Below are 61031 nucleotides of genomic sequence, written 5' to 3' on the forward strand. Positions count from 1 at the left end.
TCCCTCCGGTCCCGCCTCTTCCTTCATCGGCTACCACTCCCACCACCGCCTCTGACACCACCACGACCACCACCACTGACAACAACCACAATCATCATCATCTTCACAATAATGGCCGAGCGACGGTTACCACCTAATTGCTATGGTAAAAACATTGGCTCATTTCTCGGGTCTGTAAATTTTTTCTAATTCTTAACTCTTAATGCCTTGATACGACTATTGTAGTCTGATGATATTGAACTTATTGTACTATTACCACGTTGAACACAATCGACAGTGGCATGATATGTGGATTAAAAGGTGGCAATTTAAACTCGTTTACATGTAAATGGGTCGAAGTGAATTTTTATTTCCTACAAGTCTAAGGTTTCTCAAAGTGTATTTAAGTGCTTACAACTTCAAAATCGATTTATTCAGAAGGGTTGTATTGTTACTCTTAGTTTTTGTAACAAGGTTTAATAGTTTGACTATTATATAAATCAAAAGATAGACGAAAAAGTGTTTGCAGGACAACCTAACAAGACATAGTTTGACCCGTTAACCAACCAATGTGACACGTCCATTATGTCACCTCTACACGTCATGTTCAACACACATTGGTTTTAGGTTAACAAAAAATGTAATAATATTTGATTATTTTGTCAAAAAAAAAAAAAAAAAAAAAAAAACAGGCTAGCTAAATTTTTAAAAATGCATGTTTTGACAAAACAAGTAAACTTTACACAAAAACATGCGCTACACGGGAAAAAAAAATCAAGAAGAATCATGGCGAACCTAGATTTTTGATGAAAGAAAGAAGAAAAGATTAACTCTGCAACAATCTTAAGACCCTCAACATTTGTAACATGAATTTTATGAACAGGCCGATTTGGGTTATTTTTTAAACTCGAGTCAAACAGGTTGAAAGTCGTCTTTCTTCAGTAATTTAGATTATTATTATTATAGCAATATAGTGTAAGATTATCCCTAATCAGCTGCATGATTAGACAACTATCCTTGTATGATTCTTCATCAAGCATTCAAGATTCATGTTAGAGGGATAAGTATGTGGAAGCCAATTTTAAGGGGGTGTTTGGTGTTGCGTTTTCAAAATAGATTATGCGTTTTCAAAATAGATTTTGCGTTTTCAAAACTGCGTTTTGGAGGCAGATAATCACTTTTTCATCCAAATACTTTTTTAGATTATTTATGTTTTACAAACGCCATAATCAAATAATCACTTCAAAACGTAATCCCAAACACCCTCCAAGTATTCAACTTTTATCATCAAATATTTTGTTGAAGTTGTATCAATGTCAGAAAAAAAATGCCAATCTATAACTTGTTGACACCTCATCAAGATAATTTTTAGGAAAAATTACAAGTTTTGTCCTTTATCTTTATACCACTTTTCAGGTGGTGTCATTTTTAACGAATGTTGACAGGCGGTATCCTTTACTAGGTATTTTGTTGCAAGTTTAGTCCTTTACACACCCAATTGGGTGTAAAGGACTAAACTTGCAACAAAATACCTAGGTAAAGGACTAAACTTGCAACAAAATACCTAGTAAAGGACACCGTTTGTCAACAATTAACAAGGTTTTTTAACTGGGTTGGGTGTAAAGGACAAAACTTGCAACAAAATACCTAGTAAAGGACACCGCCTGTCAACATTCGTTAAAAAGGACACCGCCTGAAAAGTGGTATAAAGATGAAGGACAAAACTTGTAATTTTTCCTAATTTTTATCTTATCTTTTCAAGAACGTTAAGGGCATTTTCATCATATGACATACTTTTGGCCGAAACAGGTATACATGAAACTGAATACATATTACTAAGGAAGAGGGGGTATAAACTAGTTTGAATAAATGGGGACCATAATGAAATAAAGTTGCATACATATGTGACCTCCACATACATTAACCCTATAAAGGCTATAATATCATAGAAAGCTGGTGTAATTTTCTAGTAACTGAATTGCTTCTTTAGAAAAGTGCAAGGGTTAATAATGGTAAAAACAGCCTGTGTATACATTATTTGGAAAATATATAATAGAAAACTATGTTTCTTTTTGGAAATTGAATTGCTTTTGCAAAGTAACTAGTATTGGAGCCTGCGCTGCGTAGCTGAGTGCTGATGATGATGTATTTGTTACATGATATATCATATTCTCTAGTTTTTGATTATGGGTGCAATACTCTCAATTATGTCATTGCATAGTGTTGTAAGTTCATCTTCCACCCTCTTCATAGTTGATAATATACCAATGTCCATTCAATCTTATGAGGATGACACTTTACACAACTTAATACCACTAACCTAGAAGCACTTTTGTTAACTATTTTTCAAACTATAAAAAGGCATAATACTATAATAGTTTGTGGACAACCCAACTGACCGGCCTGCATAACAGGATCACATGTTTTGACCCGTTACCTAACCCGCCTATCCCGCCCACTTTGCCAACTTTACATATGACATATAAAGGATTCACTTATATCAAAATAGTCCCTTTCTGCCATAAAAATTGGTAAACATTCTCATTACACGATATCCCATTTTAATTGCAACATGCTTCTTGTTTGGCAAACAATCAAATCAAAATTACATAGCCGCCCCCGTAATCACAATTTTTAATATGATTTTGGTCACAAAACTTTGTTTTAAATGTTTGTAACTTAGTAATATAATATAATACAACTTCCTCTCTGTTTTCTCTCAAGCTTTTAACTTACAAAAAAAAAAAAAAAAAAAAAAAAAAAAAACCCATCTAACCATTAGTTAAAATATTTTTGAAGAATCAAATGTTTGAACCTGCTACAATATAGAATACTGTTGGTGTCTATTTTCTAATGAAGTCCATACAAACTACTATAAAAAAAAACTAACAGGTTTATTGAGAACCTTGTGTATTTAAATTTTGAGATGCATATAGTAGTCTTACTTGTCATAATAACACCTCAAATTAAAAAAAAAAAAAAAAAAAGTGTTACAATTATTACAATAAAACCACACATATTAAGAAAGAGCATATATGGATAACAATCATAAACATGGAAAGTCATACCAAAAATATATCATATTAGTGGTATCCCCACCCTCAAGGACATTGCCTAGTGATAACTATTACAACCAACTTTAAAAAAATTGTGTGATTAAATTTGATCTTCAATGAAATTAAGATACTACAACATAACCGAGATCTAAAAGGCTAGTGTCACGATCCACCAAAATTCAGATCATTTTTCTCAAGTTTCGGAAGGTTCTTGAACAATTTGGAGTCATCTAGAGCTGCCCGGAAATCTCCGAAACAACTTACATTATTCGAGACTGATTTAGTAGCTTTAGAACACTCTAAACCAGCCTTGAATACACTAGGGAGATATTTTACCCCGTGTATTACACGGGTTGAATAAATAAATTTTATATACTAAATAATAAAACAATATATCTTTAAAAATCTCATTTATTGCACGATTTTAATAAATGTAATTTTATATATTAAATAATAAAAGTTATATTTATAAGAACCATATGTATTGTACTGGTTGAATAAATGTAGTTTTATATACAAAATAAAAAAAGTTATATCTTTAAACGGATTGAATAAATGTAATATTGTTTACTAAATAATAAAAAAAGTTATATCTTTAACTGTATGGTTATTATTTTGAATAATCTATACTATATACATGAACATTAATCCAACTAAGTTATCACTTCATTCAAAACAATCATCATACACTTAAAGAATTATTAAGTGAATGTTGGATTATAATTAAAAATAATTAGTATTTATATATACACGAACATTAATTCAACTAACTTATCACTTCACTCAAAAAGTCAAAATAATCACCATATACTTAAGAATTATTAAGTGAATATTCAATTTATGATAGTTATTATTCAGGGCCGGTTTTGGGCCTGTGCGGGAGGTGCCACCGCACAGGGCCCAAAACATCTAGAGGCCCAGAATTGTTTATGATATATAAATATATATATATATCAACAGTGTAGAAAAGTATACACAAAATCTCATTGTGGTTCAGTGGATATGATAACTCCTTGGGGAATTGGCCATGTAGGGTTCGAATCCCTTTCTCTTCATTTTTCTACTTAATTCTTTGGCCTCATTTTTCTACTTTGCAATTTTGTAGTTTTTGTTTATCTTATTAGTTCTCAATAAATTTGTAAGCTCTTTCATTTTTTTTTATTCTCGTTTAATCATTTACACAATAAACTTTACATGTTTTCATGTTTAATTTGTAGGTTTTTTATTTCTTATTTAACCATCTACAAGATAAACTTAGAAGAACTCAATATCTAGCTCGGTTTATTTTATTTGTATGAAAAGGTTTGTATTGCCAAATTAGTGTTAGTTATTTTTGCTTGTATGGAGAGTATTGAAACTTATGTTAGGTATATTAATTTACTTGTAACATAAAACTAGGATTTATTGTTTTTAATCAATGCTAGCATTCACTCTATAACACGGATAATTATGATACATTAAAATATAGTGAATAATCGGTGGATTATAAATATTTGATCAAGAGCTTTACTTTCAAAAATGCTAAAAAAAAGCCTCATGGTTCACTTAAGTAAGTAATTTTGTTCATTTTACTACACTACTTTTGTTTTGTTTAGTTTACAACAATTATCGTCGTATTGTGGCCTTTTATATATGATTGATGAGTGTATATGATAGGAATGGGGCCCAAATATTTTGTCTCGCATGGGGCCTAAAAGTTTTTTTATCATTCTCGGAGACGGCCCTGTTATTATTTATTGATCACGTAAATAATATATAGAAGTTCAATGCGTATACAATATGGTGATTAAAATATTGAAAAAAAGAATCATACGTTAATCCTAAATCTAATTAATGGATGGAAGTGAATGGTTTGATAAAAGATAGATTCAAATTTTAAGAATTTGAATGCATGAATAATATTAAACACGGGTATGTATTTAAAATAGTATATTTTAATTAAATATAAGAGTAATTATACATAGTCTAATATGATGATAAATGTCTTCAAAGTGGTTTCTTTTATTATATAGTATGGATTTATTAATATGATGAGAGAAACAAAATAGTAAATGAAAAGTTATTTGTGATTGTACGTATCAAAAACCTTTATGAAATGCATTCTTTAGTGTATATATTATACTTTTTTTTGAATGACCAAGATAAGCATTCTTTGATGCCCTCAATCGAGAAAATGCATTCCCTCTTCTATAACGGTCAAAGTTGGATGCATGCTCGAGCCACCAGTTCCGTGTAAAACTCGCCCAACTGAAGGCCCACTGCGGTAAAACACGGTTCGGCTCGGTTTCAAACTAACGACCTACAGAAAGATCTAATTTTAAACTTCATTGCCATCACCAATATCATATAGTGTACCTTTAAGCTACTAGAGAATACAATAGATTAAAACAGTGAACCACCTTAATGAAATGAATAGCACTAATAAAAAACAAAAAGTTGTCTTAATTTTTAACCAACCCACCACCACCCTTCCTTTTCTTCTTTCTCTCTCCCTGAAAACATATCATCAAACGACACATGCAATCAATCGCCGCCTCAAACCCACCTAACCCTACCATAAGATCTGAAAACAAAAAACCGAGATCAGATCAGCTTCAGTTGACCAGAAAACGGCGGTTTGATGAGGCTGTCGTGGGCCACTCAAAAATAATAACCTAACTTTACCTATAGACAGGGTAAGTCGGGTGTCGAATCCATGAGGAGCATGTGGTTAGTGTTACATGTTTTGTTTGTAAATTTTACTAAACTAACTGATGATCATAAAACTGATATGAACTTAAAAACACATGAAACAAGTTGCAATTAAGAAAAAGATTGAGTTGTAATAAACAATAATGAGAAAAGGTGATCACTCCGGGATTCAGATTCTGTAATTACCAATAACCTAGTTCTGATTTTATTAGATACCATTGATTGAATAGTAAATCTGTCACATCTACCAATTACCTATGCAGTTCAAAATCTTAATATTAATTGATCAGATAAATATTAAAACAAACATACATGGGAATCATTCAATCAACAAAAGCATAATTGGATTCAAAACGTAATTATAACTCTGACTGTCACTCAGGATTTGTCTGTCACACAAATTATATAATCACGCAAATAATCGGTTGTCAACTGACTACAAATCCAAATCTCAATACCAAACAGAAACTAGAATTAAAAGTGTCTCACAAGAATCATTCACCCGAAGTGACCAAGAGAGATTTAGCCGCTCATAATACTTGTCCGATCAAAAGCTTGGTAGAAGGACGATCGCATGATCGAATCAGTGTTGCAGCCGATGTATGATGAATGGTGATGATGTGTGATGACTTGAGAGATAAAAAAACGATGTACGGCCGCCCCCTCCAATCGATGATAATAGAATGATAATGTTTTTCGATGAAATATGGGAGCCCACCCAAAACAATGTTGTCTGCGTTTGGTGTTGGCGGCCCCATCCTTCTCCAAGCCCAGTCCACGTGATATTGTGTTTCCTTGTTTCTTCAAGTCGGCCCAAACAAAGAAGTCCACAAAGAAGTCGCCGCCAAAAGAGTCCACGTGACTCTTATCTTTTCCAACCCAAAATCATGATGAGTGATTTGACTAATGTTGGATGATTGATGAAGAGTATGGTTGCTGCCCAATTCTCGTTCCCCACAAAAGAGATCCACCAACATGTGCCTTCAAATTTTGTGATGATTAGGATTATTAATATTGTTCCTCAATTCATGCCTCCTCAATATGTGATGATTATGTCACTTTGACTTTTCATGCCTCCTTGTGCTTCTATCGAAGTCTGCCAAGAAGTCAAGCCCCCCTCCTTTTAATTAGCGGCTTTCAACACCCACTTGTGCGCTAATCTTTGTAACTCCGACGTATTACGTGTTTTACCTGTGAAATTACAAACATACGTAGTTATCATATTCAAAGCACATTATCACTTTAACTACAATAATTCACACAAAATACGCACATTAACACTCGGGTTTCACACCCTCCATCACATCCCCACACTTAACATTGATTGTCCTCAAGCAACCATCAAAAACATTACTCACCTTATTAACGAATCATCATTGAATCCCTTACTGAATTAGCAGTTTAAGGTCCCAAGTCATACCCGTCCCATAGACTGACACAATCGAGATTGACAATCTGACAAATATATAAACTTTAAGACTTTTCTAACTAAAACTAGCATGCTTATGAAACTACACACATGCTACATGCTCCTCACAATAATAACTCCTCTCGGTTTTATCAAGACTAGCGTGTAATGTGCTAGTATATAATTCACTCAAAACCAAATACGTTACCTTGCAATCATAAGCTTGTATAGCAATCATACCTCCACTGTATCAAATAACGTAGCACATATCAAAAGGACTTATGGGTTTTGGGTTAAGGATAAAGGTAAGGATATTTTTTTTTTTTGGCTTTTTTTTTTAATTTATATGGCGAACACAAACGAATACCAAACCATGACAACTTTATTCACAATAATACTAATACTTTGGGTGATTTTCAACCCATTTATTTAACACGAACATAATACTAATTTTTTTTCTTTTTCTTTTTTTCTATTTTTTTTCAACAAACATCTAGCACGTACTTGTCATTCATAGTTGGTAATCAAACAAGTCAAACAAGGTGTAACAAACGAAAGGTATAAGGCTCAACATGGTTAACTAAGGTGGGTGGATAAACAATCGACATGTAAACAATGAATGAATCCTAATGCCTTTATCATCTATGTGTATACGCTAAAGCACAGTCTCGGCACGTATCAAACCACACAAGTTCTAACACAAAGCAACATATGGCCTACACTCAGCAAATGAACCATTATTGCAATTCAACTATCACTAAGTAGGCTCAAATATCTTACCGAACAAAAGGAATAATGGTTACCGACACGTAGCATGTGTAATTCCTAAAGCATGTTACCCCTAGTTAGGCATCTCTTCTCAACTATTTTCTAAAACTTGTCAGAAATACTCTCATGAAACTTAAAGGGACAACCATGACTAGGGATCTAAGTTCTTTTACTACCGGCAAGGAATCCATTAGTGATTGAAACATTCGGTTTTCGTATCCATTTAGTTCACTTAAGGCGATGAAATTCTTTAAAATTTTCAAAATTTTCAATTTTTTCAATTTTCATCATTTTCAATCAAACTCTATCCCAAGCCTTCCCCTTCTCGGGTTTCCATATCCCCACACTTGGGCGACATTGTCCCCAATGTATAGTGCTTTTAAAACAAACCCGGGAATACCAACCAACAAACCCCATGAGCGACCAATCCCTAACATAAATAATTTAAACACATTCCCTAACACATAAAGTTCACACCACCAAAAACATGAATAAAAAATAATAATAAGAGTGGAACAGACTCCCCTGGTTTAACGTGTAGAATCCTCATGCGTCTTGTTCCACCACGACCGTATAGCATTTCATTCGCGGCCGTGTCCAAAAAGTACTTGGGTCAATCTCTACAATTAGTGCACAGATCATCACCATCCAAATGGAGATTGAGTATGGACAGTTTTGACTGAACTCTAATCCGTGCATTGTCCGCCACTTCAACTAGAACGTATCGGGATTTCACCAAACATCCCCACACTTGGACCATTGCACGTGTAGAGATTAAATACCTGGTAACCTGCAAAAATACTCATGCGAAAACAGAAAAACAAAAAAAAGTACACTACTCTACATCCTCGGGCTACCTCCCGAGAGCGCTAAGTTTATAGTCTTCAGCCTGACCGTATCTGGTTAAGCTCATGGTGGTTCATATAGTATCCCCTGTGTATGAAACACATGGTTATCATCCCACATCCATCCATCATCTCTTATGGCATCCCAATGATCCGGGTTATCTGGATCTGTATCATCAAAAGAATATAATAACTCGCCCGTACGTGTCTCTATGGGATTCTTCTTGGATTTGGTTGCTTCCTTTGGTGGCATCTTTTTTCGCTTGGCTAATTGCTTTTTAATTCTCAATTTGAGCCACCAAGGTGACTTGGCCTCTTTATCCTTTACGATCTTGTCATCTTTAGACCTGTCAATCATAGCAACACTCTCTTTCGGGCCATCGTCACACACTCGAGAATAACTCGTGTTAGTAACAAAATCCCATGAACAAGTATTTATAAATGAATAATCAAAAGAATGTGAAAGGAAGTCAATAGAAAGCTTACGGCTCCCGTATGTCATATCAACTGTACCTTTCCAGCAACAGATCTGAGCATCTGCAGTGGCCAAGAATGGTCTGCCAAGTATCACCCTCAGTTGTTCCTTCTCTGTATATGAATCTAAGACAACAAAATCTTCAGGATAATAAAAGTCACCTACATTTACAGTCAATCCCTTCAAAATCCCTCGGGGCCTTCCTCGTGAGTATTCAGCTAAAACCATAGGATCATTAACCTGTTGCAATGGGCCCAAATCATACCTGTCATAAATATACCCGGGAAGAACACTCATACTAACTCCAAAATTCAATGAAGCGTTATCTGTCTTGAGATCCCCAAGTTGAATTGGGATGAGCGGTTCCCCTAGATCTCTATCTGTCTCTGATCCAGCATCCTCAACCAGGCTAACTGTAGCTTTTCTTTCTGCAAAATTGTCAAACTGATTAGTTAGTTGTGCAATTCGTTGGTTAAGTGATTCATTAATATTTTGCTGTTCCTTGAGAGACTGGGTGAGTTCCTCTACATGCTTGAGGAGGGTTTTGAATAACTCTAAAATCTTATCTTCCTCAATTGCATTTCGATGCTGCTCGTTACCGCCTTTATCGGATTGATTGTAATTTTGATATCCTCTGGAGCCATGATCCGGGTGGTAAGAACGTGGACAATCTTGAGCCCAGTGATTGTGACTCCCACAACATGAGTGTGCTTCAACATCATAATCCCATTCCATAGTTGCTGCACAAGTAACAAACTAAAAGTAGTACTGAAAAAAAATAAATAAAAAAAAAATCAAATAAAAGATATAACACTAAGCGCACTACTCCCCGGCAACGGCGCCATTTTGATGAGGCTGTCGTGGGCCACTCAAAAATAATAACCTAACTTTACCTATAGACAGGGTAAGTCGGGTGTCGAATCCACGAGGAGCATGTGGTTAGTGTTACATGTTTTGTTTGTAAATTTTACTAAACTAACTGATGATCATAAAACTGATATGAAATTAAAAACACATGAAACAAGTTGCAATTAAGAAAAAGATTGAGTTGTAATAAACAATAATGAGAAAAGGTGATCACTCCGGGATTCAGATTCTGTAATTACCAATAACCTAGTTCTGATTTTATTGGATACCATTGATTGAATAGTAAATCTGTCACATCTACCAATTACCTATGTAGTTCAAAATCTTAATATTAATTGATCAGATAAATATTAAAACAAACATACATGGGAATCATTCAATCAACAAAAGCATAATTGGATTCAAAACGTAATTATAACTCTGACTGTCACTCAGGATTTGTCTGTCACACAAATTATATAATCACGCAAATAATCGGTTGTCAACCGACTACAAATCCAAATCTCAATACCAAACAGAAACTAGAATTAAAAGTGTCTCACAAGAATCATTCACCCGAAGTGATCACGAGAGATTTAGCCGCTCATGATACTTGTCCGATCAAAAGCTTGGTAGAAGGACGATCGCATGATCGAATCAGTGTTGCAGCCGATGTATGATGAATGGTGATGATGTGTGATGACTTGAGAGATAAAAAACGATGTACGGCCGCCCCCTCCAATCGATGATAATAGAATGATAATGTTTTTCGATGAAATATGGGAGCCCACCCAAAACAATGTTGTCTGCGTTTGGTGTTGGCGGCCCCATCCTTCTCCAAGCCCAGTCCACGTGATAATGTGTTTCCTTGTTTCTTCAAGTCGGCCCAAACAAAGAAGTCCACAAAGAAGTCGCCGCCAAAAGAGTCCACGTGACTCTTATCTTTTCCAACCCAAAATCATGATGAGTGATTTGACTAATGTTGGATGATTGATGAAGAGTATGGTTGCTGCCCAATTCTCGTTCCCCACAAAAGAGATCCACCAACATGTGCCTTCAAATTTTGTGATGATTAGGATTATTAATATTGTTCCTCAATTCATGCCTCCTCAATATGTGATGATTATGTCACTTTGACTTTTCATGCCTCCTTGTGCTTCTATCGAAGTCTGCCAAGAAGTCAAGCCCCCTCCTTTTAATTAGCGGCTTTCAACACCCACTTGTGCTCTAATCTTTGTAACTCTGACGTATTACGTGTTTTACCTGTGAAATTACAAACATACGTAGTTATCATATTCAAAGCACATTATCACTTTAACTACAATAATTCACACAAAATACGCACATTAACACTCGGGTTTCACACCCTCCATCACGGTTCATGGTGTGGCCGGAGGTGGTTGAAATGACAAGCTTTCATGGGATGTTTGTGTTCGATTTTGATTCATTGCTAAACGTAGATGAAGGCGTTTTGGGGTAAAGTTCAAATCCTCATGGGTATTTCATTTTAATTTATACAAAAAACATGTAAATCTTTATGGGTAATTACATCAAGTGGTTGAAGATCTTGTTTAAACTTGATTTGATTATTTCATTTTTGAAGTTTAGGTAGTGATGTTTATGTTAATTTCGATTGATTGCTAAACGTAGATGAAGGCGTTTTGGGCAAAGTTACAATTATGTGTATTTCATTTTAATATATAAAAAACATGTAAAGTTTGAATCTTTATTGGTATTTCATATAATTACCATGGTTTTTAAACCCGAACTAGACCAGCCGGTTCAACCGGTTTAACCGGGAACGGTAAGGTTACCGGTCCGTTTGACCATTCGAATCATACCTGCAAAGAACCGGACGGTTTTTGTTATAACCAGGTTGAACCGTAACCGGGTCCAACAGCTCGGGCCAGCTTAGAGAAAGCTTAGGAGCCATCTCTATTTTATAGATAAGAACAGAGCTCAAAGTTTGTTTTGCTAGCGATGTGGGATACATACAACTTTTAAAAGAGATGAAATGGTTGAGTATTTATGTTATGATCGATGTGGAACAAAGGCAAGTTGAAGGTTTAAGGTAATTTAAAAATTAAGACATAATCGGTGTTAAGATTGAACCCATGAAACTAATGTTGAATTAATGAATTGTCAGTTACCAGCTATGCTACAATCCCACATACGGTAAATGTTAGTTTACAAATTTATTACCGGTTTACAAATTTAAAACTAGTTTCTAAATTTTCGAACTCAATTTAAAAAAAAACCCGCAAACGATTATACATACACAGGGTCACTGTAGACACTAATTTTCATTATATGGTGTTAAATTCAACTACTAATGTTTTTAAATTTTCTTATAATTAATTAATATCTTTTTTTTTAAACTTTGAATTTTTTTTATTACATTTCATATATTGCCATATTTCTAAAATTATTACGATGTTATCCAGTTCTTAAATCCGGTTTGACCGGTCTGACCGATCTGACTAATGAACCGGTAAGACGACCGGTTTGATGTCCGGTCCAGTTATAAAAACATTGATAATTACATCAAGTGGTTGAAGATCCTGTTTAAACTTGAATTTATTATTTCATTTTTGAAGTTTAGGTAGTGATGTTTATGTAAATTTTGATTGATTGCTAAACCTATATGAAGGCGTTTTGGGTAAAGTTCAAATCTTTATGGGTATTTCAGTTTAACTTATAAAAAAACATGTAAAGTTTGAATCTTTATGAGTATTTCAAATAATTACATCAAGTGGTTGAAGATCCTGTTTAAACTTGAATTGATTATTTCATTTTTGAAGGTTAGGTTTATTTGAAGTAGTGATGTTTATGTTGATTTCTAAACGTAGATGGAAGGCGTTTTGGGCAAAGTTACAATCTTTATGTGTCTTTCATTTTAATATATAAAAAAAATGTAAAGTTTGAATCTTTATTGGTATTTCATATAATTACATCAAGTGGTTGAAGATTCTGTTTAAACTTGAATTTATTATTTCATTTTTAAAGGTTAGGTTTATTTAAAGTAGTGAGCGCGCTTGCGATTATATTGTAAGTTCTTTCTTGTTTATTTTGCGAGTTATGAAGTCGTCAAATAAACCAAACCGAATAACAATTCTGTTTTCAGTTTCGTTTAGTTTTAGTATTTTCGGTTCGGTAAAAACTGAATTTATACCTCTTGATCATGATTGTTTGATAGATTATATGACAGTCTAGATCTTATATTTTAAAAAGGACAACTATGCCCTTTTCATGCTAAAAACTAAATAACTGGTTTTCAAACCAAAGTAGATAATATTCTGACTTTAAAACAGAATGTTTAATGTTATAAAAGGTGTTGTGACACCTTAGACTTGTCATAAGACCTATCTAACCTTCCGAACCCGCTTATAGGCGTATAACTAGTTATATGAACCTAGTTCGTATAATTTAGGCGTAGTGGGCCTAAACATTTCAAAATCTCTCCAAACAAGAATGTTTGGTTAAAACATAATAATTAGTTATCAACAGTCATTGTTAAACATAATCAAAATCCAGATGTGAAAAGGTAAAATGTGTTTTACCATCAAATCATGATGCAAAACAAGTTGTTATACCATCAAATCCCTGAGGCTATGTTCCTGCCTAAACCATTAATGAGTGAGTTATTGTGTCAGTTCATTTGTACGGTTAAGTTAAACGAAAGAGCACGAACAAGCTTTGTCCGTGTTCGTTCGGTTCATGCACACCCCTATTTTCAGGATTGGCCTAACCACGGAGAATCTGGTTAAAGCATTTAGGTAATTAGAAAAGTCATTTTGGTAATTAGTAAAGCATTTTTGGTAATTAGAAAAGTCATTTTGGATTTCTGAAGGTTTAGATGTTCGCTAAACAATATAAGGTGTAATCACAAGTTTTATTCTAAAACGGTTATAGAACGTAAGTAAACTGTGAAACCAGTTATTAACAAATAATATTTCAAGAAAACAAATTACTCTATACAACTGTAATTGAAAAAATAGTTATTGTATAGGGAAAACATTTCAAACCACATGCTCACAATGTTACAGAATCATTCAAGGCTCCAAGGGATGTCTTGATAGTTCGATGCTTGGAATGTGAGATTTAAATGGTTAATAGTAGTAGATCAAGATTAGGAACCGTTTCAAAAAATAAACCAATTTATTACTTCATGTTTTGGACATATTTTGATAACTATTTGTATAGACTTTTTTAATGAATTAGAATCGATATAAGATATTGAAATTTGTGACACATTTACACTACAACAAGTAAATGTAATCTATCACCATTGCCACTACCTACTTGTCACATTTACATTACACATTTACGTTACTAGTCATCATGACCTTTACCCTCCAACTACACTACCATTGGCTGCATCAATCTTCCATTGTCGTCGGCTTCACCACCTCTACACCTTCCCCACACTGCTGCAACAATGCCCCATCTCTTTTGCCACCCATCGTATTGTTGTTAAAACAACCATTAACTTTGCCACCCACCTTGTATATACCACGATTTTCATGAATATTAACTAGAGGGACTGTTATTGCATCATTCTAAAAGATGAAGTTCATGGACTAATTGTGTGGATTATGAAAGTATAATAAAACCTAAATTAAAAAGAAAATAGGAGACCACGGGACTCGAACCCGGGTCCCAGCGGTACACAATCAGCAAAAAAAAAACCACTGCACCACACCAATGTTTGGTGCAAGACTTATCCAGACATATTATATATACGTGTCATAGTCCTTTTTGAATAATTGAAGTTTGCCACCCAAACAACAGCCGCTGGAAATAAGAACATAAGATGTACCGCGCGAATAAATGATAGAAGATGAATGATGGTGTTGTAGTGGTGGTGGAGTGGTGGCAAGTGAGAGAGAAGTGGTTTGCCAATGGATGGTTTGGAATGAAACCAAGCACATCTATTTATAGCTGAAATCAGGGGCTTCACCACGGCCCGTGCCCGCCTGACACGGCCCCGTGCTCATCTCTCTCTCTCTCTCTCTCTCTTCCTCATTAACTGTTGTGTCAGGTCTTGTACTAACACGGCCCCGTGGCCAATGTACTTGCTGTACTATCGCAGATTCTGAAAATCTTTGAGTTGACCACGCCCCGTGTTGGCTGTCTGTTTTGTCCTTTGTTGTTGCCTTTTCTTTCTGCACAGCATCCAGTCTCGGACACGGCCCGTGTCAGTCTTCTGATCATGCTATTCTTGTGGTTTGGATGTGGATTGGGGCTTGGCAAGTTGCGCCAATTCCTCCTTCTTTGTATTTATGTTGGTTTTTGCTGGTATTTTGCTCCTTTTGCACATTTAAGCTCTTTTGACCCTGTAAATTAAAAAGGAACAGAAAAACAAGTTTTTTCCAACATTAGTACTAAAAAGGGTTGATTTTACGTCGTATTTGATATAATTTATATGTTGTATTTTATGCACATCAAATACCCCCACACTTGTATATTTGCTTGTCCTCAAGCAAAACTCTATTACGTGGCTTACACACCCAAACGGAATAGGTAGAAAAGAAGGTTTTAATCTCAACTTTAGAGTCTTGGGATCCAAGATTTATAGAAATCAAAAAAGAAATACATAAAAGATTTATCTTCACCAAGTGATATAAGAGTTTAGCCAATACATAAACTGCTTGACTTTCCATATAGAATTGAACTCTAAACAAGAAATGATGAGTTGGACATGTTTAGACATGTCCTAAATTGTTTTATAAACTGATATGATGTCAAAACTTCAAGTTTTAATATTTAGAAACTTGATTAGCGTAATTTGCAAAGTTTACGTTTTTGACCTTTTATTTAATATAAAGTCGACTCATCATTTCGCCTACTTTACGTGATCTTTAGAAGGTATGATCCCAGGGGATTATAACCTTCATTATTACGATCACGTAGTCATGTTCGAATCGAACATTGGCTTGACCATAATGGTCATAACCGAAAGTCAAACAGAAAGTCAATTGTTTGACTTTTGGCTAATAACTAGCCTATAAATTGAAATAGACTATGTAAGAACACTTACTTTTGTTCTAGGAGAAGATTAACTTTAGTAGGAGGCTTCCTTGAATTAGGAAACAACTCCAAGAAGATAGAGAGAAAGAATGAAGGAAATGAGCAAAGGAAAAATATGAAAAAGGAGGCTATTTATAGTTGAATGATCATCACAAGATGTTGCCATGTGTTAAGGGGTGCTCTAAGATCATCCCAGGTGTGCAATGATGTGTTCAAACCGGATGAAAGAGTGGCAAATTGAAGCTAGGTGTCAAGTTATAAAGTTATGCTTGGAGACTAAGCATAAAACTACCAGTGAGGCCCATTACGGACTGTAAGGATTAATGCTTACGGTCCGTAAGGACCTCAGTGCATCAGTAGATTATTCAGCTTACAGTCCGCGAGCACCGAGGGCTTACGGTCCGTATGAGGTTGCCAGGAAGGTTATTTTGAGATTTTGCATCTTTAACCCTTGGACTTTGATTCTTTTTGCCATTTGGCACTTTTAGTCTCTCTCCTTCCTCATAGTTGAGATTAGTCGGAGATTCAGTACGCGTTTTAGTTAACGCACAATAATAGTTTCCCTCCTTCCCAGAACCGGGACAGTTGGAGAGACGAAACACATTTCAAAGAACGTATAGTGTAGGTCCTTCCTCCTTCCACATAGTCGGGATTAATTGGAGGTTCCTCCCTCCACATAGTCGGGATTAGTTGGAGGATTGGATATGTATCGTTACATAGTTGAACAATAAATTCTCTCTCCTTAGTTGGAGATTCGGGACACGTGTCATCTCATAGTTGGATGAAAATTTTACAGGTGTTACACACTTATTGAATGTCACTAGAGCTTTACTTTTCCAAAGTAGTTTACCTGTGAGATTTTGGCATGAATGTGTTCTTAGTGTTGCTTATCTTATAAATAAGACTCCTTTTGTGCTTGGTGGTAAAACTCCTTATAAGCTTATTTTTGGTTTTAACCCTTCTTGAATCATTTAAGAGTGTTTGGATGTCTGTGTTTCTGTACAGTTTTGAATGAAAGTGATATGCTTAATAGTAGGGCTGAAAAATGTGTTTTTATAGGATATTCTCATGAAAAAAAGGGTATAAACTATTTAGTCTTGATTCTAAAACAATATTATTTTCAAGAGATGTCAAATTTTACGAAGATGTATTTCCATTTAAAGAACAAACTGTTTTTTAAATGTGTGATACTATTCAAGATAAAACTATTACTCCTCTTAATTTTTTCACCTGTATGAAGAATCAGTATCCAAACACAAACCTGTGGATGAACCCAATGATGATAGAAGGGGTTCATGTGAGGTTGATGTGGGAACACATGAATCTCAGCAATCTGAGATACATGGTACACCCACTGTCAGGGCTGATATTCAGCAGACAAGTGAGTCAATTGTATCTGCAGATAAGGCTGATCATGTGACTACTGCAAATGAAACCATTGACACTTCTCACGAAGATGCATGTGGATCTGAGTATGTCTTTGTGCCTAGAAGATCTTCTAGAACTACTGTTTTTCCTAGAAAACTTGATGATTATGTAGTTAATAGTAGAGTTAAGTTTGGAATTGACAAAGTAGTAAATATTTCTAAGTTGTCTCTTGATTCCAAATGTTTTGCTTCTACTTTGACTAAAAGTTTTGAACCTAAACATTACAAAGAGGCTATCGCTGATCCCAAGTAGATTGATGCTATGAATAATGAGATTCAAACATTACATAGAAATAATACTTAGGATGTTGTTGATAGACCTAAGGACAGAAGTATAGTTGGTTGAAAATGGATCTATAAAATCAAGTATAGATCAAATGGAAAAATTGAACGATATAAAGCTAGAGTAGTAGCTAAAGGTTTTAGTAAAAAAGAGGGAATAAACTATGAAGAGACATTTTCTCCTGTTGTTAAACTTGTTACAGTTAGGTGTATTGTGTCCTTAGTTATACAGAATAACTGGAAACTTTTCTAGTTAGATGTGAATAATGCTTTTTTATATGGTAACTTAAACGAAAAAGTTATACGAGTTTACCTGAAGGTTACGGTGTAAATGATAACTCTAAAGTATGTAAGTTGAATAAATCTTTATATGGGCTTAAGCAAGCCCCAAGAATATGGAATGAGAAATTAGTAAGTACTTTACATGAATTTGGATTTGTTAAAAATGTTATGGATGTCTTTGTTGTGTTGTTGGTCAATGTTGATGACATAGTGTTGACTGGAAATTCACTGGTTGAAATTAACAAAGTCAAAGAATGTTTTAAATCCAAATTTATAATAAAATACCATGGTGTTTTGCAATATTTTTTAGGTATTGAAGTTTTAATTAGTGATAAAGGTATTTGTATGTCACAAAGAAAGTATTGCACTGGTCTGTTGGCTGAATATGGAATGCTGGCGTGTAAGCCTGCTAATTGTCCAATAGAATAGAGTCATAGTGTAAATGCTATTCTTAACAGTAATAATGGTCCTTTAGAAATACTACAGGATATCAACAGTTAATAGGAAAATTGATATACTTGTCCCATACTCGACCAGATATTGCATATGTTGTACATTTTTTGAGTCAATACATATTTAAAAATTGTTTTCCATTTGTTAAGGTACCTTAAATCTGCTCATGCTAAAGGAATTTTATTTACCAAGTCATATGTGTTTAACTTAACAGCCTATGCTGATGCTGATTGGGCTAAATCTTTGAGTACAAGGAGGTCTATTACTGGTTTTTGTGTATTTCTTGGTGATTGTATTGTGTCAAGGAAAAGTAAAAAACTGTCCACAATGTTGAGATCATCAGTTGAGGCTAAATTTAGGGCTATGTGTGCTGCAACGTGTGAGGTCATTTGGTTAAAAAATTTGCTGACTGAACTTAATGTGGTTGTCAATGTTCCTATTAAACTGTATTGTGATAACACAATTGCACTTGCTATTGCAGCCAATCCTGTATTTCATGATCGGACCAAACATTTCAAAATAGATTTATTTTTCTTAAGAGACTGTATAGCTAAAGGGTTAATTAGGTGTTTGGGAATAGAATCTGTGAATCATTGCAGATATATTTACCAAAGGTCTTTTACTTAAAACACATATTGAGTTGTGTAAAAGGTTAAAATTGTTTGATCTATTCCAATAATGAAATTGTGGGGGAGGGAGGTGTTAAAATATACATGTCATATAACTACAATTTCATTATTTATAAATTAAGTTTACAGGTTGTTCTATTTTACTTGTTTTTGTCTTTTTAATATATAGGTGGGCTCAGGGAAACATGTTGTATAGAGATGGGCTTATAAAAAAATGTTGTTGGGCTGTTGCACTGGATGTGGGCCTGAGTCTGAAGACTAAAGGCCTGATGTGAAGACCTAATGTCTATATTATATAAAGGGGTGTTGTGAGAAGGTCTCACAAACACAGCTCAGATATTTCTCTCTTGTTACTCTCTCTCTCTCTCTCTCTCTTAGGGTTTGTTGCTCATGTTTAGATTAGTTTGATTTGTTGAAGATCTGTTGTTGAGATCTTGTTTGTTATATGAGATGTAGTCTTGAGTGTTGCAGATCATCAAGTTAATGATCTGCTTGTGAGGAGTTTATGAGATCAGTTGTTGTTGTATTTCTTTTTTTGGTATCTTTCATTGAGAATAAAGTTCAGGAAGATTTTGATCCATGTTTTTTTTGACAAAGAACATGAGGATATACACTAAAAACTAAGAAATTTGCTCACACTTAGTAATAAAATTGTGAACAATATCGAAACTATGGAATTAAATGAAGTAATAAGCAAAGTAATGATGATCAATCAGAGAGATAACTATTACAACCACAAGTTTTATCTCTCCACCTTCATCCATATCATGTTAGGCATGGATGACATGAGTTGCCCCATCCCTACAAGTGGCATTCATATTCCGATCATAAATGCTCATCCACAATCAGCGTATGTCCACGTTCTTTTTTGGTTTTATTTTGTTTTTTGTTTAGATAATGATATTTTATATTTTATTTCATAACAGGTTTCTTGTGAAATTCTTATACTTCTTCAGATGGATGCCTTTGAAGTAGGGATGGGATTGGTACAGTACCCGTACCGGTACCGAATTTGAACAAAACTCAGTGCCAAATATATTGGTACAGTACGTGTATTTTGGTACGGTACCCGCTTTGGTACCATTTTGTTTTTATTTAGTTTTTGAACACTCGTACGGTTACTAAGTAGGTAAAATTGACATGAGTACCATAATACAGGTACTATACTATATAGTATGAGTACCAAATAGGTAAAATTGGTACGAGTACCAATACGATACGGGCATCATATAGGTAAAATTAATACAAATATTATAAATACAATAATACAAAATAAAACATAATATAAAAAAAACTTCTAAAGGTTTATATAAAATTCGGTACCAGTACTCGTTTTTACCCGTACCCGTACCAATACCGAAAGTACCGAATACCAAAATCAATAAAATTGGGTACCGATACATGTACCGAATACCTAAATTGGTACGGGTAGAGTACAGGTATTTGGGAAAAAAGCCCATCCCTACTTTGAAGGGTTTTTGCAACATCAGTCTGAATGTATGTTTTGTTACATAACTTGTGAATGAAATTCATCTTAAGAAGTATAGGAATTTGAAATTCCTGTAATTGTTTTATATATTTTCTCATCAGACATCATTCGAACGTTGGTTGTGCGACATTTGAAGGGTTTACTGCTATCATACCTCGAAATTTGAAGACGATTCTCTTTTTAGGTCAGTTTTACATTGATTCAACCATGAAATTTGTTAAGAGCTTCTTTGATTTTTGTTGCCCCGTTATTTATATGATCAATTTAGGGTTTAACGTTGTGAATTTATCAAACGTTGTGTGCTTAGGGTTCTGCTTGTGTGTTTCGTTGTCGTACATGTTTTATCTTCAACAATTGTGTGTTTAGTTGCTGTTAGGGTTTTATCTTCATCATTTCTTATATGCTTAGGGTTTTGCTTGTGTGTTTTGTTGCTGTGCAGGGTTTATCTTCATCAAATTTTATGTGTTTTAAGGTTTTGCTTGTGTGTTTTGTTGCTGTGCAGGGGTTATCTTTATTAATTGTGTGTTTTGTTGTTATTAGTGCTTTATTTTCATCAATTCTTATGTGTTTAGAGTTCTGCTTGTTTGTTTGTTGCTGTGCAGGCTTTATCTTCATCAATTGTTATGTGCTTAGGGTTCCGCATATGTGTTTTGTTGTTGTTTGGGTTTTGCCTTCATCAATTGTTATGTGTTTTAAGGTTATGATTGTGTGTTTTGTTGTTGTTAGCATTTTATTTTCATCAATTATGTGTTTTGTTGTTAAGGCTTTATCTTCATCAATTCTTATACGTTTAAGGTTCTGCTTGTGTGTTCTGTTGTTGTTAGGGTTTTATCTTCATCAATTGTGTGTTTTGTTGTTGTTATGGTTTTATCTTCATCAATTCCTATGGGCTAAAGGTTCTGCTTATGTGTTTTATTGCAGTTAGGCATGAATGACACGAGTTGCCCCATCTCTACATGTGGCGTTCATATTCTGATAAAAAATGCTCAACCACAATCAGGGTATCTTCATGTTCTTTGTTTTGTTTTGTTTTTTTTTTTTTTTGTTTAAAAATGATATTTTATATTTTATTTTGTAACAGATTTCTTGTGAAATTCCTATACTTCTTCAGATGGATGCCTTTTTTGTTGGGAACAACTCTTTATCTACTTTATCGATTACTTGCCACAAATGATAAGGATTATAAATAGTGCCCGCTAGCCAGGATTTTAATCATAGCGATTCTAAGGAATATGATAAGGATCATCTGATGGTTCTCTCTTTTATGTTGCTTTGCGTTTCACTGCTCAGTGGTGTATACATGTTGTGTATTTACGTGCGTGCCAAGCAGGAGAAGGATCCTGATTGTTATTGTTTTGTTAGATTCACATCTATCGTGTTTTATGACACTAGGATTTTGTCCCTGTTTGTAGTCAGCGAGGCTTTGTTTCTCCACTCTTCGAAGTTGAATACATGCATCAATGTCACCACTGGCATGGGGGTTGCCATACTGGTCATGTTAACGATAGTTGATTGCTTCAAAGTTTGTGCGACATCCAATAACTTTCCAGCAGCCCCCGATCCTCCTTATTCTGCAGCAGCTACTTTGACCGGCCTAGTTGGAACCCGTAGAGAGTGGCATCCTGAGTGGGAAAGCACTTGCAATTATCTTCTAAGTTTTTTCTGTTTTGCAAGTTATGAAGTCAAACATTAAACATGTCGAATAAACCGAACCGAATAACAAATTATGTTTTCAGTTTCGTTTTTAGTTTTAGTATTTTCGGCTTGGTTAAAACTGAATTACTTGCATTCTGATTTACTATAGGAGTGTGCACATAGGCTTGTAAACGAACCGAACGAACTAGGACAAAGCTTGTTCGTGCTCTTTTGTTTAACTTAACCGTACAAATGAACGGATACAATAACCCACTCATTAATGTTTCGGGCAGGAACACAACCTCAGGGATTTGATGTTATAACAACTTGTTTTGCCTCAAGATTTGATGGTAAAACAACTTTTACCTTTGCAATTCTTAATTCTAATTATGTTTACTTTAAACAATCATAACTGATAACTAATATTTATATATTTATGATTTATTTCCAGGCTTGGTCCAACCACGGAGAATCTAGTTAAATGAAATACACACAAAGCAAAAGTAAAGTTTGTAGACTTTACTAAAAGTCATTTTGGTAATTAGAATAAGCTCAAAATTCACTTTATGGGCTATTAAAGAAGTTGCTAGAATATGACATGAGAGAGATGATTACATATATCCAAATTAATTGGATTGGATTTGGATAGGATAGTGTCGTGGATATGCTCATCATACGGAAAAACTAATTTTGCCGAAAATACCTACATGTTACGTACATCATACAGAGAAAACCACAATTAATGTCATGGCTAATCAATATAATTTTTTTACTTAAAATATTTTATTTAATTATCTGTAAAATACATCCGACTCTGGTTCTTCTTCACCGTAATTGAATATTTGTTCTTGAAATTTAATTTTGTCATTACTACATATATAAACATGTTCCACACCTCATCTATTCACGAAAGAAATGGTTTAATAATAATGGATCACAGTTTAGTGGAAACGTAAATTCCATAAAGCAACTTATGGTGGGTTTTTTCTGTAAATGAAATAAATGGTTACATGATTATGTTCTGGTACGTTTTACGTACCAGAATATAATCAATGATCACCCATTACATGATTACGCGATTTTATTATATTATTTTAGAGTTAAATGCTTGGTTGGTCTCTGTGGTTTTCAAAAATTTCATACTTGGTCTTAGTGGTTTACTAATTACACGTGTGGTCCCAAAAGTTGTCAAAAATGAACTCGGTTGGTCCCCTGACCTAACCTCTGTTAAATTTCTCAGTTAACTATGTGTGAAATGACCATATTACCCTTAAACATTTAAAAGAAATAGAAAATATATAAAGAAGATGGCCAACTACTCATCTTCTTCAACCTCTCCCTCTAAAAATAACTCACCATCACCTCCTCCACCTTCACATAAAGAATGTCGTCTTTTCATGCCCTATTTGGTGAATCCCTTGATTCTATACCTCAATTGCTGACCCGATTGTGTCAAACCAAGTCCCAAACGAAAATCCACCCTGATCTTCAAGAAGATCTAATCACAACCCTTTTGAACTTGTCGATTAATGATAGTAATAAAAAGCTTGTTGCAGAGACGCCAATGGTTATCCCTTTGTTACTAGATGCATTAAGATTTGGGACAATTGAAACTAGAACAAATGCCGTTGCAACCCTTTTCACTTTATCAGCTCTTGATTCTAATAAATCCGTAATTGGGAAATCCGGTGGTTTGAAACCGTTGATTGATCTTTTGGAAGAGGGACATCCACTGGCAATGATAGATGTTGTTTCCGCTATCTTTAACCTGTGCATTCAACACGAAAATAAAGCTAGAGCTGTGAGGGATGGTGCTGTAAGAGTGCTTTTGAATAAAATTAAGAATAGAGTTCATGTCAGCGAGTTACTGCCGATTCTTGCCATGCTTTCCAGCAACCAGAAAGCTGTTGAGGAAATGGGAGATCTTGGGGCTGTTTCTTGTTTGCTGACTTTAATAAAAGAAACAAATTGTGCCCGAAATAAGAAGACTGGACTGAAAAAGAGGATGGAGAAGAATATCGTGGTGGTGGAGGTAGTTGCAGGTTGTGAAGGTGGAGGAGGTGATGCTGTTAGAGTTGGGGTTGAAGAAGATGAGTATTCTTTATATATATATATATATATATTTTATTTCTTTAAATTGTTGAAGGGTAATATAGTCATTTTATACATAGTTAACTGAGAAATTTAACATAGGTTAGGTCAGGGGAGCAACCGAGTTCATTTTTGACAACTTTTAGGACCACGCGTGTAATTAGTAAACCACTAGGACTAAGTATGAAAATTTTGCAAACCACAGGGACCAACCAAGCATTTAACTCTATTATTTTATGTGAAACCCCACTAAATGATTACGTAATTACGTAACAATAGTTGACTATGTATTCTTACGTGATTTTTGAATACCCATTACGTGATTGTGATTCTATGATATCATTATAGTATTTGTGTGAAACCCCACTAAGTGATTACATAATTACGTACCAACCATAAATATAATAAAAAACAAAACATGTAATAAACAATATTTTATGAAATACCTGAATATTTCAGGTCTAATCGTGTATTAAGTATAAATGTAATACAAAATATAGTCAATCAACCTATAATAACCACATAATGTCGTATATTAGAGATTTAATCACGTATTAAAGCATAAACAATTAAGTTCTTATTATTGAACATGTAATCACGTAATAAGCATAATTGTAATAACCTCAAGAGTAAAGTACAATTTCAGTCCTTGGGGGTTACACCCAATCACTCATACATCCCTCCTTCAAAAAAAATGAGCAATCAAGTCCCTATGATTGTCAATTGCATTCAATCAAGTCCTTTTTGTAAACGTCTGTTAGTTCAACATTACTGGATCTGTTAAATAACTATAATACCGTTCAGGGACGAAAAGTGCAAGAGAGAAACTTTCTCTTCCTTGTAATCTTTGTGAATATGCTTCATCTTCTTCATTCATGTTTCCCCAAATTGGCATCTTCCACAACTATTTATGCAATATATAAGATCATTTCAGCACCTCCCATCCATGAGAAACAGCAACAACTGTTTGTAACCAAACACTAATTAGACCAAATTCAAATTCTAACCATTAACTTTCCTTAAACCCTTGAAAATCACATTAAAAATCCAAACTTGTGGATCAAGATTTACCAAAAACCCACTGAACAATTAAACCAAATTTAAATTCTGATCACTAATTTCTCCTAAACCCTTCCAAATTAAACTGAATTTGGGATTCCAAATTTGGGATCAAGATTTGCCAAGAACCCTTAATTCCAAAAACCTATAAAATAATCAATAATTTCCCATAAACCCTTCAAAATCATATTACAAATAAAAACTTAGGGATCAAGATTTGCTTATTATATCATAAGTTATTATGAAAAAATAAATGTAGAATAACTTTAGTTTATATAAGTTATTTTTAATAAAACATTTGTTTATTATATCATAATTTAGTTTATTTGACAAAAAATAACTTATTATGAAAAAATAAATGTAGAATAAAGTGATGATGTGAAAATGTAATACCATTTATGAAAACTAATAGATCTATGATTAATAAAGTGGTTTGAAATATCAATTAATAATTAACAATAAGTGTTTTTAACATCTTATTATTGAATATTATTTTTTATTGATATATAAATAATTGCAATGTGCGATTTGACTCGCATGTCATATATGTACCATTTGAACATTTTGTGGTGACTAAATTACCGGGTTTTTTTTTATAATATATATATATATATATTTTTTCATGCAGTGATGGCCCCAAGTTAGACTAGAAGGTATGGGGGCCGGCTTGGCCCGGCGCCGGACCCCCACACCGCCCCCCTGGCCCGGCAATCATCACAACCGGCAAGCACAAGACGGGTGTGCCGCCCCAAATTTCAAAATCCAACCGTTATACATTATTAAAAAAAAAAATTCAATTTCCTTTTAAATTAAACAATAAAAAATATGTGTGGGGCCCCATCCTCCATCCCCCTCCATCTTCATTTTGGCTCATCCCATGCTAGCCGTCTACGTGACGCCTACGTGGAGGCTCATCCCCGTGGGGATGAGCCAAACCATACCTTCCAGCCTTATAATTTTCAGGAGTTATTGATTTTCTTTAGTCATATCACTGTTTTTGCAAATTTAACATGTGACAGTCGCACTTTTCAAAGTTAAAACTGTACACCTTCTTCGATTCATTTATTTATGTTTATTATACTTTTTAACTTTTTACTTTGCGTGTTTAACCAAGAAAAAACTCACCTCTTTCTCTCTCTCTCTCTCTCTCTATATATATATATATATATATATATATATGGTAGCGTTTCAGCGTGAACAACCTTCCAAGAGTGAACTGCGTGAACAGATATGGACCATTGATTTTCTTTTTAGTTGTTAAGGGTAGGATTGTAATTATATAAAAAAATTAGATTTGAATCATTATTTTAATAATTGAATTAAGTTACACCTTTCCTAATTTAAATTCATTATCCACATTATGTTTATTTGTTAATAAGATAATTATCAAAACAAACAACAAATCACCGGATTTTAATTTTAATTTTTATTTTAGATTTCATCATCAGAATTCAAATTTTGATTTTTAAGATCCACGTAACTTTCGTATTTCAACGGTATACACATGTGTACTTGGATATAAATAGAACAGTACACATGTGTACTCAGCATCGTACATATGTGTACAGTAATTCACAGGTGTACATCAACATTCAATACAAAAAAAATTCTGAGATGTCACAAAAACAGACGATATACACATGTGTACATCGCATTAAAAATAGAGAAAAATCAGAATACACATGTGTACATCGTATTTAAACAAATAATTATTTTAATAATTGAATTAAGTTACATCTTTCCTAATCCTTGATTTGATTTGTGAGAGATTTATGCAATCAATTTAAGAGGATAATTGATCGCTTGATTTGTGAGAGATTTATGCAATCAATTTAAGATTGAAATTTCACATATACCCTTTTTGTATTTAATTAAATGAAAAAAATTAACTAAATAATTACCATCATGCCACTCACTTTAATCTTAAGATCATAAAAATCAAGGGCTCAGATCAGTTCACGCAGTTCACTCTTGGGATTTTGTTCACGTTTGAACCTAATCCTATATATATATATATATATATATATAGAGAGAGAGAGAGAGAGAGAAAGTATAATGTACAAAACGCCTTAACGTACGTTAACGTACGCGACAAAACGACGCACGTACATATGAAAATCACGCACGTTATGAACTTTAAATACATAATCACACATGTAGGATTTTTGTACATAATCACGCATTGGGTATGTAATCACGCATAGGCATATGTAATCACGCACGTTTAAATAATCACGCAGGGGACTGATTAATCACGCATGAACCTGATCTGATGGTTACTATACTCGCGTACGTGAAGTATGATAAGGCTTTTTGTATGTTAGCATTTCTCTCTCTCTCTCTCTATATATATATATATATATATATAGGGGAAGGTTCATTTGAGAAGAAATTTAATGTGAGAAGAAAAGAAGAAAGGGCATGTTAGTAAAATGCTATTTCATTTATAACTCATATCATTAATTTTTCTCTCTTTAACTAATTAGTCAACTAATCATTAATTATTCTACAAAAGCTACACATATAAAAAATTTCCTACATATACCCTACACCTTATAGAAATTTATATTACACAGTCGAAATTTATCCTACACATCTCGAAATATATCCTACACAACTCGTAATTTATCCTACACAACTAGTAATTTATTCTACACTTTAAATTAAATTGTTTTTTTTTAATTTGAAAAAAGTATATATTTTGAAAAAAGAGTTACAAATTTAATTTAGATAGTTATTAAAAGGGAAGAATACAAATTAGTGATTGATGTAAGTTTACCAATATACCCTTATATTAAAATTAATTACAAATATTAAATGAAGCATTTTTATTGGTTGAAACTTCTTCTTTTTTCTTCTTACAAAAAAAATTCTTCTCATTTGAACCCTCCACTTGCGTGCATATACATATATACACTTTAAACCAACATAACGACACTTATATAGAGACGCATTATTCGGAACCGAAAGTCATGAAACACGACCCACACCACACAAATCCCAAACCGTTATTCGGTGGCCCAAATCGCTACCCCCATCTCTCTTTTACAGCCCACGCCCCACTCGTATAAACTCAAGCCCAATCCCTTTTGTATTGTTACGGCCCAAACACCCCAACTGTTTCCCTATTACTTGCGGCCCAAGTAGAGTTTGGCCTAAGTAACCAAACCTCCCAAACCCATATTAGGATATATTACGTAGATTTCTTTTTGTAACTTCTCCAAACCCACAAACCCTAACCTGCGACCTCTCTCGCTATTGTTGACGTGAAACAGGATCAAGAAGTCTCACAAGTCGCTCGGTTTCAAGTCCCTAACAAGTAGCAACTCACATCACGTTTCTATCTCGGTAATCTTTATTTTATGGTTTTGATTCTTGTATAATCTTGTGTATCATGGCTGCGTTTTCTGGGATTGATGATGATTCTTGATGTTTTGATGATTACTCGTAATATAGGTTGCTAGAAATCTTGTTGTTGATGTTGTGATCGTTTTTACGGGTTGCATAGTTACTAGGGTTCGAGTCTTGTATAAGGTTGGGTTGAATCTTGCTGATTTTGATGATGTAGATGATGTATGGTGATGCTAATCTGCTGTAGTTAATGTTTAAAGGTCGTTTGGATTGTTGAGTAATGGCTTTTAAGAATTGGGTAATGAAACAAAATTTGTCCAGAATGTTACAGCCGATTTATGTCGACTGTAACCGGGTCAAATTTTATCAAAAATTGATGTTTCTTGAGTCTATAACGTAGCTCCAGGAAATACCTTTCAAACCCTACTGGAATCGCATTTTTTTCGACGTTGTTTTGTATTTTAAATGATTTATTTCGTGTCAAAGATCCAGGATGGATTTCATGTCAGAATTTGCAGCTCATTACGAATGTCATAACTCAATGTAGGAATTAAGTTATGATCTGAAATTTTTTCTGTGAGTATTTCCAGGAGGTATCGAAAATCTCCAACTAGAATTTCGTAAAAAGAGTAAACGAGGATTTTGAAATAATTTTTGGTGCAAACTGTCATCATAAAGTTGTAAACCAGACCTAGGTGTAAAGAATAGTTATTGATGATCTTTCTATAAAGATTCAGACCATGAGAAAAATATACTAGTATAGGGGGATTGAATCACATGTTGTGTTAAAATATCGTATTTTTCTGAGTTCGTTTATTATTTTAAATAAATTCCGGAAAACTGCCTAAAAACTTACATGAAACTACAATGAGCTGAAAGTATTTGTGAACGTTTTAAACATGCTTATATGTTGCAACAAAGTGTTATATGCTATTAGAAACTTTAACGGGTATCTTTGAATGCGTTATATGGAATTAGATGATTATATGCCCAAACTTATCAAAACGAATAACTGAATAACAATGTGATTCGGTGACTATGTGTTAGATTACGTGTAAGAATTCATAAATTAAACTAATTGAAACGGTAAACATATCAGGAAGAGATTGACATTTCTGATTACCTTTCAAGCTTATTGCTGAGCAAACTAAGGTGAGTTCACAATCATTTTCCAAAAGCATGCGTTCCTAGTTGGAACAACTCTTTTTACGGTAGCCCTGTTTGGGGGCTACACGCGTGTTCCTTGTGTGAACCACGAAACATGCTATCCACTGGAGGTGGATAGTACACTGGGACTAAACGAAAACTCTATTTTGAAAGTCCATACATTTTATCGATTAGATTGCCGGGTGGGCATACGCGGGGTATTAGTTGATAGAGTTATTAGGTTTGACATTAACGAGGTACAAATGAAACGTCAGCATTTGGTATACAACTTAGTCATGAAACGTCAGCATTTGGTATACAACTTAGTCATGTGATGAGGGTTAGTTACCCAAGTCATACATAAATAAAAAACATTGTGAACTTTACTTTTGCTAAACTCAAATTTGTGAATTCGCCAACTTTATTGTTGACATGTAGTTGCATGCTTTGCAGGTCAGTAGGTACAGCTGGGGATGAACGTTGCAAACTGTTGGAGTGGTCGTTAAAACTTTATAGTTTGAAACATTTAGTAAACTTGTGGTTTTAAATACTTATTGGTTTTTTTAACTTTATTTTCCGCTGCAACATAAACTGTATTTTTGAATAACTAAAACTTAATTGCTAATCATTTTGTTAGTGTTGTTTTTATATTTTTAAATGGTTGGTTCAACATGATTAGTAGTTAGATCTTGATTAGTCATACGTCTCCTGATAAAACTCTGCATGTGAAAATTAAGGGTGTGACATAATATGCTATTAACTGCAAATAACTAACAAGATACCGTGTTATTCCTAATATTTACCTTACATGACACTTTTATTAAATATTTTAAGATTCCAATTCATTTGGTAACTTAAATAGGTCAAAGAATAAACTAACACTCTTTCCCTTCTATTAGTTTTGAAATATTTGTTTTTAGAAGTGGGTATTACAGTTTAACTAAATCACGTATACGTTTACGCATCCGTAACAACATGCGGGTCATCATGAAATATCCTATTGATTATATATTACTTTGTTCAGTTGTTTAACGGTACTGTCTTTCAGATATTTGAAATTTAGTTTTTGAATTACAGAATTAGTCTACATTTAGTTAGTTAACTCGTCATAACGTATGTGCATAGTTCAACAATTTTATGTTAGGTTTCAACGTCAAACCGCAACATGTAGGTCCTAAATACTCGTTTATATTAAAAAAAAAATAGACAGATTAGATTTAAATAACCTCAATTTTCAGTAATTGGCCGAAGCACTCCCAACTTTCGATTTGTATCACAACACTCCGAACTTTCAATTTATTTTCCTCGAGCACTCCCAAACCAACTGAACCCTAACCCAGTTAGCTGACATCAGATGCCATGTCACTAATCAAATGCCACATCAGTAAAAAAGCCACATCAACAAAAAATGTGGTCAGATGCCACATCAACAATATGCTAAGTGGGTTAGAGTTCAGTTAACTTGGAAGTATTGGAGGAAAATAAGTTAAAAGTTGAGAGTCTTGTGATACAAATCAAAAGTTGGCAGTGCTATCTGCCAACTAGGAAAAATTAAAATTATTTAAATCTAATATCCCAATAAAATACAACCAATATCCATATGTGTATGGCTGTAAACGAGCCGAGCTGAACCAGGGTAGGCTTAGGCTCAGCTCGTTTAAAAATCGAATCTAGCCGAGCCAACTCATTTTTCTTAACGAGTTGGAAAGTTGGGCTCGGGCTCCGCTCGTCAAAAGTCGAGCCAGCTCGTGGCTCGTCGAGCCGGCTCGTTTGTTTAAAAAAAGGAAAATTGGTATTTAATAAACCAACCTTTAACCAGTTGGTAAATAATAATCCAAGCTACAGACTTGGTATATAATAATCCTACCTATTAACATGTTGGTACTCAATGAACTTCCGTTAATTTTTTTAACTGAAGTTAGTTTTTAACTTTTATTTATTACACAAACAGCCCCTGTAGTTATAATTTACTAGTTTTAAGTTTTATTTATTACACAAACAGACCCTGTAGTTATAAAAAAATCATAAAAATTCTAAAAAATCATAAAAAATCAAAAAATTTCTAAAAAATCAAAAAAAATATAAAAAATCAAAAAAATCATAAAAATTCTAAAAAATCAAAAAAACTCTAAAAAATCAAAAAAATTCTAAAAAATCATAAAAATCCTAAAAAATCATAAAAATCCTAAAAAAATCAAAAAAATTCTAAATAATCAAAAAAATTCTAAATAATCAAAAAAATTATAAAAATTATAAAAATCCTAAAAAAATCCAATAAGCAAGACCACCACCACCACCATATTCATCTTCTCCACTAACCCATCTCACAAAACCCTATTCAATCCACCAATTGTCTATTTTCAAGAAATACCCACATGGATGTGGTTGCTATTGACTCCTCAATTTCATCGTACCAAACAACCCCTAAACTTAAACTCCCCCTTTTCAGATTACCATCAAGAACACCCCCATGAGTCTTACATTGTACCCCTCTTCGATTCAGCCACAAGATTGCTCTAATAAACTTTTACGATTCAAGATTCACCACTGTTGTTAAAAAAGACAGAGGCTTGAGATCTGTTTGGGTCAAAAGTAGCAGCAGTCTTGACAACCCCTCAACTTTGGGTTCCGGTTTTCTTGAAATCTTGGTTAAAAAAGGTTTGATTTTGGGGGCTGTTTGTTGTGTGTTGGGATGCAGAGGGGTTTTGGCTGCGGAAAGGGTTTTAAATGGTGGGAATTTTGTGGGTTTGGAGCAGGTTAAAGGGTCTATGGTCAATTATATGCCAAAAGTTTTGATGGTTCTTAAGGTTTTGAAGGAACAGGGGTTGATTTTGGCTGCACTTTTTGGTTTGTCTGCTTTTTATTTCTATGACTGAGACTTCAATTACAACTCTTTGGCCTTGGAAGGTATTAGTTAATGTTTTTTTTTTGTTGTTTGCACCTGGTTAACAAGATCAAACAATCATAAATTTCTAAGTTTTTTGTGCATTTTAATTGATTTTTTTGATTTTTATGATTTTTTTATAACTACAGGGTCTGTTTGTGTAATAAATAAAACTTAAAACTAGTAAATTATAACTACAGAGGCTGTTTGTGTAATAAATAAAAGTTAAAAACTAACTTCAGTTAAAAAAAATTAACGAAAGTTCATTGAGTACTAACATGTTGATAGGTTGGATTATTATTTACCAACTGGTTAAAGGTTGGTTTATTAAATACCAATTTTCCTTAAAAAATAATATTTTTGTATTTTTTACACATAATGATATACATAAAAACCAAAACACAATAAATAAAACATTATTTAGTGTAATAGAATAGTAATTTTGTGCAAACTATAAATAAAACGAACAAAAAAAAAAGATTCTATTTTACTTACCATAAGATATATATTTTTTGAATCAATATTATTAGTTAAGACTATAACTTAACAATCTATTTCTTTCAATAAAAAATAACCATGTTACTAATGAAACAACATTTCTTAAATATATTAGAACACACACATATATAATTTGGGGTTTAATTTAAACGAGCTAAACGACGAGCTAACGAGCCAACTATCGAGCAAGCCACGAATCGAACCTACCTTGGCTCGGGCTCTGCTCGTTTACAAACCGAGCCGAGCCAGCTTGTTTAAAACCGAACTGACTTCAAACCGAGCTTTTTCCAAATTTTTTCCGAACGAATTTCGAGCGAGACTTTTCGAACAAAGCTACATATGTGAAACGTTTTTATTTTTATTTTCATTGAAAATGAAAATTATTGGTTGTACACAAATAAATTAGAGTTGCGTTTGAATGTAGTCCATAAATGACAATAATAACAATAATAATAGACTCGTCTAGTTTCTTCCGCTCTCTACCACCACCAAGCTTCTCGACAGAATCACTCTGGCCGCCGTAACGGTTGCCGGAGCTGCTTCTCCCACCACCACATGTTCACTCTCCGACCACCGTCTTATTTGGCAATTACCCATTGATTATGGCTAATGTTTGATTCCATTCCAATTCTTTATATATTCTTCAACTTATTCTTCTAATTTTTGTTCCATATATATACAAAAGATTGAATCTTTTTTGTGGGTTTTTAGTATCTGATTCTATCTCTCAAGGGTTTTCAAGAACATGCCGATTTTTTGTTGTTTTACTCCATTGGCAGGAAAGAGCAAGAAAGTTAAGGTGAGATTCTTTGGTATTTTTGAATTAAGGTTATTAATCTGTTTATTAATATTAATTATATTATAGAATGAGTTATAGGTTATTTGTTTAATAATTATGAATTGAATTACTAAAAGCCTAAAACCACTTGGTTTTTTAGAATTGGTTATTTTGATTTATTTAGAAAGGGATAGCGGCACAGTTTGTTGCTCGTCTACCTGCTATCTTTATGTAATTTGCCCTGATGATTGGAATGAAATATATGATCACAAAAAAAATATATATATCAAAATTAAGAGTAAATTACTTTTGTGTTTTAGTGGTTTTAACCATTTAAGTCCAAAATCAAAATGTTTAACGCACTAAGTTCCTAGACGCTTTTTTAATAAATTTTTAGGCCAATTTTTAACCTTTCAAGTCCAATTTTTTTTAATAAAATTGGACTCAAAACGTTATAAAATGAGCAGTTAGGGACAACTTTTTGATCTTGGGCTCAACTGGTTAAAACCAATAAAACACAGGGACTCAAAACGTAATTTACTCCAAAATTAAAGATCTGGAACATGACTATGTAGATGAATGGTTTTCGGGTTTTTCTTTTTTCAATCATGATTTTGTTTGAAAGTTGGATGGTTTTATAATGATCTTCAAAAAACAGGTAAACTAGGGGCGTCAATTGTGACGGGTTGAATGATTTCGGGTTGGAGGGTTAAAATAGGTGACTCGAACATGACCCATATTTGATTCGCGCGGTTGTGTCGGAAACACTTATAATCTAAGCCGTGTTGTGTTTTGGGTTGACCCGTTTAATGTTCATTTGCTAATAGGAGTAATACCTAGTAACTTAGTAATAATTTAATCAACAAATAGCTTAAGCTCAAATGAACATTTTTGTAATTATTGTGTTCTTAATTATTTTTAACAGGTCATGTTCAGGTTGACCTGTTTATTAAACAAGCGGTATTAACTGACCTAACGTGACATGTACGAATCGTGTTAGGAATTGCTGCCCCTAAGGGGAGGAGGGGTGGTTCACTAGTGATAGATTCTATCACTCCCATTGTCCAATAAAATCATGCCATGTCATCAACCAAATTTCTATCACTAGTGATAGAAATGTAGGGGGTGGTATCACTAGTGATGGAATTCTATCACTCCCAAATTTTTTTAATTTTCATTTTAAAATTAGAAATTAAACACTAAATTAAATTTCACTAATTTTTTATTTTAAATTAATGACCGAGCCCAAATTGATGAACAACCCAAAAGCCCAATTGAGGGTTCGTCTGCAATTAAAGGTTCGTCATGCAATTAAAGGTTCGTCAAATTGGAGGGTTCGTCGCAATTAAAGGTTCGTTCCAAAGTTCAAATTTGTTCCAAAGTTCAACGCGTGATACACTCAACGCGTTAAAAAAATAACGCGTGAAAAAAGTAGCGGCGGCGGTGTTCCGTTGCAATTCAACGCGTGATGAACGTGTATAACGGGACCGCCCCGAGTGCCCTAACGTAAGCAAATTTAGCAAGCAATCCCAAACACCATCCTTAATGTTCAATAACCAAATTATAAACTATTAGAAAGTGTCTAAGTTTGTGTTTTTTTTTTTTTTTTTTTTTTTTTTTTTTTTTTTTTCTAATGAACACATGTTTTCCATGTTTAATCATGGTTTTGACTAGCTATGTTGTGTGTGCTCTTAGGAAGAAAAGGATGATAACATTTTGCAAGTGGGATTACAACACTTTGAAAAACCTCCAGATAAAGTTGACCCAAAGTCAAAGTCAAAGTCAACATTCAATGTAAATGTCAAGGTGGTCAGCCATGTAAGTCCTGTAAAACCTCAAGTCGAAGAAAACGAAGATACAGCATACGAAGCAGAAGACGAACACGAAAGAGATAACCGTTCCAAATCTAAACTCCAATTTTCTATCGATAAAATGCCGATTCTAGAACAAGAAGAAGACAAACACACAAATCTCATCGATCATCATAACTATTGTTCGGATGCAGAAATGTGCAACGATGGCCATTTAAGTGACCCCGGTGCTTCAAAGAAGGCCTTTTTATCTTCCCCGAAGCTAAAACGATCTTGTTCTAATCTTGAAACGAAACGGGTCGTGCTAAAAGACAAATTTGCCCCTAATGAATCGTTCGAAGATTTGCAGAAATTAGCGGTAGATGGTTTTATGAGTCCTGTATCTGTAACAAGTAATTGTAGTGCGGATAGAGTGATTCTACGAAAGCATTCTTCAAGTCAAATCTTGCCGTCAAAAAGCCGAAAACTTTGGTGGAAGTTATTCTTGTGGAGTCATAGAAACGTACACGAACCTATTAAACAGGTTCAAAATAAGCTTCTTGTAATCAATCAACAAGGTGGGTACTGTTCAGATACTCTAGAACCAAACAGACGACTCGAGGAGTCAAAGTCAAAGTCAAAAGCAGAAAAAGTCAACAAAGGAGATCGAAGATGGGATTCGTTTCGTCAAGAATCGGATTTCTGGCCGCAGAATCAATGGATGGCTTTTCCAGCTGGATCACCGTTGACAAGAGTAGATGAATGGGTTCAAGATATTCCAACCGAGCCTGTTTTAACAAGCGGTCATGTAAAGGACTGTGAAATTACGTTTCCGCCCTCGCCAGAAAACAGTAAACCGCCAGCCGGAAACACCAACGATCTACCTGAAGAGATTGCGTACGCAAACATGGTGATACAGTCTTTAAATTCTTCTTCAACGGTTGCTTACATTTCTGGTATCGGACTAAAGGTTATTCCTGTAATTTCGGGCTTTTTAAGTCTTCGATCAGTCAACTTATCTGGAAATTCAATAGGTTTTCACTTTTTAGAATACCCTTTTTCAAGATTTCATTTGTAAGGTTTTGGTATGTTAATATAACTAATTTATGTGTTTCTTTTTTTTTTTTTTTTTTTTTTTTTTTTTGTTGTTGTAGCGAATATAACGCCAGGATCATTGCCAAAGGGTCTTCATGTTCTTAATTTATCAAGAAACAAGATTAGTGTTATTGAAGGCCTTAGGGAACTCACACGGATACGGATTCTTGACCTAAGTTACAACCGGATATCGAGAATCGGGCAGGGTAAGTAGCTCGCTCGCCTTACCTTTTGACTAAGATGACCATTTTATGCGCTCATGATGCATCATGAAATTGTTGTCTAAGGCTACATGTCAGAAGCTCGGGATCTACTCATTAATGATTTCTAAAGCTCGAGCTCAGCTCGTTTACTTTTTATTAAATATTTAACATATAACTAATATACGTTTTTTTTAATCTACATCTATAACTTTATATATTTTTTATTACAAAAATGTATAATAGTATTTACTTAAAAACTTTATAATATTCATATAAAGAACATTCTTGTTTAGGCTACCAAGCCTAGTCATTAGTCAAGCTCGGTATATGAAATTAGGGATGGGATCCGTACAGTACCCCTATCCGTACCCGTACCCGTACCGAATCTGAACAAAACTCCGTACTGAATACCGTACCAAATATTATGGTACGGTACAGGTATCAGCACCGGTATTTCGGTACAGTACCCGATTTGGTACCATTTTGTTTTTTTTTTCTATCTTTTAAGCATTCATATGGGTACTAAATAGGTCAAATCGATACGAGTAGTAATACAATACCAGTACCAAATAGGCAAAATCGATACGGATACCATAATACCATAGTACGAAAATAAAACATAATATCAAACAGGGGCGGACCCAAGCCCACTTTAAGGTGGGCGGGCGCACCCCCGGGGAAAAAAAAATTAGTGTTAAATTCCGTCGAAAATCCCGTCCGCACCCCTTGGAATTTTTCGTCCGCACCCCTTGGATTTTTCGACCGCACCCCTTGGTGATTACAACTAACGTTATGATTTATAGGCTTGAATAGTTGAAAATTAAAATTGAAACATTATGTTATGGAGCGATGAACTTATGTTATATAGAGAAAGAATTGTTTAAAAAATTAATTTTAAGTGATGTTTTGGATAGATTTCAAAAAATGAAAACCCGTAGGGCGTCGACGTTTTAATTATGTTTGTAACAAAGTTTACATGTTTTTGATTATTATGTAAATTTAGTTTGATGTTCGTTTGTTTTACATGACCCGACCCGATCCGATACGAACCGATTTTTTACTGATATAACTAGGGGCCTAAAATTTTTAAAAATGTTCCGCACCCCCATGGAAAAATTTCTGGGTCCGCCACTGATATCAAATTCATTCGTATTCAAATTCGGTACCAGTACCATTTTTACCCGCACCAATATCGAAAGTGAAAGTATGTTATATTTTCAGGGTTATCCAATTGTACCCTGATTAAGGAGTTATACTTAGCCGGAAACAAAATTAGCAATGTTGAGGGACTACACAGGCTGCTAAAGCTAATAATCTTGGACCTAAGTTTCAACAAAATTACGACAACAAAAGCGCTCGGACAATTAGTCGCTAATTACAACTCGTTACAAGCTTTAAACTTGCTAGGCAACCCAATTCAAAGCAACATCAACGATGATCAAATCCGAAAAACACTTTGCGGCCTTCTTCCAAAACTAGCGTACTTGAACAAACAACCCGTGAACCCACAAAAGGCTCGGGAAGTTGTTAAAGAAGCCGTTACAAAAGCCGCACACGGGAATGGGAATTTGAGTACTCGGAGAAGGTCGGTTAAGAGGGTCGGGAATGGCGGATCGTCTTCGTATAGTCGGCATCAAGGTGGTCAGAAAGGGAGTGGGAGGCATGTGATTAAACCCAGGAATCACCATAGGTCTACCAAGGGTTTGTAGATTGATCATGGTTTTTTTTTTTTTTTTTGGTTATGTTTATTTAATTTGGATTGTGAAATGTAATAAATCATTTTTGTGTTGATAAATAATTTGAGATTGATTTTTTTAGAATAAAGAATTTGATAAGTAAACAAAAATAATAGTGCATCATAATGCCAAAAATATATGCTGCTGCCCGGGATCGAACCGGAGACCTTTTGCGTGTAAAGCAAACGTGATAACCACTACACCACAGCAGCTTTTGTGGATGGTTTAAATTAGGCAAACTTTTGTGAACGAATTAATTGAGCTTCAACCCACAGTTTAATATAGTTCTGTTATGTGAAAATATCTATGGTTCTAAAAATCCTGACCAGCCTCCAATTAGTCGCTGATTAATCGCTAGTTCTAGGTTCACCAAGTAATTTTTATCTAATCGGTCAATTAGTTAGTAGGCGGTCAACAGTGGTCAAATCCAGTTCTAATTGGCCAAAAATTGGTTGTAGACCTGGCTGAGGCTTTGTAATACCCGTTCAATTGACATATACCCATGTTCTCTAGTAAAATGAAAATGAGGATGAGACATCAGGAATAGTTGGGATAACTCAGTTGGTAGAGCAGAGGACTGAAAATCCTCGTGTCACTAGTTCAAATCTGGTTCCTGACACATGATTAATTTGTATGAGTCTCTATTCTACCAATTAATTGATATGGATACGTATTCATTAAGTATTTTCCAAATTTGAGAATCCCAATGAATCCTTAATTTTATTGTATTTTTATTATTAGCGATTCCGGTGAATTTTAGGTTTGATTCTTGAGCAAAACTTGTAAATTTCAGCCATTAATTCTATCTACTTGAAAATATGGGTCGAATGAGGTGTTAACACATGTCTACTTAAACAAAATACCTTAAAAATGTGTGTATATACATATAAAATCCCAATCCGATTAATCGCTAGTTGGTACCTCACCGGCCGACTAACGTCTAGCGATTCTTACAAGCTTGCAAATATCTCACAAAGTCCCTCCACTTATTTTTTGGCATATTAAAGTCCCTTTATTTGGTACTAGCCTAAGACCCCGCGAGCTTCGCGGGTGGCTAAACACCAACTAAACATATAAAATAATTTAAACGTAGAAGCGTTAAAGTGTGATTTGTTAAGCCTAATATTTTGAGACAGTTGAGCACGTCCCAATAGTACATCTACATAATGTTTGTTACAAATTAAGTTTTTGTCAACTAAACCTTCATGATGTATTCTTTAACTCCACTATCGCATTCATCCTCTGACATTATCAATTCCAATCAGGACGACTTAGAATTTAAAGCTCTATTGCTAGATTATTAAAAAGAGTTAATTATTGTTTTCGTCCCTGTGGTTTGTCAAAAATCACTATTTCAGTCCATTAGTTTAAAAATTGCGATTTCAATCCTTGTGGTTTCACTTTCGTTACCAATTCAGTCCAACTCGTAACCATTTCAGTCCCTGTACTTACAGAATAAATGGATTGAAATGGTTACGAAAGTGAAACCACAGGGACTGAAAATGGTCACGAAAGTGAAACCACATGGACTGAAATCGCAATTTTTAAACTAATGGACTGAAATAGTGATTTTTAACGAACCACAGGATGAAACAGTAATTAACTTAAAAGAGTTAATTACTGTTTTATATACATGAAAAGCCTAAGATCCCGCGAGTTTCGCGGGTGGCTTAACACAAACATATAATATCTACTGGCATCGAAGCCCATGTAGATCATCATTTTTGTTCTAGGCCTTTCCAAACTTAGGCTTCACGTCTAAGGGTCGCCAGATAGATACCTTCTGGACCAAATATTAAAGCACCAAACAAAACTTTAGAATGAAAAGGTAACATAAAACATTGATGAAGCATGTCGGAACTAAATCACAACATACCACTATATTTTGCGCTTGAATATATGAAAACTCATGGTGTATCAATTTAAAATTAGATTTATATACGCTAAAATATACATATAAGTTGCCTAATATGCAGTAAGTTGCCATCCCATTCCAATTTAAGGAGACATTTGTAAACATCATCTAGCTGAATTTGTAATGCACTTATAATAATAATAAAAAAAACTTTAAAGACATTCATTCACCTGGAAGTTGAACAAAAATTGTCGCGCAAACTTTAGGGGTTTTGTTCTTCATTATTATATTTGTCTTACCCGTTAGAGATAAAAATAAATAAATAAATAAATAAATAAATAAATAAGACGCCCTTAAACATACAAATATCTCGATGCTCAGATAGACTTATATTCGATAGATCATCCATGGCACACTGGTAAAACATCATTAAGATTATACAAATTCAAAGTTTGTGACGTTAAACTCGAGATTTTATTCTTTAAAGCTTAAAAGATGGATTATTTGGTTAAGTTACCTCTAGCATTGGTAATGGCAATGAGTGGTATGAATCAAGAGCTTCGAGAACAACCTTTTTCTGGAGGATTTGTTCTAGATGCAAAAGGCTACCAACGATAAACCGACTGAATATATTTTATTTAACATACAATTCTATAAAAAAGGTACTTTTACCAATACATATCAAAAGAAACTTTGTACTGCCATCAAGATAGCTATCCAAATCATACCCACAAGAGTTATTAAATTGTTACAAATTCTTGGTTTCAAGGTGAAACCTTTTACCAACGCAAACATAAAAACTTCAACCACAAAACTCAATTTCCCTTCTCTACAAAGCGTATTAATCAACATCACACAACTTGGAGGTGTCAAATTAATATTGTACTCCTTCAAAATAGAAAGTAACCTTAAAGCTTCATTCGTTGTCTTACGCTCCTGACAAAATCCAGTTGCTGAATCAAAATCTTGCAACTTTATATCCATATCAAGTAATAATCTCACAGGCCTCTCTATTGTCTATTTTGCCTTTCTAGAAATAAACTTAGACCAATTTGTGGCCTTTTCATCTCGTTTTGGGATGCTTTTTAAATAATTTGATAGATTATAAGTTTTAAATGTCTTTTTTCTTCTACACGACCATTTTGTAAAAATAAAAATAGAAAATAAATAAAAAAATATTTCTTCAACAACTAATGTTTGCAAGCTTGCACTATCAACAACTCTATCTGAACATTGGGTTAGTCTTGAAATAGAGAAAGATTTCTTCAAAATTCCATTGTGTAAAACAAAAGATGAGCTTATTGAGGCTCGCCTGATTTACAAATCCTGTCAATAAGAGAATTAAATGTCAAAACAAAAGGTACACATCCACATTTTTCCATTTTGTCTGCATCTCCCACTAACCCATATGTACACATACCCGATATAAGAATAGTGTAAGTGCAAGCATCCGGAAACTCCTCAACACCATAAATCTCAAGTTTTAGTGAGTGCGCTTCATCCAAAAGGCCCACATCACAAATTCCTTTGATCAACGTATTATAAGCTTGAGTATCCAACACCAAATGCTTATCCGTCATGCACTCTACCTTCATCAGGCAACCCTCAGATCATGATCGTATACAACACACCATCAAGCGCAATGTCGGCTCTGTCATTTTCTTAAACATATCACGACCTTTAAACCTTTTCATATAAACAACCCGTCAATCAACAAACTATAAGTATTCAAATCAAGCTCAAACCCATCCTTCTCAAATAATAATCTGCACAATGTAGATATCCAACAACATCTAGATAATCAAATAAGCATAATAAGAATCACTTTATGCAAACACTTAAAGTTATAATTACTATTTCAACTTGCATTAAGCAGATAACCAGTTTTATAATACGAATCAAAAAAGGAAGCAACAGTCCTTTACCTTCTCATATCCCTTCAAAGCCTTCTCGTATAAGGTAAGGTGACAGTTTGGACCTTTTACTTATATATTGATCTATTGAATTTATATTTCATATCTAACGGGTCAAAGAGGTGTACACAAAAGTGCATACTTTATCAATATGAGATAAATGTGCATCAAAAAAGTGAAGAGCAACCATTAACCGGTTCCAACTTTATGTGGAAGTAGAAAAAAATGAAACATACCAATTCGCAAGTTCTCTATATCCTTCATTGTTGTTGCTCACATCGGTTGCCGGAGAAACGGACCCTTGTTTGGAATCCTAGCCGTAACCCTAAGGTGTTACAAATAACCAATACAAACCACCGGCACCATAAATTAGTGACAGTGTTCTATTTAGTTGTAGTTCCAACAAAATTAAGTTAGTTTAATAGGAGGATTGACTTAATTCACAAAGAAGTACCTGGCTAGTAATGGCTTCTACATAATTTAAAGTATGGAGAAGGAGATGAAGGATCCAATGCGAGTGCTATTACATACAAGAATAAAAAGTAAAATTATATGTTTGGTTTCAGTGATTGGAATTTCTCATTGCCTTCATAATCAATGAAAATATTATATTATATTATATTATACAACTATAAAATTGAACATCAAAAGATACAAAGGTAAGTTTTTACAGTGCATAGGTTAGGCAAAAAGTAAACATAAGTCAGTATTAGTTGTGTTGTGTCACATATGACATAAATACTCCAATAACCACGGTTGACAAAGGTAGTCATACAAGCAAGGCAGGTGGGATGGGTAACGGGTCGGATAATGCGAAATGATCCACATTTTTTGTCCAAAATTTTAGCTTTTTTTAATAAACAATTAGTGTGTCAAATACAGTTAAAAAATACCTTCTTACTTAAAAAATAGTCTAATTCTTTGAGTGAATAACAAAGAGTAAAGTACACAAATGATCCTTGTGGCTTAGCAAAATTATGGATTTGGTCCCTAGCTTTCCGAAAGTACATGGATGGTCCTTGTGTTTTGACTTTGTGACGCATTAAGTCCCCAACTTTACCAAAAGTTACATAGATGGTCCCTGCGGTTTTCACTTTGTAACGCATTTAGTCCCTAACTTGGACATGCTAAAACCAAATGGTCCCTGTGATTTGCACTTTGTAACGCATTTAGTCCCTAACTTGGACATGCTGAAACCTTTAGATTTGTTGGCTAGGGACCATCCGTGTACTTTTGGAAAGCTAGGGACCAAATCCAAAATTTTGGTAAACCATAAGGACAATCCGTGTACTTTACTCAATAACTTAAGAGCCTTAAAGCATTACAAATACACTTTGGAGTTTGGACGACTTTTGACCCGTTCAATCGAATTTAACATCCGTCCATTTAAAAAGATTCTTTTCATTTTACTGTTTGACCCTTTAGTGACCAAAAATATCATATTAACCTGTTGGCACATTTGATAAAAGATAACTGAGAAAGAGAACTAACTATTAGAACGCAACTAACCTCAGCAAATACCAAAACTATTTTGGGCACATATTGATTGTTGGGTCCCAGAAGTTCCATGTCTGACCTGTAGTACAATGAGCGGGGTTTATTAAAAGTACTACAAAAAGATTATAAAAGTGAAATAGAAAATAAAAAGAGACCCAAAAAAAGAGATTACGTATCCACTTACCTTTCCACCATCGAACAAAGTAGTTCGTGAACAACCTTAGCCTCAATAAGATCTCCTTTAATTGGTAAACAGCTTAACCATGCAGGAATAATCTGCCAAACAAACAACACATATAAAACCATTAATCAGTTTTGATTAAGAATATAAATTTCTATTAACATATATAATAATCGCAACGTTTTTTTACAAAACAAAAAAACCAACCACACGCTTACATGAGTGGAGTCGATACTATCCCGATAAAACTGACATATTTTCCCCAAAGCAGAAACAGCGTTATCATACGCCATAAGATTTTCAGGCAGAAGAGCATTAGGGTGTCTAATTACAATCAGACATAAGATATTGGTTGGTCATCGACTCATCGTGTTGACCTGTCGAACATCAGGACTCTCGTCATTACACGCTTCGAGAAGAAAAGGAAGATATGTATCGTAATACTTTAGAGCGGCTTCACGACACTACTCTGCCACATCATCGAAGATGCAAATGGCAATCCTCCTTTCCTCAGTTGTTTTGTCCTTGCCCTAAAATTAAAGAAAAGGAAGATATGTATCGTAATACTTTAGAGCGGCTTTACGACACTGCAGATCAGTAATAAGGTGAAAAACAATTCAAAAGAAATTGAATAAAACATTCACAACTTTCAACTTATTTGACCCATATGAACGGGCAAAATAAGTTAAAATTTGTTGATTGTTGGTGTAAAATCTAATATCCACTATAGATGAAATTTCAAAAAACCTAATGTCCACTCTGAGCGCATAAGTAGAAGCCATGCATTTTGATTAACAGGAGCTTGCATCGCCTCACCATGGTTCGGTGGTTTGAGCAATAATGCCCCCACCCTTGGGCGTTTTCTGCCACGTGGCAGTCCAGTCAGCATAGGGGCATCATTGAGCGTTATTGCAAAAGTGGCGTAGTGGGAATAATGCCCAATAACACCCATTCCAATCATTAAACAATTATTTTTTTTGGGTAAATTACTTTTTGGGTAAGTTTTTACAGTGCATAGGTCAACCGTGGTTATTGGAGTATTTATGTCATATGTGACACAACACAACTAATACTGACTTATGCTAGCACACCCATGAAATCCTACAACCACCCCGTCTTTCACATCATGCGAGAAGGCAGTGCCATTATTATAATTACCATAGGGTCCATAAACGTTCAAATTTGTCATAAAGAATATAGATTTAACTACTTTATTTTCAACGCCACCAAATGGACTACTACTCCCAGTAGTCCCGCTTATTAAAATCAAATATTCATTAGTACCGTCAGTGCAAATCTGCATAGTTGGAAACAAAACTCTGATAAGATGCAAAACAGATGTGCAATGATATCAATCAGTATTCAATTTATATTTGTTACAAACTTACAAAGTCTGATGACTTGATACCCGGAGTACCAAAAACATATTTCCGACCTTCACCTTCTCTGCATTGGTTATGAAATTCGATGGTGTTAACAGCAGATTCGTGATAAACCCTTATCTTTATCTTTAAAATAGAGCCTCGTTGCATATAAATCCATTTGTATCCCATCTGACCACCCCATGGTCCAAGAGTGACTCTTCGGATCTGCTGTAGTTTTATGGCTGACTCTTCGGAGTGGTTCAGCTAACCTCTCCCATTAACTATCTTGGCTGGTTTTGGGGGGTCGGCTGACCACTCCAAGTGGCTCGGCTGACCACTCATGTTATTAATTTAAAAAAAAAAAATTAATTACCGTTTCAGCTTATAAATACGCAAGAGAAGGTAATTTCGTTAAAAAAAAACGGTTTTTAATGATGGATTATTTTCGCAAGACAGTTAATGGGAGAGGTCAGCCGAACCACTCCGAAGAGTCAGCCAAACCACTCTAAAGAGTCAGCCAAGCCACAAGCCGCTGACCACTCCTTTCATTTGGACACGTGGCGACATCCCATATGCGGACGCATCAGACTCGGGAGCGCCCTCTCCATCGACGCCTGAGAGTGACAAATTTGAAAAGTGGTTTGGTCAACCCGACATTTTCGTAATTTCCCTATTTAAAAAGAGAACAGATTAGTAGTTTCAAATAGGTTAAACATGTTAGAAGTCACTAAAATGAGTCATGTCAAAAACAGTTTGCACCTCATGTTTGAAGGCTTGTCCATGCATTAGGAAGATGCACACCAGGTTTACATAAACATTCTCACCTAAAATACTACGCATTTTATAGATTAGTCATTGTTCCTTACGTTGGTTTTTAATTATAGGCATTCAAAGAAAACCAAGAAAAAGTATACCTGAACACAGGTTCACATTTGATCCAGTGGGTGGAAAATTCATCGGCGGCGACCTTCCTAAACAGCAAAGAAAGTCACCCGGTAGGATTTCTTTAATAAAATGGTAGAGTTTCGTCCATAATCTGCTCTAACAGAGATAAAAGAGCAGAGAAAAGCTATTTAGAGACCCGTGGTTAGCTTAATTGTTGCCAGTTCATCTCCGTTAACAAATGACGCCAACGTAATCATGTATCTGGGTCAATGAGCTAAAAGGTAACTCAGATGTGAAGCTCAAAAGAAAGCCACTGCTGCAAAACATCAGCAAGGTCTGGTTAGGCGCACCCGAATTTCCACCAAATTCTGAGAAATTAGATAAAACTAATAATATAAGTCACTTATATCATATACTAAATCGCCCCTTGTCGCCCCCGTATTGTTTATTTAATGTTTTCCTCATATCTTCTTTGGTTACATCTTGGATGGTAGAATAGCGAAACTCCACCAAACCCTCTTATCACTAATTAATCCAATCATCAAATTCCAAATAACCTAATTGTAATCATCTAACAGAATTTCAATAACTTGAATGAGATTTGAAAAAATGGTAATCCAGGTTCTACATATCATCTTCCTCAAGGAAAATCCTTAAGGAAAAATAATAGCTTAAACCAAAAAAAAAAAAATCATGTAAATAAGGCTGCCTCCCCAAGATCGTTATTTTTATTAGGGTCAAAAGTTGCCCAAGATGTATTATTAAGGCTGCCTCCCCAAGATCATTATACAGTTATGAACTTTATCAAGAAATACAGGGTTTATTTTGGTTCGGGTCAAAACGGGTATGGGTTAACTAAAAAAAGGGGTTATTTCGTTTTGGGTAAGAACGGGTTACAGTCGGACCAGGTTTCAGATCAAAACTGAGTTGTTTTTTTTTTTAAAGAATGGCAACAACAACAAATCCATCTTTAGATTACCAACTTTCTTTAAAACTACACTTAAATGCCTTAATTTTTTTTAAAGAATGGCAACAACAGCAAAATTCTTTTAGATGCATCCCAATTGTCTCAGACCTGCAGTTGCCTACACATAGATGTGTAGTTTAGATGTATAATTATATAGCTCAAGCAAAATACAAAAGTATTATTACTTATTAGCCATACAAATCACTAACTCCAACTTTAACAGGTGTATTTTGTGCATATCTTGTGGAACAACCCTTTTAGCTTTTTCTAATATAGTCATATAAGAATTTGCAGCCTCTTCTAGGTTGTCTGCAAATGCACTCTAACTTGGTTTCAACTACAACAAAGAACATCATTTGAAAGTTAAAACGAATGCATCAAAGTTAAAACAAATGCATACCTTACAAATGAACATTCAACATCAAATCTATTAGAGGATTCTAAAAACCCTAACCGAAAACAAATGCATATTTAACATCAAATCGATGAAAGAAAGTTAAAACGAAGAGAGATAATTATATGAAAAACACACCTTTGAGATGAAGAAATCGACATACCTATATCAAGTGGGTAATCTGGAGGCTATCTACAGGGGTCGATATACTTACCTTAATCGTCATTGCCTGCTGGTATCTCATTTCTATCGCCACCAATCTACGGCTTACACATCGTCACCAATCAACTCGGCTTACACATCTGCGAGACCACTTATCAAACCCTTAACCTTACTTAATTCAGTTCAGTTCTATCCAATCCAAACACTATTCAAAGCTATTCACATAAACCCTAACCTTAATTAACTCAAATTAATTCAATTCAATTCAATCCAAACAATTTTCAAGACCATTTCTGTTATAAAACACATAACCATCTGTTTATTACCAGATTTGAGATTTAGGATTTTCTGAAAAACACCATTGATCAGAAAGGATTGAAATCCCATGGCTTTGACTATCTAACATCCTCATCAACAAAACCTATTCACAATAAAAACCCTAAAAAAATTGAATCAGTAGAGTTAGGGTACACCAGTGAACGAAATCCTTGCCAAGCATTGATGATAGGGAATTCTATCCTTATATGAATCAGAGATCGATGAATTACCAGATCGGAGCACTAAATAAGTCCCTCGAGGTGAGAATCGTTCTTGATATGAGCCGATGAAACTGAATGCGGCCACTCCGTGGAAGAGAGTCAGATTCAAGAAATACTACGGATACATGATGGAAAATTACAGAGATGAAGAAGCAATAGATGAAACAAATGACCCAGAGGATTCATTGAGAGATGAATCGGCAAGGTGAAATACAAAATTAGATCTAGGGTTTTTATTTGAAATAAGATTTAGAATTCATGTTTATGGAAACAAAGGATGCGATAGAACGCAGTGTGAAAGAAGAAAAAGCGTTCTCTTATTTTGCCGCTCGAATGAAAAGAACATGGAGTGTAAGAATCACACGTGGCAATAACATGTTTAAGATGATGCCAAGTGGCATAAATTTATTTTGTTTTATTAGAAGTAGTAGATTTTCGAACATAACTGTGAACTTTAATAAAAACATGAAACCGGTTTGCATGTCTTCTTTACCTTAAAAAAATCACATACGCAACAAAAAAAAAATTATCATGCCGCCAACTAACTAGAAATCGAAATACAAGAATCACATAACAAGTTTCCAATCGATTGAAAGCATCTATTTGATCACACGTTATTTTTCTTGATGATTCAAAGGACTCATCACATGATAAAACAATAACAACAAAACGAAATTAGGACAAAATTATTTCAATAGATTCAAAAATGTAACCATGGGCTTTGGCTCACTGGTTATGGAAATGAAGGAAGACTTCTGAACGAAAGGTCTCGAGTTCGATTCCCGATCCATCTGGGTTTTATCCGCTCTGTATTGTCGTGCCCTCGGGCGGGTGCAGGGTCGGGTTTTCCCCGAAACGGGTGGCATGGTGGGCTAGTGGCTCCGTGCGTGCAGGTTGGTCTGCCGCGGGCTACCTTTCAGCCAATGGGTGCCGCGTACGGAGTACCCGGCGATTCTTATGTTGGACGTTCAAAAAAAAAAGATTCAAAAATGTCAGAATGGCAGAGAATTGCTTGAACGTATCCCCGTTGTGGTGGACACTTATTATGGATCACGTACAATAGGGCTTATCGTACATTACGTACGCGATAACCCCAACCGTCAGATCTTCATCTCCCATGCGATTTAATACCTCCATGCGAACTGTACGAGTTGTGCGAATTCAATCTTCCACATGCGATTTTCTCCATCTACACACCCCATGCCATTTTTCACATTACCTCATGCTAACCATTTTTTCACATGCGATATTCGATTTTCCACATGCGATTCTACACACCCCATGCCATTTTTCACATTACCCCATGCTAGCCATTTTTTCACATGTGGTATTCAATTTTCCACATGCGATTCTACACACCCCATGCCATTTTTCACATTACCCCATGCTATTTTTTCACATGCGATATTCAATTTTCAACATGCGATTCTACACACCCCATGCCATTTTTCACATTACCCCATGCTAGCCATTTTTTCACATGCGATATTCAATCTTCCACATGCGATTCTACACACCCCATGCCATTTTTCACATTACCCCATGCCATTTTTTCACATGCGATATTCAAATCTTCCACATGCGATTTTGTCCATCTACACACCCCATGCCATTTTTCGCACTACCCCATGCTAACCATTTTTTCACATGCGATATGTATTGAATTCGCACCAGATCTACACCTGATCGAACGGCTAGGATGATCGCGTACGTATCGTACGATAAGCGCATTTGTATTTTACTCTTTACCTATATATATATATATATATATATATATATATATATATATATATATATATATATATATGGCCCTATATATATAAGTCAATTAACGTACAATAGGGCTTATCATACGATACGTACGCGATCATCCCAGCCGTACGATCTGGTGCGAATTCAATCTTCCACATGTGATTTTGTCCATCTACACACCCATGCCATTTTTCACATTACCGCATGTTAGCCATTTTTCACATGCGATATTCAATCTTCCACATGCGATTTTGTCCATCTACACACCTCATGCCATTTTTCACATTACCCCATGCTAGCCATTTTTTCACATGCGATTTCATTTGCATGGGATTTCAAAACATGTGATTCCATTGCATTTTCAAGCAATGCGATTTCATTTGCCTTTTTATAACATGCGAAGATTGATTTCACACCAGATCGTACGGATGGGATGATCGCGTACGTATCGTACGATAAGCCCTATTGTACTTTACACTTTTTCTATATATATATATATATATATATATATATGTGTGTGTGTGTGTGTGTGTGTGTGTGAAAAAGGCTAAATGGGAAAAGATTATCATAGTGAATCGATTTCATGTATTTCAAATTATCTATATATAACAACTAGGTTATAACCCCGTGTATTACACGGGTTGAATAAATAAATTTTATATACTAAATAATAAAACAATATATCTTTAAAAACCTCATTTATTGCACGGGTTGAATAAATATGATTTTTTATATTAAATAATAAAAAGCTATATCTATAAGAACCATATTGTATGGGTTAAATAAATGTAGTTTTATATACCAAATAAAAAGTTATATCTTTAAAACCACGTGTATTACACAGGTTGAATAAATGTAATATTGTTTACCAAATAATAAAAAAATTACATCTTTATAAATATGCGCATTACACGGTTTGAATAAGTGTAATTTTCAGTACTAAATAATAAAAAAATATATCCATAAAAAACCCCGTGTATTGTACGAATTCAATAAATCTAATTTTATATATCAAATAATAAAAAGTTATATCTAAAAAACCTCATGTATTACATGAATCGAATAAATGTAATTTTGTATAGTGAAAATAAAAATATTTAATATATTAATACAAAGTTTGGTTTTCGTGATAAAAATAGATTATTCTGTTATTGCAAAATTTGTTAACGAAGCCTCAATAAATTTAACCCTTTATTTAAAACTCTGTAAATGTATAAATGATAAAATTTTTGGATATCAGAAACGCGTCTTAAAAATATCATTTTCTAATTGTAAATCTTAGTTATTAACTATTTGATTTTTTATTTAATTAAACAGTGTAATACACGGGTTATTATAAAATATTTGTAACAAATATGTGACACAAAAGAAAATAACGCACCCAAGTTGTAAACATATATTTAGCACATTAATTTTGTTATAAAAGAACTAAATAATAATTATCCATAAGATACTAAACTAATAATATTTAGTAGAAGTGTTATCTATAATATAAGATATTAAACTAAATAATATTAAATTAATAATAATAATTATTTATAAGAGATTAAATTAAAATAATAATTATCTATAAGAGATGGCCTAATATGATGACAAATGTCCCAAAAGTGGTTTCTTTTATTATATAGTATAGATTCACGTCGTTCTTTAGGAACAGTATAAGAATTGGTCAAAATGTTGTGCTTATTTACGATATTGCCATTATTTCTTTTTTTCTAACACACACAGAGAGAGGAGAATAGAGAAGAAGAAAGAGATAGTGTGAACGGGAGCGGACCACTAACTGATGAAGGATTACGGTGGTTTAAGTCAATTGATTGATGATGTCGGATTTTTGCGGTCGGCGAGTGAAGCGGCTGAAGGTGGTTCCGACAAGTGGGATTGTGACCATTGATGGGGTTTTGCAGCCGTAAGCGGTGGGGGTAGTAATCACCATCGGCGGAAACGACTCAGACAGCCGGAAAGTGGTCAAGAGAGAGAAAAGAGTAAATTTGAAGATCAAGTGTCAACCGGTGTGGGGTATTTTCCTTTTCTCAATTTTGATCTAAACCTACAATTAATGATTGGGGAATTGGCCTGTAATAATCCCATCTAGACATTATTGGCCATTAATAATCCCACTTCAGAATATTCCCCCCACCAGTCCCACCTTTCACTTATTTTTCCTACAATGATCCCCCGTTAAAAAAACTTAACGGAGTTAAGCTTTTTTCCAAATTACAAACAGATTTTTTAGGGCTTTTGATCAGAACGATGATATAAGTCCATTGATGTAAAACTTACTTCGAAATGGTGCTTCAAGTGACTTGATTTTGGTTAATTGGAAATTTAAACACCCGAATTTAAGCGTCGTTTTCATCGTTTGGAGCACCGTTTCATGGCAAGTTTTACACCAATGGACTCGTATCGCCGTTCTAATCAAAAGCCCTAAAAAACATGTTTGTAATTTGGAAAAAAGCTTAACTCCGTTAAGTTTTTTTAACGGGGGACCATTGTAGGAAAAACAGGTGAAAGGTGGGACTGGTGGGGGGAATATTCTGAGGTGGGATTATTAATGGCCAATAAGGTCTAGGTAGGATTATTACAGACCAATTTCCCTTAATGATTTTGCTATTTCACCATTTTTTATGGTGGTGATAAGCTAGAAGAGTGAAATAGAAAAAATTAGGGAGAATATAGATGGATGAATATTGAACACTTGTAGAAAGTTTGATTTGGTTACTAACTCAATTGGAAGATTATAAATGTGATTTGTTTGATTTGAGGCCTTTTAAATCCACCTGGATGCTTGTCATTTTGGGGATTCATACATGGGTTTAGGTTATTACTTCATTGAGTTACTAATGATGATGATAATTTAAAAAAAAAATTTACTTTAATCGTTAAAAAAAAAATCCAGAGATGAGGTAGAGTTTACATATATAAAAAATGTGAAGAAAAATAAAAAGGTTTTATGCAGGTTTTTGATGTTGATATTCGGAAACTACTTCTATAAATTGAAAATTGTATTCACTGTTGGTAACCAACATTTGACATTGCTTTATTAGATGGTAAATGTAATTGTATCTTTCTCTATTTACCTAATCATTTTAGATGCTTTGTATGTTAGTTTTTTTGTCTTGCATAGCATTGTCCGATAACTCTAATTAACCTCTCTTGGCATTATTCATGGCCGGGCACCCAGGAGTTTCATATTGGCTTAACGAATTGTGCATGTAACTATATCTATTCCTTTATTTATGATCTTAACTAAAAGATAGTGATGGGTTTGTATAATATTATTTGACTATGTTTTATACATGCAAGTAGAGATATTGTTTTGAAACATTTTGGTAGATGGACCGGCATTTTTTTAAGTTCAATAAAGATATTTCCATATCTTTTTGTTAACCAACCGCATTTGACCCGTTAGATGCAAGAATTTAACGACTTTATCATCATGTTGGGGGTAAGGATAGTGTAAAAAGGGCCTAAAGTGTGAGAAGTGTAAGAAGTGTATTATAACACTATATGTAATACTATATAACACCATATAAACACCGTATAACAATATGTAACACCATTGATGAAACAATGGTTAACCGGGCAGGGTTAACTCACTGGTCTCGTCAAGAAGGGTTAATCCCTTCCTCTCGAGGATCGCTGGCTGGATCACCGGTGGTTGATCTCCTGCACAAGGAAACAAGCCGTGACTCGTAACAAGGAGGATGGGGTGGGGGGTGCTCCTTGTTACCACTCTCCGGCGTGAGAATCAGTAGTTTGCTTGGGAAGCAAAGTAAGATAGTAGTAGTAGTGAGAGAGTTGTGAGAAGATACCTCAAACCTGGTTTGGGGTTGGTATTTATAGCCGAGGAGTGGAGGAGGATGATGATGGATGGACTGACGACGTGCTGCCCCTTTTCAGGTGTGTCAGGCTCGTCGGTTATGGAGGTTATGCCACGTCAGTCCATTGCTTACGTAGCTCTGACAGGTAACTGTCATTGGTGCCACTTGCACTGTGGTGTCAGTACCACTTGCTTGAGTACATAGGATGCGGTGCAAGCCGCATCGCTACGTGCGGTAACATCTGAAGTTACCGCGTCTCCTACTTGTGATCAAGGAATACGCGAGATGCGGTGCTAGCCGCATCGTCGTCTTGCCTGCATCCCTTGTCGTGACGAAAATGTCCGTATGGTGCGGTGTCAGCCGTACCACTACGTTCATCTCCTTCTATGCCTAAGGTAAGGCTTTCCTGTATTGATAGAAGTGTTCACTGGACGCGGTGCGATGCCGCGTCGCTGTGAATACTTCCGTTTTCGTACACCAGATGTGATGCTATGTCGCATCACTCTACCGTTCTCCTGTTCCATGTAAGTCCTCCTTTGTTACTAGATAGATTGGATTCAACCCTTGTGTCGATGCGTTCCCGCATGGGCACAAGTGGGTTGTTAGCTAGTGGGGGTCTTGATAAGGGTAATGGTCACTCGCGGTCGATGCTGACGCGAGATCTGGGACCATACCCCTTCAAGTCCCCCCAGTCTAGTGTTGCTGCCACATACAAGGTGTATGTGGGAGGAGTACTGGACTATGGTGTTTGGAAGGTAGTTTGGAGTCTGGAGAAGATCCTAGACCATTTGTGGTCTTTTCTGTATGTAAATGAAGCTGGAGGTCCGGAAGGGTCATCTGACGCCTCGTCCGTATCGGTGAAGGAATCTCGTCTGATGCGAGATTCTCAGCCGATTTATGTCACCAGGTGGTCTGCCACCTGTTGTTGTGCCGAAGGTCTCTTGGAGACCTTGTTAGTAATGCTGCACAAACTTCGAACCAACCTCTGAGGTGGTGGTTCGAAGGTATGTGGAGGTTTCCCATCCTTTAAAGGTGGGCTTTTCTTCATACCAATTGTTGAATTGGTGCATGAAGAAGAAAAGAAACTTTTTGGACCAATCTTTGAGACTGGGATCAAAAGTTGTTGATGCTTGCAAGTGCTTTGCTCAAGCTCTATGTTCAGCATCGAGTTATGAGACGACAATCCCTTTTTTGTGGGGTTTTCGTGTTTATCGTCATAGCTCTCTAGTAACCGCACGTTCTTTGCGGTTACCTCGTTGCGTCATTGTTGGCCATGTTTGGTCGAACAATGTATATTCATACTATGGGTAAATAAACATGGTCATAGGCAAGGGTATGCCTACCATTGTTTATTCTATGCGGCCCATAATCGGGTTAACAAAGTCATAAGCAGACTTGTTACCGCTGTTCGGACGCTTGTTGTTCGACGAGAGTTTATTTAGAGCGCTGTTCTGCGTTCGTTTTGGAGCCACTTACCTTCCCGCTCCAATACCGAGTTTGCCATGCAGTAGCATTTGTTCGGTGATGTGGAGTGAGCTTGGCTCTTCCGTAGCAACCACTCTGCGGAAGCTATGGTTATGTCCGTAGCTCCTCGTGAGTGTCTGCGGTTTTGTATTACCACGTTTGCTCGAAGTGGGTGTGGGTCGGATGTAGCTCTTGAAGGTTCAGGAGACAGGGTTGCTGATGTGCGTTCGCGTGCATACCCTTCCTTCCTTTTGTTAAAGAAGATGTTCATATACCCTCTGCGGTTGTGAACCGGGCAGGAGGGATTTGAAGCTTGAAGAGAATTGTCACACCCCAACCGATGGCGGAATCATCGGGGCGCGGCACTGAGCGAAACAGATTGTTCAGAAGTTTCCACAACAACTATCATACAATTCAGTTATATAACACGTCCCATACCGTGTCCCAAATAATAACAAGTTATCATAGAAATCAACTAAACAATATGGGAACTGTTCCGACAACTCAAATTCTTAATTATTACAGACCGAAATTAAATATTGTTTTAAGACCTCTAGACGGCTAACTGTAGATCTTACTGACTACAGGTGCCAGTACAAGACCTACAGATAATTATGACCCTGGAGCAGGTATGTGGACACTGTCCTAAGGTCACAGGCTCCTAGAAGCTTATTATTGCCTCGCTTCCCTAGCACGCTAGTAGCTTAAACACCTGTCACATACGTTAAAATAAAAGTCAATACATATAATGTAAAGGTGAGTACACAAGTTTGATATAGCATATAAAGTTCGAAAGTTTACGCATAACCAAGCACGTACACAAGGGCAAACGATGCATGTAAATTATCAACATGGGACCATCGATACCAATGACTTCAAGTTGACTGTCCGAGACAGTTCGCAATACATGATTACCACCGTAATCCATGCAAGTAATTGTCCTTAGCAACCCCCGTGTGAACGGGTGCTGAGTCCAAACTATAGTACTATGTTGCTAAAGCAGGTAGATAGCACTCCACGTGTAAACATAATAAACAGCAATCATTTAGACAAGTAATACATGCAAGTAGGTTAGCGTTCAAATAGTTCGTGTTGTTTGTGATTTTGATAGATTACGTATGTAACACCCAAAAGTGCTGAAAGCAAAAAGGGGTCGAGTATACTCACAGTGGTTGGTTGTGGATTGAAAGGAGCACTGAGAATAGGTTAGCCTGAATAGTTCGATAACACAACGATGAGTAACGCGGAAAAAGTAAGCAATGTACTTGGATCGAGTAGGCCATTCGATCGAACAGCAGTTCGATCGAGTGGGCTGTTCGATTGGGTTAAAGTCCGTTCGAACATCCATTCGATCGGCCGGCTGGCTCGATCGGCTGGTTCATTCAAGTGAATTGTTTCTTCCTTTGATGTGAAGGATGTGTTTGTGTATGATGGTTTGTACTACCTTTCAAGTTGGCCGATCGAACAGCTGTTCGATCGGTTAGCCCAACCGATCGGCTAGCACTTCATTGTTTTCAAATATGTCACTCGATCGGTTGACATGTTCGATCGGGTGACATTCCAATGTTTCGAAAAGTCTGAGTGTTTTGAAGTATAGTATCTCATGATTCGAGCAGTAATGATTACAATCGAGTGGCGTAGTTGATCGAACAGTACCTCGTCAATACTACACTTCATGAGTTTGTGGGACTAAGTGCTAGTCGATCGGTTAGCCTAGTCGATCGGCTGGCATAGTCGTTCGGTTGGGCTGTTCGATCGAACAGCCTAGCCGTTCGGCCAGCTACTCGATTCGGTTAACCTATCACTTAACACTTGGTTATTCCCGTTAATTGTTGATGTTTTAGAGATATTTTGACTACGAGTTGAACCACAAAGCTGAAGTCCCTACTTAGTCTACTGACTCGAGCAGGAATCACCCAAGCTCGGCCAGAGGCGGTTTGAAACTTAAGTTTAACGTTCTACCCGAAATCGGTATATCTCTCGGTAAAACCCGAATCTTGAACCATGTGTTTGTTTAGGTTGATTTGTAAATCGGTTCAAGTCTCGTTTTCACCTTTTTGAGTGTAAAAGAGTTGAAAGATAGATGAAAACCCATCTTCCAATCCTTTTCCACCGTGAAATGTTAAGATCTTTGGAAGATTTTAGGTTATTTATGTGGAAATCGGTTAGATCTAAGTTATTCATGGTGGAATGATGCCAAAACTTAGTGTTCTTGAAGAACACATGATGACATCACCCAAGAACACCTAGATCTTGGTGATTTCATGGATGAAATTCAGATTTTGAAAGATAGAAAGATGTAGAATCGATTAATGAACAAAAACGTACAAGGATTAGAGCAAAATACTTACCGGTTTGAGAGAAATCTGAGATTTAGTGAGAAGAAGAGGCTGGTCGGTCAGAGCTTTTCCAAAAGTGGAAAGTTTGACAAAGACAGCCCTATTTATAGGCTTCCAAAAGAGGAAAGGGTCAGCTGATCGAACAGCATCCCTGATCGAGCAGCTGCCCGATCGAACAGCCTGTTCGATCGGCTAGCCTGTTCGATCAGGTTGCCCTGTTCGATCGGCTAGCCTGTTCGATCAGGTTGCCCTGTTCGATCGGCTTGCCTGGTTTTGAGTGTTTCGCGACGATTTTTGATATTTCGAGTTCGATGAACGATGATTTGAGGATGATAGAATTCCTAATCAAATTACTTTTAGTCCCAACTACTATATCTAACATACAAGCATCCTTACAACCATTTCGGGTTCGATATCCATTGAGTTTGATTCACCTTTGAGTCTTGATTGATTTTGATTGATTCACCACACACTTTAACATAAAAGTAAACATGCACAAGTAACACATAAGGCACACACACACGTATAAAAAGTACTAAAATCCCCACACTTGAGTTTGATGATTGATTTGATTAGCTTGATTATTGATTGACTAGCTTTATTGCATTGTTACTTCCTATCATTCACAGTCGGTCGTTGATTCACAGTTCGATTATTGGTCGATTAGTTTGATTATACAACACTTACTCCAAATAATATAAAAATCAAAATGAAACTAAAATGAAATTAATCTTTATTAATCTTTAATTCCAATAACAGTCAACACTTGACTTTGACTTTGACTTTGGAAAACACGGGGTGTTACAGTCTCCCCTCCTTTAGGGAATTTCGTCCCGAAATTAGGCCGAGAACCGTACATCGCCGTGTGATTTTACCAATTTGATGCTTCAGATCTATCTGAACAACTGCGGGTACTTGGCCTTCATGTCACTTTCGAGTTCCCAAGTGAACTCCGCGCCTCGTTTGCCTTCCCATCGTACTTTTACAATAGGAATGCGAGAGCGTCTGAGTTGCTTGGTCTGTCGGTCCATGATTTCGACAGGCTTTTCCACGAAGTGTAGCGTCTCATTGACCTGAAGATCGTCGAGTGGTATTATTGCGTCGTGGTCGGCTACGCATTTTCGAAGGTTTGAAATATGGAAAGTCGGGTGGACATTGCTGAGTTCCTCCGGTAATTCGAGTTTGTAGGCAACTTTACCGATCCTTTCCAGAATCTTAAAAGGTCCAACAAATCGAGGCGCAAGTTTCCCTCTTTTGCCGAATCGGACTACTCCCTTCCAAGGGGATACCTTTAGGAGCACGTAGTCGCCAACTGCAAATTCGCGGGGCCTGCGTCGTTTATCGGCGTACATCTTTTGTCTGTCCCGGGCCTTTACCAAATTTTCCCTTATCTGGTGGATCTTGTCAGTCGTTTCTTGCAGAATCTCAGGCCCAGTCAATTGTGAATGACCGACCTCGTGCCATACAATAGGCGAGCGACATCTCCTACCATACAAGGCTTCGAAAGGTGCCATTTCGATGCTGGAGTGATAGCTATTATTGTACGAAAATTCGACCAACGGTAGGTGTTTGCTCCAACTACCACCAAAATCGATAACACACGCACGGAGCATGTCTTCAATAGTACGAATCGTTCTTTCAGTCTGCCCGTCGGTTTGCGGGTGGAATGCGGTACTCAAATTCAGCGTCGTACCCAGAGCTGCTTGAAAAGTTTCCCACAATCTCGATGTAAACCGAGCGTCGCGATCAGAAATGATGTCTCGAGGCGTACCATGATTCTTAATGATCTCGTCGGTGTAGATTTGGGCTAGCTTGGCCACCTTATAGTCTTCTCGTATTGGCAGAAAGTGGGCTGATTTGGTTAGACGGTCGACTATAGCCCAAATACTGTCGTGACCTGATGGCGTGGTCGGAAGCTTAGTTATGAAATCCATAGCTATGCTTTCCCACTTCCATACGGGTATCGGCGGTTGTTCGAGTAAGCCTGACGGTCTTTGGTGTTCAGCCTTGACTCTTGCACAAGTTAAACAGCTACCAACATATAGAGCAATATCCCTTTTCATCCCAGGCCACCAGTACTTGTAGCGAAGGTCCTGGTACATTTTGTCCGCACCGGGATGAATGGAATATCGGGATTTGTGGGCTTCGTTCATGATGATCTTTCGCAAATCTGTCCTCCTCGGAACCCAGATTCGGTCCAGATAATAGAATATCCCGTTGGCTTTGCTCACGAGCTGAGTTCCATCGTGATAGATTCGTTCTTTCTTCAACGTACGCTCGTTAAAGCAAGCGTGTTGTGCTTCGCGGATGAGAGCTTCGAGGTTATACTGAGCCTGGATGTTTCGAACACCTATCACGTAATTCTTTCTGCTGAGGGCGTCTGCAACTACATTCGCCTTGCCTGGGTGATAACGGATCTCACAGTCGTAATCGTTGAGAAGTTCTACCCATCGGCGTTGACGCATATTGAGTTCTCTCTGGTTAAAGATATGTTGTAAGCTCTTGTGATCGGTGAAGATCGTACACTTTGTACCATACAGGTAGTGTCGCCAAATCTTTAAGGCAAAGACAACTGCGCCTAGCTCGAGGTCATGGGTTGTATAGTTCTTCTCGTGGATTTTGAGCTGTCGAGATGCGTAAGCTATAACCTTGTCTCGTTGCATGAGAACACAGCCAAGTCCAAGGTTTGAAGCATCACAATAGACAACGAAGTCATCGCTTCCGTCCGGCAGTGTAAGAACTGGTGCATGGCACAGCATGTGTTTGAGGGTTTGGAAAGCAGTCTCCTGCGCGGTTCCCCACACAAAAGGCTTGTCTTTATGAGTAAGGGAGGTAAGTGGTACAGCAATCTTTGAGAATCCTTCGATGAATCGCCGGTAGTAACCGGCTAATCCGAGAAAAGAGCGAACTTCTGACGGATTCTTTGGCGTAACCCATCCCTTGACTGCCTCAATCTTTGCAGGATCAAC

The 61031-nt window shown here is 35.5% G+C and overlaps 3 protein-coding genes, 1 long non-coding RNA gene and 3 other non-coding genes across 18 annotated transcripts in view; 5 read left to right on the forward strand and 2 right to left on the reverse strand.

The window, feature by feature from the left end:
• The window catches only part of LOC110944200 (lipase 1), a gene marked incomplete at its 5' end in the record, with an annotated part of 2366 nt that extends 2229 nt beyond the window's left edge, over window positions 1-137 (forward strand). Inside the window, one exon of the mRNA XM_035990085.1 lies at window positions 1-137. This exon is cut by the window's left edge and continues 104 nt beyond it. Within this exon, the coding sequence (XP_035845978.1) occupies window positions 1-137 (137 nt within the window).
• Window positions 138-21580: 21443 nt separating this feature from the next.
• LOC118492438 lies at window positions 21581-22021 on the forward strand. The gene is made up of 2 exons (XR_004893693.1): window positions 21581-21661; window positions 21742-22021. It is a non-coding gene; the product is annotated as an uncharacterized LOC118492438 (long non-coding RNA).
• Window positions 22022-23642: 1621 nt separating this feature from the next.
• Window positions 23643-32818, forward strand: LOC110944199 (U-box domain-containing protein 9). The gene is made up of 5 exons (XM_035990086.1): window positions 23643-24389; window positions 28721-28793; window positions 28902-29018; window positions 29896-29948; window positions 32641-32818. Exons 1-5 carry the CDS (start codon window positions 23680-23682, stop codon window positions 32816-32818), a joined length of 1131 nt encoding a protein of 376 aa, XP_035845979.1. The 5' UTR covers window positions 23643-23679.
• A 938-nt stretch (window positions 32819-33756) lies between these two features.
• Window positions 33757-39007, forward strand: LOC110942362. The gene is made up of 4 exons (XM_022184118.2): window positions 33757-34123; window positions 35798-36926; window positions 37047-37193; window positions 38412-39007. Exons 1-4 carry the CDS (start codon window positions 34070-34072, stop codon window positions 38897-38899), a joined length of 1818 nt encoding a protein of 605 aa, XP_022039810.1. The 5' UTR covers window positions 33757-34069; the 3' UTR covers window positions 38900-39007.
• A 58-nt stretch (window positions 39008-39065) lies between these two features.
• TRNAV-UAC lies at window positions 39066-39138 on the reverse strand. Its single transcript has one exon. It is a non-coding gene; the product is annotated as a tRNA-Val (tRNA).
• Window positions 39139-39472: 334 nt separating this feature from the next.
• On the forward strand, window positions 39473-39545 carry TRNAF-GAA. Its single transcript has one exon. It is a non-coding gene; the product is annotated as a tRNA-Phe (tRNA).
• Window positions 39546-41863: 2318 nt separating this feature from the next.
• On the reverse strand, window positions 41864-48974 carry LOC110942361. Of its 12 annotated transcripts, none has more exons than XR_004893703.1 (13): window positions 48693-48959; window positions 48471-48583; window positions 46651-48284; window positions 46496-46568; window positions 45761-46406; window positions 44817-44902; window positions 44591-44749; window positions 44376-44467; window positions 44204-44270; window positions 43149-43214; window positions 42931-43019; window positions 42202-42547; window positions 41864-42107 (listed from the first exon to the last, which is right to left on the reverse strand). It is a non-coding gene; the product is annotated as an uncharacterized LOC110942361 (transcript). The 12 variants fall into 12 exon arrangements; XR_004893701.1 differs by having other exon boundaries at window positions 44817-45669; XR_004893700.1 differs by having other exon boundaries at window positions 42202-42467; window positions 44591-45669.
• Window positions 48975-61031: the final 12057 nt, after the last annotated feature.

Source organism: Helianthus annuus, chromosome 5 (assembly GCF_002127325.2).
Source record: "Helianthus annuus cultivar XRQ/B chromosome 5, HanXRQr2.0-SUNRISE, whole genome shotgun sequence".
NCBI lineage: Eukaryota > Viridiplantae > Streptophyta > Magnoliopsida > Asterales > Asteraceae > Helianthus > Helianthus annuus.

Coding starts and splice junctions, on each gene's coding strand:
- LOC110944199 (XM_035990086.1), top strand. CDS start 23,680: ATGTCGTCTTTTCATGCCCTATTTGGTGAATCCCTTGATTCTATACCT. Junction 24,390..28,720: donor GTTGGGGTTGAAGAAGATGA/GTATTCTTTATA, acceptor GACGTGAAACAG/GATCAAGAAGTCTCACAAGT. Junction 29,019..29,895: donor ATTTTGATGATGTAGATGAT/GTATGGTGATGC, acceptor TAAACATATCAG/GAAGAGATTGACATTTCTGA.
- LOC110942362 (XM_022184118.2), top strand. CDS start 34,070: ATGCCGATTTTTTGTTGTTTTACTCCATTGGCAGGAAAGAGCAAGAAA. Junction 34,124..35,797: donor GAAAGAGCAAGAAAGTTAAG/GTGAGATTCTTT, acceptor GTGTGCTCTTAG/GAAGAAAAGGATGATAACAT. Junction 37,194..38,411: donor GATATCGAGAATCGGGCAGG/GTAAGTAGCTCG, acceptor TTATATTTTCAG/GGTTATCCAATTGTACCCTG.